Genomic DNA, 72,089 nt, shown 5'->3' with positions numbered 1-72,089 from the left:
CCTGTAATTACTAGCCCATTTAGTAATTACATGTATTTACTAGTTGTTTCAGTGATTACTGGTAATCACTGATTTATTTTGTCATTTTTACAGCTATTTACTAACTTGATGTTTTTGTTTTAAAATTAAAAACATAATTCAAGATACCAAATAACAAAGTAAAGGGATAGGGATTTTAAGGGAGCTTACTTAAGGATGTAGGAATATAAGGCACATCAAAAGTGCATACTCTTTAGTGTTTGTGAATTCAAACTGGAAACTGGTTGTTTTATAGGTTTTGAAACTCTGTAAATATATGTATGCAAGACAATGATATCTATCTCCAATTGATTTTAATAATTTGGTTAAACTAAAATCTCCATCATGCACTGTGGTTTAAAACTTTAAAATAACTTTCTCCAAATATCCTGGATTTCTACCAAACATGGACAGAAGCAAAATTTTCATGATCATGTTAATATCCAAAAGTAAAGTTTTTAAAAAGAATCCTTTTTTCCCGTATATTACTTATAAATGGACTAGAGTTTGTTCCCAGTTAACATTTCATACACTATGCAGTTAAAGTTTTTAAAACATTAGGTTTTATAAACCATCCTGGATTTTTAGCCAATTTTGACAGAAGCTTCTTTCAGTACTAGTCAAAAGTTAGTATCTAGAGGAAAATTTTAATATGTTTTCCTCATTTTTGTTGAGCCTGCGATTAACAGCAAAAGTAGGCTATTTGTTCTGCAAAACCCTCACAACTTTAATAGCTTAATACATCGATAAACCATCTCCAGCTAGAGGTTGAATTGAAGGTCACATGAACACGTATTCAATGAGGTCCAAGTATTCACTCGCAAGTTCACAACTCATCAACCTTGTTTCTCAGCTATTTTAAATAACCAGATTGGCTGCTAACAGTTAATTATGATTTCACTATATCATTTTTATTAATGGTTTAACAACAACAAAAAATATATATTTTTTTTTATATCTCGAAGCTAATGCACAAAACAGTTCACTCCAGTTCTTAACCTACATAACGTTACCTTATCTATATAAGGTAGTAAGTGTAAATATTCTTAAAATTCAAAGTTTTCTTTAAAAAAATTAAAACATAATGCTTTAGGAGAATTTTCCATTTCTGATTTCCATGTCTGCTGAAATTGATAAAAAATAATCTGTATAATGCTCAATTTGAACCATTTTGGATTAAAACTAAAGTTATACTCGGATTTAACCAAATATTTGAAAGTCCATATTTATTCAAGATATTTTTTTATAGAAATCAACCATTCAAATTTTACTGTACTGTACTTACTGATCTTTTAGCTAGTATTACCATAACTTTGATCACCTGACCATAATACAACATTGTTTTAGCAGTCAGTAAATAGGTGTAAAAACTCATTTAAAATTAGTAATTACTGGTAATAACTGGGCCGTTTCAGGAATTACTTGTATTAACTAAGTGCATCGGGGATTACCTGTAAGTCCTAAATTTTAGTAATTACATGTAATTCATAATTTCACCTATTTACTGTAACATATATAATTATACGAACTCGGCTGAATTTAGTTTTTTGTCCTCGGTAAAACTTTTGCAAAACAAAACCGATATTTGAATAGTTTGTCGGAGTAATTTTTTAAATATCAGCCACAAAAAGCTGACGCTTGAAATATAAAAAATAGGGGGGGGGGGGTTAAAAAAAAGACTATACCACACAGACGGATATTTATAAAAGAAAAAGACTATAAATTATTGTCTGAATTACTTGAGGTAGCTTTTCTTTTTAATATACAATTTTACACTCTAATATAAATTTATAGGTCATGTATTTGAGTACTACAGAAGACAACATGAAGTGCAAAAGGAAAAAAAGAGAACTAGGAATAATAAGAATTCTAATATGACGTGCTTCTTTCGCTTTGTAAACAACACCGTGTGAAAATTCTCGATATATCTATACTTAACGCAGACACAGAAATATTCAAAATAATGGATGTTACAATATACCTCCCACGTAAATCTACATGCATTTGAACTTATTTGCAAATGCATTGTCGATTTTATTGTATTAAAAATTGAAATATAACAAAAGACAAAATAATTTTTATTCTTATTCGGGTGCATAATAAAAAGAAATAATATACTACAACTAGTTGTGATTATTTCCTAAATATAGTAACACAGCTTTCTTTTGTGCAATGTCAATTTCATCATGGAACGCTTTCTTTGTTTGTAACCATCGAAGTTCTTATACTATTGTATTAAAATGAAATTCTGAGGTAGGTGTTGTTTTATTTTCTATTCTATTGCAATATTCGCATATTAACTGATTTCAGCGAGTCCAGAACACGACATGTCAATTTTGATTTTGATGGTAGCTTACGAGAAAACATGTAAATTAAAAGTCGCAAATATTGGATGTGAGAATTAAACATATTTTTTTCTAGCGGTAATTTACGAAATAATCAATGCAAGCTATTAAAGATTTATGTGATTGTTTTAGCTCTATCTAACCAGGAGTAAAAACGAACAGCTACACACACGGCATACCCATCCTCGCTTCAGTATTTGAATGAACTTATTTGTCCTATTAGAATCGAAATAATTCATGGAAGCCATAGAGTTGTTGTAAATTTACACATGGCCTGGGCCGTGATATTCGTTAATTTTATCCCTCGCTAACGCTCAGGATAAAATTCGAATATCACGGCCCAGGCCATGTGTAAATTTCCAACAAATCTATGGCTTCCATGAATTATTTCGATTCTAATAGGACAAATAAGTTCATTCAAATACTGAAGCGAGGATGGGTGGAAGCCATAGAGTTGTTGTAAATTTACACATGGCCTGGGCCGTGATATTCGTTAATTTTATCCCTCGCTAACGCTCAGGATAAAATTCGAATATCACGGCCCAGGCCATGTGTAAATTTCCAACAAATCTATGGCTTCCATGAATTATTTCTTAATTATTGACAACATCCTGCATGGCTAGAAAATGCATGGGAATGGATATGGGGAAAATGCATTCTACCATTTGATAGCCCATAATGAATAACTTTAAGGAAGTAAGTTAACACAATAGCCATCTTATCCTTTATTCTACATCGGATTCGAATTTCGCAGAAATATATATCTGCATAACATGTTTAATACTACCGTTAATGCTAGTGTATTTAGATTTGACTTTGTATTTTTTTTCAACTAGTTTTATTTATTTATTAAGAACATTTTTTGACAAAGTGTCCTGTAACCATTTCTAAACTCAACTGTCCTGCTTACCCTACCTAGCTTGGTGAAGTCTAACCATTATGGTAAAGCATGCAATATGCTTTTTGCCTTGGCTTGTATAGTAGGGAACATATTAAAAAATGAGTATTTTTTTGTAACTATTGTACAAAAATGTAATGTGCCAGGACAGCAAACCAATGTATTTGTTTTTATTCTTTAGGAGGACTTAATATATTCTAAACATTCATACATTGAGTACTCATTTATTCATTACTTTATTACAGAGTCAGTGAAATAACTTTTATGAAGATATGCTAAACTGGATAAAGGATTTAACATAAGAGGGAGCCAGAAATAGTGACAAAGCAAAGTGTATCAAAAACAAAAGGAACACTTGACTCTTGTGAATAAAAACCATGTTGGAATACAGAACCAGAAAAATAGCTGTACGAAATGAATAATCAATGCCTTCATACAGAGCTTGGATATTTCTACATAAACTGTAATGATATTATGCAAATGGGATAGATGAATTATCATGAATAGACCTTGTAATTTTCAGTCTAGATCTGAATTAGAAACGTATAGATACAAAACAGATTTTTTTAAACTTTGCTGGTTGTCTAGTTAATAATAAACTAAATTTAATCATACCTTTGTATTTACATTATTTAAGAAAATAGGGTGACATGGATATGTTGATTGCATTCATTAAAATTTGGGTAAAATCAGAAGTACAATTCCTGGAAGGACTGATTGGTTGTTGGTTTCTGAAACGTCCATTGGCAAATATTTGAATAATGTATATACAAAATGTTCGGGTAGTATGTAAGACACAACATGGTATAGTGATATAAAAAACGCAATAATTGCAACATTTAAAAAAGTAATAGATTGCCATTTTGAACTGATGTAAGAACCAGGAGTTATTGCAGTTGTTGCCTGGAAGGGATTTTAGTATCCTTCATATGGATAAAAAGATGTACAGATTGCAGCAACGGAGTTCCAACGTTTGCTAACAGTTTGTATTACTACGTTGGCCTAACGTTTGTTCAACGTCAATTCCATCATTGGACCAACGTTGGGCCAATGTATTGTATAAAACCTTACAACGTTATGCCAACGTTGAGCCATCACCTTGGGCCAACATAGGGCCACTTTGCACTTATAAATTGGGCCAACGTTTAAAAATAACGTTGGGCCAATGCATGTAGATACGTTGGGCCAACGTTGTGCCAACGTACCAATGGTGTCTGGGTTACAACTATGCAGAAATCATGCATCTAAATCTAAACTATCACATTTTTTATGTTTTACTTCTTCATAGACAGAAACAAAATATTACAACCATTTCTTTAAACCTGTATATTTTTCATTTAAGATTGTATTTGATGGTATTCCTGGTAGTTCCTATCTTGGCGAGATTGCTTTGGATGAGATCAAGTTGTTTACAGACCATTACGTTGGTACGTGAAAAATAATATAGAAAGGTATATAATTTGTGTAATTTGAAGGATAAAACGTGTACTCTGTGCCAGGATCAAAATCCAGACAAAATGATCTGATAAGGTCCAGGTCTCACGGTCATAAAACTTTCGAGCATGCTTTATGTACTCAGACTCGAAAATCAACCAATCAAATTGCTGGATTTCATGTTTCGAGAATGATTTTTGTGCTCCGAACACTGAGCAAAGTTTTATGCCTTCAAGGCTAGGTGCAACTGTATTATAAACTATTCTAAGCCTATTAAACGTAAATTTATTACAGTTACTGCATTATTTGCATAGTTTATGTTAGGGAAATAAATCCTATTCCCAACACACAGATATCAAGCACTTCGATGTGCATTCAGTAATTGCGAGAACCGTGTTTGTATTGTTTGTGATTTATTTTAACCTGGGTTATATTATCAGATTATGACAATAAGTGTACAGTTACTGCTTTGCTTTGAATATGGGGATTGTGGCAGATTAAAAAAAAGCCATGTTAACTATTATATCAAACGACCTATACTTGCTAACTCATTTGTCATTATTTTGGTCTCTGTTGGAAATATGTAATATTGGTAATCATGTCAAATATATTTATCACAGGCACTTGTCTCAGAAAAAAAATTGTTCTATATAACTTTATATTATATTAAGGTATATAGGAAATAACATTAAAGTATATACGAAATCTTTTCTTAGACAAGTGCCTGTAATATTTACGTTCCAGACCATATGAGTATTTGGACCGTACGCGTACGACCCGGACCGTATACGTATACATGGTATACTCGTACTGTCCGACCATACGCGTACGGTCGGACCGTATGAGTATACGCATATGGTCCAGTACGAGCTGACCATACATGCATGTGATTGGATCATATGGGTTATATTTAAACAATTTAACACGATCTTTATTTTTAGATTTACAAATTGTTATTATTACAATTAGATGGATAGATTGAACAAACGAACAATTGAAATTTAACATTTGTTTAATTGTATATCTGAATCCTATTTTGGTACACTCGCCCAAGGTGACACTTGCTACAACAAGTAACGTAATGTTTTTTACATTTGAAATGTACATGTTTGCAGTTCATGCATGTTCCTTTGCATTTGCATTTTTTTGTAAAGTTTCTAAACATTCTAAAACAATTGTCCTCCCATATTATGTTTACTTCAGATATCTCCAATTTCAGTGATCATAATTCAATTAATGTATAACTGATCGACATGCTAAATACAAGAGATTAACAGAGTTGATTAGTGTGATTTTTTCAAGTAGTTAGAATATAAAGTTTTTATTTTAAGTACAAATAATTACATTAGATGTATGTTTATTCTGATTGGCTAACCGCACATCACGTGTTATTCCTAAAGCAATTGCATTACTCAATAAAACTTTTCTTTCATGATAACACGTGGTCCCACAATAAAGTGCACAGGTGAATTAAATAAAACAAATATAAAATTCGTGTTTTCATTATCATAGCTAAAAAATGTAATTATAAGTATTGAATGCTTCTTTTTGTAACTTCATATGGTTGTAAAACCGTTGAACGTGCGCACATTTTTAGAATGAAGCGCTTCCGCGCTTCATACAAAATGTACTTCGGTCAACGCTTTTTCACCCCAATGAAGTTACAAAAAGAAGCATTCCATTCTTAATTTTTTAACTTTTTTTATATTAATTTGAGAGTTAAGTTATGTTGAAATGTAATTTGCATTTGTATCTAATAAACTTGACCAACTTCTTAATATTAGTCAGACCGTACGCGTACTGTCCGACCGTATGAGTATTTTGAAAAAGTACGCATACGGTCTAGACCGTACGCGTACGGTTCAAATACTCATACGGTCTGGAACATTTATATTAAGTTTGTTCACCTCCGTTTATAACCACTCGAGCAATATAGATCTTGGTATAGTTGTTAAATATATAGTCTTTTGTCTCTATTTTATTTTAAATTTTAAAAAGATGTCTTTTATACTAATAATTATATACAATAATGACGGTCACCCTCGTGTAAAGTCAACTTTCAAAATTATGAATAGAGTATTATACTGACCTAAATATTAGGTTACAAAATTTTTGTCGCATGGTTTGTATATAAGAGTCTTTTAAAACCAGGTTTAATCCACCATTTTCTACATATTAAGATGCCTGTACCAATTCAGGAATATGACAGTTGTTATTCATTCGTTTGTTGTGTTTGACCTTTTGATTTTGTCATTTAATTAGGGACTTTCCTTTTTGAATTTTCCTAGGAGGTCAGTACTTTTGTGATTTTACTTTTTGCTGTAGAATATGTATGTCTATATCAGAACTGGAATCGGATTTTTTTTGCCACCATCCGTACTAGACGACCAGTAATATTTTTTCGAACTGCGAAAATTACTTAATTTTAACTGGCCATTCTCAAACATTTATTTTTTCTATGCACAGTTACTCGCATGAAAAGGGGCAATATCTGATGATAGTGCAATATAATTAAAAGCTTCATTCAAGGCTAACATCCCAAATTATCATATCGAGAAATCCCGAGGATCTTGTGTCTTTTTGTTGTACAATGTTATAATTTTATAGGTAAAGGATGTGGTTTATATTATGAAGTATATACTGGTAAATTGCCATCAGAAATGTTAACTACAACCACTACACCTAAAACAACAGAAATAGTTACTACAATTACTACAACTAAAACAACAGAAAAGTTGACAACGTTTTCACCTCCGGAGACAACGGTTTCTACAGGTACGGTTACTTGACAGTTGCTAATATATATAGTTGTCGCAATGAAAATTTTAAATGCATACGTTGAAAACTTTTAAAATATAAAAATGGAGGTGAAAGGTATATGATAACCAGTTACTTTGTGGAGCGAAGGCTACTTTTAGATAATGTAAGGGAAGTCACTATACATAAAAATATACATGCAGTCTGGAACCGGTTGTTCAGTGGTCTTCGTTTCTCGAGGTTTGTTTATAGAGAAGACCGTTTGTCAGTTCGCCGCGGTCCCGTTGATAATGTTATTTCGGGTAACCAATCTGCTCTTTCACCTTCTCAACTTTTTGTTATTTGTATATTGTGGGACCCTTTAAAGCTTGCTGTTCTGTGTGAGCGAGGCTGCCTGTTAGAAGACGTACTTTGACCTATAATGGTTTACTTATTACACATTGTTACTTGTACGGGAAGTTGTCTAATTGGCACTTCTTCTTATTTCTGGATATAGAAATAGCATGTAATTTGAAAAATAAACAGTAAATTTGAAAATAAACTTTACATGCCTGACATACACACACAATACGTACAGCCTTGTTAAAAGAAATTATCATTGAATTAGGTTTTATCTATTTTAGGAAATAAATGACTGTAATACTTTTTCTGTCTATACAGAAATAACATAAAAAATGTGGTGCACACTGAATAACCTGGTAGCCATTCTTTATTGCGTTTTAAACCGGAGTATGATGTACGTTGATGACGTCACGGTCACATGACAAAATTATGTCTATGAGCTGATAGACAAAACACTGTCAAGCAATCAAAAAGCGCATTACATCCAATTCAAATTATTTCCCTATAGATCTCACGAAAAGAAGATGTGGTATGATTGCCAATGAGACAACTCTCCACAAGAGAGCAAAATGACACAGAAATTAATAACTATAGGTCACCGTATGGCCTTCAACAATGAGCAAAGCCCATTCCGCATAGTCAGCTATAAAAGGCCCCGAAATGACAATGTAAAGCAATTCAAACGGGAAAACTAACGGCCTTATTTAAGTTAACCATGCCATACTTTCAGAAAAGTTAAAATTTTATCATATCGGAGAACATATGATAGATAAAATAAAATCGTATCTGTCTGAAAGACAACAAGAAGTTTAATCTGCTAACATTAAATCTGATTAATCGTTTGTAAAATATGAAGTGCCTAAATGTTCTATTTTAGGTCCTCTGTTATTTTGAATTTATATAAATGATTTACCACTTTATGTTAAACAATCCGACATGGATTTATATGCTGATGATTCAACATTGCAGTTTATAATAAAAACATTGAAAAAATAAATAGGATATTGCAAAATGATTGAAATGGTTTATAATCTTGGTGTAACAATAACAGTATGAAAATTGATGCACAAAAATAAAGTGTATGAAATTGGGTTCAAACCAAAAACGTACACAGCTATCAGAATTATGTATTACTGTCAACGAAACATGTATTGAGAATGTCCGTTCTTTCAAATAACTTGGGATTGACATTGATGAAAATATATGCTGGGAGGATCATGTTGATCGCATATGTAATATTATCTCATCGAAAATATCACTTTTGTATAAAATTAAAGTATATTTGCCTATACACACAAGACAACGATTCAGATAGAATCATAAAACTTCAAAATAGAGTAGAAAGAATGCGATATGTCTGTTCCATCTAATTTTATGTTTTCATCTTTAAAATGTTTTTTTTTAACTGTTATACCACTATCCCAGGTTAGGGGGAGGGTTGGGATCCCGCTAACATGTATAACCCTGCCACATTATTTATGTATGTGCCTGTCCTAAGTCAGGAGCCTGTAATTCAGTGGTTGTCGTTTGTTGATGTGTTGCATATTTGTTTTTCGTTCATTATTTTACATAAATGAGGCCGTTAGTTTTCTCGCTTGAATTGTTTTACATTGTATTATCGGGGCCTTTTATAGCTGACTATATGCGGTACGGGCTTTGCTCATTGTTGAAGGCCGTACGGTGACCTATAATTGTTGTTGTTTGTGTCATTTTGGTCCTTTGTGGATAGTTGTCTCATTGGGAATCATACCACATCTTCTTTTTTATATTTTACAAAAAGAATAAAATATTAACAATTAATTCAAATGTATAAAATTGTAACTAGATTAACACCTGATTACTTACAGTAGCTATGCTAAATATTATTGATGTGCAACACCACAACTTACGTTTTGTCAATTATATTGATCTATTTGTTCCAAGACCGAATACAAATTTTAATAAAAAATATTTTCATTATTTTGCAACCAAGGTATCATGGAATAATTTACCACTCAAAATAAACAATTGTCGTAATGTGGAATTATTCAAGAAACATTGTTATAATCATTTTTTGGAAAATTCTATGCAAGTCGAATAATTAATTTTCTTTCTTTTGTTGTAAGAATAAGAATATTAATTCAAATTCTTATCATTTATTGCCAGTTTATGCCACTTGTATGTTTGAATGATTGAATTATGTATATATTAGTTATATAATGTATTTTTATGTATGAATGTACGAATGTTAACTGTATGCATGTATTTTGTTTGAGGGCCTCAATGAAAATTAGACTACTTCTCATTGAGTTACCCTCTTTAGATAAAGCATTTATCCTCCTCCTTCTCCTTCTCTTCCCCTCCTACCCCTCCTCCTCCTCATTATCATCACTTTTATGACGATCAATTTTATGACGAACTTAATACAACCTCTACAGCTAGGTCTACGTCCCCTGACCCAACAAAATATCATCTGGAGGCAACAACTTCAGCCAAAACAACTTATCCCGATGACATATCAACATCATCAACTCTGGTGACAACAACTGCAGCCAAAACAACTTTATCAACTCTGGTGACAAAAACTGCAGCCAAAACAACTTCATCAACTCTGGTGACAACCACTGCAGCCAAAACAACTTCTCCCGTTAATATAACATTTTCATCAACTCTGGTTACAACAACTGCAGCCAAAACAACTTCTCCTGATGATAAAACAACATATAAAAGCACACACATCACCTCTAGAGACTATAATATTTACACGTTAGATAGCGGGTATAGTAATTGATTATTTAAAGTTATCAAAAAACAATACACATCTTATAACTCGGGAAGCCACAATTTGAAAATTCAATGTAAGCGAAATAAGAATACGTTTATATTGTAAATTATTACACAATATGATTTTGAATGGATGTGATATATCTGTAGCATTGTTATATGTGCGTATTATTTCACAAGAACACGTCACATTTTATCTGTTGGAAAGCAGATTAATATATACGAAAAACAGAAATGCCGTTTGTTCTCGTGTTGTACTGTTACACAGCTATACAGTGTTTGGGAAGGATTGAACACTCTCAAACATTTTTACTTCCACACCACCCCCACCCCATCCACATCCTTATTTGCCTGTTCAATTTCGAAAGCACATGGTGGTTTTAGGCTTTTTCTGGCTTCTGTCATCTTTCGTTTATTGTTTTATTCATAAATAGTGGCGTTGAATTGAAATTTGTCTACCTCATGCTGTAGTTACATTCTACAGAGTTTCATAACTGATTATGTCTTGCTCATTGTTAAAGGCTCTGATGGCTTGCGTTGTAGATAAATATGGATATTGAATATAACATCGTCATGTGGACTCTGAATAGTTGATATTTGTCTGATTGACAATTTTATTATTTTCATATAAAGCAATACAAAAACTATTTCTGTATACTTTTTGGGCAAATTGACTGTTTAGGGAACTTGTACAGGACCTTTTCTATGACAAACGGAGTCCGGAATTGAGAGTATTATAAAAGATGTTTCTTATTCGCATGTTTTACTTGAAAGTAGTTTGTACGAATGAAAGGGGGGCTGCTGCATTATTGTATATAAACCCTGCATCTCATATTACTTCATTCTGTAATATTTTTCTCAGCACTTGGTTTCATAAACGTGAAGCATGTTTGAAAAAAATACAGTAGTAAATCAAAATAAGGCTTGCTGTTCGGTGTGAGCCTAGGCATCGTGTTGAAGACCGTATCTTGACCTATAATGGTTTATTTAAAAAAAAATATAATTGTTACTTGGATGGAGAGTTGTCTCGTTGGCACTCATACCACAACTTCCTATATCTATTGACAACTGTAGTCCTTTAATTGCAAATATTGAACCGTCATATAGAAAAGGAGACAAAATTTACTTTAATTTCAATCATTTAAAAATTGTATATTCAAATTACTTTATTGACAATCATTTATTTGTTTACAAAATGAACTTTATAATATTCTGTTGTTGTGTGTTTTTTTTATGATGTACCAAAATCGTACGATATCACAATAACTTCTTGACTTTTGATTGTTCCCCTCGTATCTACATCACTTTTATGATGTAAAAACGTTATTTTAACAGAGTCCCACAGCCGAGTTTAATTATGTGTCATGGTCTTGGAACAATCGGTTTGTAAGAAATTAATATTATTATTCTGTTTATTTCATTAGTAAAAGGTTTAATCACTTTATTTGCACTGACTTTAAAGTGTTCTTCCAATATCTGTACAGAATGAAGTCAGTTTTTTAAAAATCTCTGTTTAACTGCAAAGAGCATATAAAGGGTATAACATTAAATGAACGTCGATCGTAGTATAAAAATCAGTCTATGCACTCACTTGTCATATAATATAAGGGAAAACCCTTGCAATATCATTGGCTAGCTTTTCAAAAAGTTTTCATATCAATCTCTGTTATCTACGTTTCCTAAATCGTTCGAGTGAAAGACATTTTAAGTTGCTTAAACATTTGTTACATGTACTTTTATGTGTATACTAGTGCATGGTATACCTTTTTCAGATATTTCGATAAAAAGTTTACTTTTAGCCTACTCACGCTTCAATGTCTCCATTTTTAATGTTTCAATTAAAACTTGTTCTGTACCATCTATAAACTTTAAATTTAAATTTCGGTTTATCATAAGATATATAGCCTAATTTAAATGTAAACCTGTACCTTTGTCTATCATTAAATGGACAATGATTTATTATTACTTTATTTGCAATTTTATAGAAGAGAATATTTACTTAGTACTGATAACGCTTGTAGGTGATAACATCCATCATATGATGACATCATAATACCCCTTCTTTATCTTGGGTGTATCGCGATAAAATATGACCTTTTTCAATCGAAGGCTTAGATCTTAATTTTACGATATTGATAAATACTTTTCATTTTTAAACTGTACGTAGAGTACCATGTTGTTATATTTGTTTTGTACCTGTCTTCTTGTGTATTGCGATGCCGCTTATGATAAAGATTCTGGCCCAGAGGGATTATCAGAATGCGTTTTAATACCACCGCAATATAAAAGTTACCAATGGGCAACATGTCTTTCGAATTACTTTATTAAAATGACATCAAATGGGAAGCATTACTGTTTAGACGTCAATACCTACTGTTTTTATCAGTGCATGATAAAATTTTACAATGTTAATGAAGGAGAAGTTTATCAAAATTGTTCATATTTAGGATATAATTCTATTCCAAAATATTCCTATGTCTCACTTCCCGATGTGTGTTATGTTCCGAATGGATTCAATTGTCACTGGTACAATGATTGCTTTAGAAAGAAATACTCGTGTTCAGGAATTAACGATGGCTTACATTTCAAAGAAAATTTTGTTCATTATATGATCAACTTCAACATAAATTTAAACCGATATATCAGATTTTACTGGCCAATATTAGGAGATGGTTACTAGTTGATATGGTCCATGGGTACAGTATGAGTGAAGTGAAATAAAGAATTTAAGCATCTGAGTGTAAATAAACAATGTTTCACAAGCCAGGAATTTCAAAATGTCACTCTATCACTATGTGATATGAATGCGGATAATTTTTGGAGCTTAGTTGTTACTCTTGTGGAGTCACTATTCAAACAAAATGGCAGTATCGACGGCATAAGTAATTTATTGGGAGCCAGAAGTTTTTGTCCAAATAAGGAACTTATAATGCAAACAATTAATACAACTGTGGTGCGTATCAAAACTAATATTGAAACACGTCATACATTTTATAATAACGCGTTCAGAAGTACCAACATGGCGACTGGTATTGTTACAAAGCTAGCAGAGTTGATTCTTTGGAGAAAACATAGATTATCCTGGCATGTATGGGTAGATACGAGATTTCAAAATATATCACCAGACAAAAATTCTATATTTATATTGCTAGCATCAGGACAATCCTACGATATGAATTATAATGACCCTAGCCGTACAGCAAGAGTTATGACGCCGTTGATAATTTAGCAAGTGGTATCTCTGAAGGGATGTTTGTATCAGTTAACAAACAAATTGTCACTATTCAATCACTTTAAGCGTGTGTTGATCTTCTGTGTCAACATATTTATCTCAGCACAGATTCGACCGAGACAAGAGGTAGATTGCAAAATGATTTAGTCTAATTATACATGTGATAACAGAGGGTGGTCATGTACTTCACTGACCGAATCGGTCTATATTTATGCTGGTACTTAGACTCCGTTATTTAGATATTTTATACGACAATAGTTTGCTCCCTTTTAGCCGATTCACTCGGTTTTTTTGCTTGTTTAATGTTTATATGTGAATTTTTCAATGTTAAAAAAATTGATAAAACTTGTTAAAAACCTTGAAATTTTAATTTACAAAGATTTAAAAAAAAAATACTTCTTAAACTTAAAAATGGTGCATGTGGTAAATGTTTTTCCGATTATTTCCCAAACATTTTTCATTTTACTGTTTGAACATTTTAAAGTTTGTGTTTGTGATTAAAACGTTTCGCATTCGTGTTTGATTAGGATGAGACATTCCTATCCTAAACTAGATATGCTAAGGTATTTAATATCAGTACATCACTCAGGTGTAATAACGTGAAGACGTAAGGCCGGTTCTAAACTTGTTTACCGATCTCTTGATTCATTGCTTTCAAAAAGGTGAATAATGAAACCATGCACAGTTTATATTATAAAGTTTATCGGCGTTTTGCATTTGCGCCGATTTTTTCTTTCATTTGCGCCGATTTTTTTTTTCATTTGCGCCGATTTTTTTACAGGTAAATAACAGGTAAATTACAGGTGAAATGGTATAAGAAGATGTGGTATGAGTGCCAATGAGACACCTCTCCATCCCAGTAATGTTATTTTCATTTATTATTAAAGACCTATTCCGTTAGCCAGTTGTACACATGTTATGATACACTTTGTCAATCAAAAAATATATATATGTATAACTGTTATCTCCTGCTTAAAATCAAGAAGAAAACACCTAAGATAAAAGCACTTTGTTTATACTAAAATGACGAATTAAAAATATATGTACAGCACTCAAATCCATAAAATCGGAATACATTCAAATCGTAAATCTGTTCTTTCCGAGAATGTATAGGCAACACATCTAATATATTCCTTTTTATGATTTCGTCTCTTCTATATTTGGCGTAATTGTCGATAACTAAAGGCCACCTTTTCTTTGTCTGGCATACGTACTGGTAGGGGCATTTTTAGAGATCGCATGTTCTCCGAGGCACAAGGAAGCTATTAAATTAAGAATTCCAAATGGTGAAGTTGAATTCATCCTTTCGTTAATTTTATGGACGCCATCACGAATTGGTTGACCGTTATGCCGAATGTGTACTTGTGCGTTGTCTAAGAGTGTATGGCATTTGTCATCAGAAGGAGTGGAGTGTCAGGCAATGTCAAACGTGAAGCAGTCATCGATTTCATTTAGGGAAAGGAATGGTAACCCGAAACATTGGGATAGGCATTTACCAATTGCAATGTCACTTGATTTGTCTTTATACTCTCTGCTCAGCCAATGTAAAAGTATGAACTTACCTGTAACTTACCTGTAAATCCAATTAAGGAAAAAATATATATCGGCGCAAATGAAAAAATGAAATCGGCGCAAATGAAAGAATGAAATTTTCAAAATCGGCGCAAATGTCATACTATGTTTAACTTATCTTTTACAAATTATATACAATTTAATGCTCTTGACATTGACAACGCAGTGAGGATGGTTTCCAAAACCCGTTAAGGTTTTTCTGCCATTTATTGTTCTTATAAAAGTTGTCAGGTACAGTGCCATGTTATATATGCTACTAAATATTATTATGGTTTTAGATATTAGGAATACTATTATTTGACGTTTAAACGAAATGTCTTGTGTACTTATTGTGGATCAATATATAAACCATTTTAGTCCAAGAAAAAGGCAGCTCCGTGTAAGTGTTGCTTGAGAGGTTATAAAAAACGTTCCATTCATTGACTGATAACATTTATACTCCAAATCATCTAAAAAAAACACTAGACTTTTCATACTTCTTTCATGCTTTATGTTTTTAGCTTTCTGTAGGTCGCGATCAATATAACGATGCTTCGTATTTTAACGACACTGAATTATTTATTTTATCTCCACACGTTCATATTAAATCATTTTTTGTAAATATACTACATGGAAATATGTGTTGTCAATAATTTCACTTACCACTTACAAAACTGAGAGAAAGAAAATTAAGGTGACTTCAATATATTATCATGTTTGTAGAAATATGAAGTATTTTGTGTTTTTACATACTTTGGTGTATAAATATTGTTTTACTAATAATGTGCAATAATAGTAATGATAATGAACTGTAATCGGTTTCAGACTATTGCCAAGGTGAAACGCTTGAAAGTATTAAATGGTGGAAGACAGCGGCAGGGGAAACAGACATCAAAGCTTGTCCTCCGAATTATACAGGTAATCTATATACATGATTCATCTCTCCATTTTGTGTCCGTCTTCGAAAAACAAAAAATTGAAAAAATACAAATCAAGTCACGTACGATTCTAAGACTTATCCATTTCTAGCTTGCCGCCATTATCGCAAATAGAGATGAATTCAAAATTTTACCGACTGGCACTTGGTAAACCCATGTTCAATCAAGTTAGAATACCGGGGCCTGTTTATCGAAAATATCCTAAGTTCCGTCCTAAAAATTTCTTAGGACAGGATTTAGGATAAAGTTAGGACCGAATTAGGACACGTCTCAGCATGCACATCGAAGCTATCTTAGTAATATCTTAGCCAGGACGTCATAACCGATGTCCTAAGTATTGGCGGAAAAGAAAATACAAATGAAAAAATAAAATATGATATTATATTTAGTCAATATTTTTTGTTTGTTTAAATATGGTTAATTAGAAACTTATTATTAGTTTTAAATTAAAGGTAATAAATATTTTTTGTATACTAATTGTACATTTAAACTGCATAAAACAAAACATAAGACACAAATAATAACTACGTATTATATAAAAATTTAACAAACTAATTGTTATCTACTAGATATATATAATCGGTAAAAATCATTCCATGTTTTTGAGTGAGTTGAATTCGAAGTGTCACGGATTCATTCTTTCGAAGACAAATCTCGTGCATTTTTCATATAAATACGGAGAATATCAACTATATTACTAACTGCTTAAAAAAAAGTGTGAAAATGAATAAATACGAAATTCGAATACATCCTAAAGTAAGAACCATCCTAAGACCATCTTAAGACACCTAATTTTGTATCCTAAAGTTAAAAAAAATCCTAGGATTTTCCTAAATTGTGACATGTTTGATAAACCCACTTGGGACTAAGATGTATCCTAAGTTGGTCTTATGACATGTCCTAGTCCTAAGAGAGCTTCGATAAACAGCCCCCCGGTTCATATTAATTAATGTCGTGGGACAACGTTAAAGATCATTGATATGCATTAATAAACGGTAGAATTTATTATCATGATAATATCAATGATAATGATAATACTAATTAGAAAAAGAAAAATAACTTTGCATACCTTATAGGCAATTCGAATTAACAGAACTTAGTCATTCTGATAGATTAAAATTAAAGTGCTTTGACGTTTCTAGTCATCAATGTCGACCTTCATGCTAGATATAAATCTATTCTCAGTAGTAATGGCAAAACGTGTGACGGAAATATTTAGTTCATTCAACATATTTAAAACATCAAATTTTCATCTAACAAGCAGTAGCTATAGATGTAAAACAGATAAAAAAACATATGTTAAAAGTCACCACCTTCAAGCAGCTGGCCACACACAAAGTGATTATTTTGAGGAGAACTGAAGAAATGTGTGGGGAAAAAAAAAATTTATTCAACTTATTTAAAAATTAGTGTATGGGACGAACTAGGGTAGTTATATATCTTCACTCAAGAGATTGGGGTATTTTGCAATCATCGTCCAAACAAATATTTTGTCATTACATCCTCACTTTGATAGTGGGAGTTAGATTACTTTGTCGATTAGGCATATGCATGTACAATGAATGAAATTATAGACCAAACTGTAATACTGTTATTGATAATTAAACTTGTTATAGTATGACAGTGTGTTTACCTGTAGGTAATGCTTCTCGACAATGCGACAACAATGGTAATTGGAGAACGCCAGTATATATTAACTGTGTTAATGAGATACTTCATAAAACAATAGAAAAAGTATGTATGCGATAAGAACAAAAATGCCAGCCTTTAAAGCCCGTCCTCATTGTTTAATTTGTAATAGTCCCAAGGTATTAGCAACGCGAAAAATCCTTATCGATTTGAAAGTTTGCATTTACCACAATTTTTACACAAAATAAATAGGAACTTTCTTCCTTTTTCTCTATGTTCGATGTTTGAATTTTATAAATGTAAGTACAGAATAAAGGAAGACCAGTCAACTAGTACAAAAAAAACCTTATCAACTTTTTTTTTGTATCTTGTGCGAAAATGTGAACAATAACTGCACATATGAATGAAAAATATATGAAACAAAAACGAAATTATCAACATACAGCAGGCAACATTGTTTTCAATTCGTCTCATTCGCAATGCATTTCTGCTGAGTATCCATACCACTGGATACACGTACTCCCGAAGCAAAGGAGTAATGTAAAACGTTGTTTGATTCGAAATTCAGCGTTGTTCCGAATAAAATGTGATAAACCTTTGTTCTACGTAAACGTTAGTGTTGTTATAAAATTAAGAATGGAAATGGGGAATGTGTCAAAGAGACAACAACCCAACCAAATAAGAAAACAACAGCAGAAGGTCACCAACAGGTCTTCAATGTAGCGAGAAATTCCCGCACACGGAGGCGTCCTTCAGCTGGCCCTAAATAAATATATACTAGTTCAATGATAATGAACGCCATATTCATTTCACAATTGTACACAAGAAACTAAAATTAAAATAATACAAAACTAACAAAGGCCAGAGGCTCCTGACTTGGTACAGGCGCAAAAATTATGTTTATTTGTCATTTATTTTGTAGCTGAAACAACTTGAAATCATTACAAATCCTGAGCAGGCTACAGCTGCCATAGCTGATATACTGGATACTGTAGATAATACCACTGGGGATCACAATGACAAACCTCTCAAATCAGGAGATTTAAAACATACTACGTCTATCCTGTCTTCTATTATCCAAATAGGAAACTCAAAGAATGCGTCGGTCAATTCAGAGGTAAATACTGTACAAAAACATATTAGAATTACATTTGAATTGACATATGAGTTTTGAATATCAAAAATACTAAAATGAATTAGTTTTAGTTGTATATTCATAATTTGCTGAATAAGCCTTTACACATTTGGAGCAAGCTGGAGATGTTGCTTGGCATCTAAATTTCTAGCCTGCTGTTTTTTTTTCTGTAATGAAAGGCTGCTATCCCGTAGACATATGACATACCATTAAATTAAATTAAATAAAATTAAAGATGAAAGCAGATGTATTGTATGATTTAGATATTATCACTGTGTTCATGTAAAGGGATCTTGACTCCATGTGCAATGGTGAATAAGTTAATCTTCACACAATATGAGAGTTAACAAAGACATCTCAGACTTTATATTTCTCAGACAATGTGAGTTTATCAAGTACGATTAAGATTTACCAAAATGAAAATATGTTAATTTGAAGCATTTGCAGCATGTGCATAATATAAACTTTAATAAAAATGAACATAGTTTTATATAATTGTTTTAATTGCAATGCTATTTCAGAAATTTGCAGATGTTCTGAATTCTGTGTTGAATACAGGAAACAGCCATAGTTGGGACGAAGTAAACACGAACGTAAGTGTGTCCTACATATATAAACTAATAAATAAAACCACAATAGGTATGCCAAAACAGTTTTTGCTTTCTTTTCACTAGCAGCGGAAAATATCGGAACTTTTTTTATTATTGTAATATTCGAAATTGAGCGATGTTTTGTAGACTTAATTTTTTTGTTTATGAAATGTGTAAATTAAAGAAAATTGGACATTCCCATTGATTTTTCTCTTCTTATTCTATCTTATCAAAGCATCGTTGGTGGTTACGCGCAAATATTATATCCTTTATTTTTATCCGTATCAAACAATCGAACTTCTCCAATAACAATTGTAATAAATGAAGAGAAAATTGCACCTTTATTAACATATATTAATCAAATAACGCTTGGATGTACATATGAAGAAAGCATTGCTATTGTGTTTGTTGAAAAGTTATTTCCCTTGTACACGAGAGGAGCGGTTTTAACACGCTTTTACATGATTCTAACACCGGAATGTAGTAGGTTAGGGAAAAGAGTAACATCAGCAGTAACATAATCTATTTTCAAAGCAATATTTTCTTTCTTTGCAGTTTTATTGTATGTCATCAGCTTAAAACAATTATGTGTGTATTAGATTGTATATTTTTGTACATTTCCTTTATAATAGCATAAAACTAATTACAGGACGATTCTGACAAAGGAGCATCCAGCATTATGCGAATAGTAGACAGTCTTGGTAGTCTCGTTCAAAAGAATTTATCATCGAATGAAAAAAAAATCATCAGCAGAAAAAATTTTGGTAGGCTTAGTTATAGACTCGCGCATAGATGCCTTGGCTTTCTGTTGCACAACTTTTTTCGGATTATTTGGTTATAATTGCTATTCATCTTCGTCTTATGTAGATGAAATGCGCGTCTAGCGTAACAAAATTATAAGCCTGCTATCTTTGACGAGTTTCATCAGTGATACATGAAATAACATAAATGAGGTATATGATGGAAAGGAAACTCTAGCTGTAGTAATTACTTACTTTTGGTAAAGCCGATGTTTATCATTGTAGTTGTAATCCATATGAAATCTTACTGAACATACTAGAACAGAAACAACACGTTGGCTAGTGATGTGTCCCAATAACGAAAAAACTAACATTTTTTTTTTTAAATATGACAAGGTTAACAAATTTTACATTACATAAAAAATAAACTCAGAAATAAAATTCAGGTAAAGGTTTGTGTGAATACAATCATTTGAGTATTTGTCTATGGAACGGAATATCATAAAAGTTTCAACGACAGACGTTTTATGCAGGTCTATTATATAGTCGTCAACAGTTAACATTTTATATAATTGTACTTCACATTTCTTCAGTAGAAATTACAAGAAGAGATATCAAGTCATATGAGTTTCAAAATGAGGGGTTGCGCTGATATATTCATGGACAAGGAATTATGTGACACCCCACATTATAAAATCTTGTAAACACCTTGAGATTTTTATGAATACAATACTGCCTTCAACAACGAAGAAACAAGATTATAAAACATATTATAACCTGACAAAAAAACCGAAATGGTTCTTATAAAAATAAGATTATTTTACTATCTTAATTACATATATGCAAATACATATTTATTTTGTACACCATACGGTCAATCGGTTACTGTATTCACTTGCAATAAATAAATAAAATGTTGACTCCTTCAGTCATAGAAATTTCAACACTAAAGAAGAACCTGTCTTTCCCGCCAGATGTACATTCAAGATCAAGATTGTTCCTTGCTGACCAACCAGCTTTAAAAGGTATATTACACTGGAATTTGTGATCCAGCTTGTCTTACTCGCTGTTGAATGAGTCAAGAATTATTGATTTTTTTTTATTCTGACTGTTTGAATTCTGCTTTTATAATCACTTCGATACAGAATTTTACAGGAAGAAGAAAATCTCCATTGTTAGATATTGTCCATCGTTTAACATACACATGCATCCAGATAAGTGACACATTGTTGATATATTCAGTTTATCAATGAAACATTTTATTACTTACTTATTTGAAAGACAAATATGATTGGTAGACTTCAAACCTTATGGTCACATTGTTGAAACGTAAATATGATCTTTTCTGTAAAATAAATATATACATTTATATAACTTGTATTCTTTCAGATAAGTTTTACACAGCAGCAATGTATAAAACATTGTCGGGCATCCTTCCAACAACGACAAATAGGTAGGCATTATAGTCGTTTTTGGTTTACTATAACTAATATACTCATGACAAAATTTCACACTTCACTTGATGTAAGTTTGTAGCATTTCGGAGAGTTTATACACAAAATTTTAGTTTGAACGATTTATAAAACTTTATGGTATATTATATATAGAAAGTTTAAAAGTTACTTAAATGCCATTTGTTAGTAATCCTATTTGTTTCTTAAACAAGCAAACAATTGTTTGAACTAACAATCACCAGGAAAACGTATTAGATGTTGATGCTTAAAATGACAAGAGAACATTTCTTATAATTTAAACTATATGGTTTTACTAGCAATCAATTGAATAGAATTATTTACCTTCAAACTGATACTGAACAGCCCAGTTCTTATGCTAGTTTGAGGTGTATTGGTCAGCTTATTATTTATAATAACAAATATTTTTAGATCAGTTGGCTCTGATGTGATGTCCGTTTCATTTGACCAAACTATCCACAATTTAGCAGAAAATATATCAATTACATTTGAACAAAATAAAAAGGTATGTATTGAGCTTCTTTTTTTAACATTCAAGTACAAATATATTCACATAAATTCGTAATAGGCAATTCATATAGTATTTGTAGCTTATGTAAATCTATATTATCCGACTGCAGAGTACAAAATATACAAAACACAATTTGAATTACAAAATGCCTAACATGTGTTTTTTGAACAACTGCCTAGGGTTCGCTCGAAATAAAAAGACATGAAAGTTTTAATGCATGAGATAATTAAATTTATGAAGCAAAAAGCAGACGAGGCTTAAATGGATAAATTTGTGATAATTAATTACAAAATAATCAAAAATAATTGTTTCAAATCATTTAATGCTTTCAATCTTAGCTAAATTAACATATCTTTTCTATTTTTTGTTTTAATCGAAAGTTTTGTTTTCTAAACTCTAGGTGAAATTCATAGATCCAAAGATATCTTGTGGATATTGGAACTTCAGGTATTTACTAATCTTTATATAAAAGGTATAACTGATAAATAATTCGAGTAGAGTATTTGTTTTATTGCAGTGGGATGGTAAAGAGTTGGGTATGATGGCAATATTGAATTTTGATATGATAGCAAATGGGACAACTGTCCACCAAGAAATATAAACCCAAACGAACGCGTATGTTTTAAAAACTAAAGGTCATCCAACCCCACCAAATAAACCGTTGAGTTATCTGTAATTGACACCGGGATAACATATCTTGAACTAGGTCTAAAGGGAAAGTACAAGGTCAAGGTTCGTGTCCATTTTTATAAAATTTGATAATTAGTCAAACTAGAAATGAGAAATATTGTAGAGTTGTAAGACATATTATCGTTTAGTGATTTGAGAAAAATATGCTTACTAAGGGTACGGTTTTGTATTTTAAAGTTGTTAATATGGATAAGTAATTCATTGGTAGTTGTTAACTCTTTTTTTATATTTTTAAAGTAAATCAAAGAACAAATCTTTTTCAATGACAGTCATTTCTCATTTCTAATCTTTGCTTTCTACAATAATCTCTTTATGATATTTAATCATTTTTTTACTCAGTTCTAGAAGTTGGACTTACGATGGATGCTATTTGAAAATGAGCGACTCCAAAGTGTCTACATGCACATGCAATCATTTAACTAATTTTGCAATATTGATGAGCCCTAGTGATGTTGAAATTGTAAGTTCAAAAATAAAAACAGATCCAAAATGTAAAAACACAGAATTGCAGTTTATCATCTAGTTAAAACAGCATCGTCAACATTTAGTACTACGTTCTTTGTTAAAATGTTACCATTTTAAACATATATAACAGTGCAAAGAACTTTCAATCTTGTGGAAAGTAAGTGATTATTTATTTTAATCATATAGAAAAAAAATCTAAATAAAAGAGTATACAGCTTAAATTTGTATGACACATATCAAATTTGCATCAAATTAACTATTTTGTAAATTAGACCAGGAGATAAACTCATGTAGATCCCACTCCAATAAGTGACATCTGTTTTGTTTTCCAATTAAAATCTTCTGATGAATTACAGCCGGTAAACGATAGCAGATTAAAAAAGATCTGTTGTCTTACCCTTAGATATTGCAGATTAATTGATAATTCTCTAAATATCAATTGAAGTAAAATTTAAAATGTAATTTTGTTTATTTTATTTTTCAGTCAGATGCTAACAAGAAAGCCTTAGAAATTATTACGTTTGTTGGGTGTGGACTATCAATATTAGGATGTTTTCTTACTCTTATTATTTACGCTGTATTTTGGAGGTAAGATGTCTGCATGACCTTAATAAGGTATATATTTGTCAACACAATACGCATGATACGACGACAAACACTATTTTCAAAATCATGGGTTAGTGATATGGACAATGTTACCCAAATAACGTGTGCTTCAATCTACCTATTAAATCCTAAAATGTTCACCCTTCTCAAATTGTTAGAGTTTAACAAACCGTACAGACTAATGACTGTTGTTGATGACTCCATGTCCGATCTAATGTGCTCTCAATCTTTTGGGAAGATTAATGAACCTATTTATTAATAGTCATGGCTTAAGTTGCATAATGCCTGTGTTTTTGTTGTTAGGAATTCAGGTTTTAACTTTAATTTTTAACTTTGCTTTTTCTCTCATTGATGCATACACTATGATAAAAGTTCATGAATTGAGTAAGTAACATTAGACGTTGATTGGATATAGAAATACGAAGACAAAGTGACGCTTAACATTGTGTTGGATGTCCTACACTCTGCACATCCACAAACCTTGGCAACAACTTGTATAGAAGTCATTAGTTTTACTGATGCAATGGTATATGTTCCACTCTATAAAATATATATTTTTCAAGGAAAACTTCCAAATCCTTATTGTATGAAAGTTCTATATCTTGATTTGGTTTCAAAGCTCTAGAATGTAATTGACTTACCTGCGGTCTAGCACACGACGTAGTGCTTTTTAATATTTTTGTTATGTCTTTTGCAGCTTACTTTTCGGCACTTGGTCTCCTCGTGTACGCTTACTAAATATCTTTCTTCAAATAGTTATATTTCGATCGTTGAACTCATTAATTACCTTTTACAGATTCGTCAAACACGAATGGGCTGTGATTTTAATGCATATGTGCATCGTTTTAATAATTGGATATTCCGTCTTCCTAAGTGCTACAGAGGAAACGGAAAATGATGTGAGTATTGTATCATTCCTGATGGCTAGTTCAATTTGATACACCATTCGTTGTAAATGTTTACTAAGAGTATGAAATGATAAAATGTCGAACTCCAAGGAAAAAGATACTACAAAGCTATGTTGACGGAGTACTTTAAGATATATGTTTAACCCCCCCAAAAAAAGCAAAATACATAAAAAGCAACATGTAGAACGAAACGTTTGGACAATCCAATTATGTTCTTAGGATCTTGTTAATAGAATTTTCATACCTTTTTCATACTTTATGTGATATATTGATTTAAATATCGCCACGTCATGATTTTTAATATGATCAATTTGTTCCATATTAGAACTGAACCATAATGTAATCTTATCAAGACAGTAAATACAACCATCGATGATCACCTCTTTTATGGACATATCGAGACTATCTTGTCATGAGAATTAGGATTGTTCAGATGAAAATTGAACCTGCAGCGCAATATCACTATTGCAAATTGAAAACATATAATATCTGTTTGGTTTTGCGAGGGTTTTAGGAACAATTAGGTGCCAATACATCTAATTGAATTACAACTTTTAGTTTGCCTATTTATTCATAAGGTTTCTACTGCAGACTATCTTAAGGTTTGTTTTTATAAAAACCTTTATTTTTCAGATTGCTTGTATTATAATAACAGGTGTTCTACATTACGTGTTTTTGGTTGTATTCTTCCTTATGTTATGTAATGGAATAATTGTCGCTAGATCTGTCATATATGTGTTCAAGACAAAATCGAGACTTCCTCAATATATAGCAGTGGCTTGGGGTAAGTTGAAGAGACTAGTGAGTTTATTCCTGTTTATGTAATTAAATAAACCCATCTTTTATGACTAGTAGGACGTGATCAAAAATCGGCTCATAGCATGGTGTTGTGTACTGATGAGTGGGCATGCTGTTAAAAGTTGGAACCAAATTTGTATAATCATCATCATCTCCTCATACTGTTTTTAGCTGAGATCTTCAAAACTTAACAGGAAGATTGCATATATGGTGAAGTTGTGTATCTATTTTTTTTCTTATTTTTCAAACTTTGTAATAAAGTCATATTTCAACAACATATATGGCGTTGTCAGTTTATTTTATATTAATGAGTTTGACTGTCCCTTTGGTATTTTTCGTCCCTCTTTTACAAAAGAGGGTCTCCGTGTTTAACTTCTCCAACAGTGTTGAAACAATAGCTTAAGAGTGCACAAACATATTGTACTCATATTGAAGTTGCATGTGCACATGACCTGCTGTTATGGAGAGTTGTCTTATTGGCAATCATACCACATTCTAATCTTTAATATTTTTATGAATAGTTTCCATTTGAAATTTGCTTTGAGCGATCCCGAAAAGTGCTTCGGATGCATGAAATTTATAACCTGTTTTTGTCTTTGATGTTGCTCGTATTTTCTTGAAATTGCTCTAGGAATTATGAAAAATACGTCCTCTGTATAGCTCTCAACTGCATAGAAAGAATGAAAAGTAAAAACACAAAAATACCGAACTCCGAGGAAAATTCAAAAGGAAAATCCAAAATCAAAAGACAAAATCAAAAGTCCAAACACATCAAACGAATGGATAACAACTGTCATATTCCTGACTTGGTACAGGCATTTTCTAAAGTAGAAAATTGTGGATTGAACCTGGTTTTATAGCTAGCTAAACCTCTCACTTGTATGACAGTCGCATCAAATTCCATTACATTGTCAACGATGTATGAACAAAACAAACATACTCAAAGAGTAAAAATGTCAAAAATAGGGGTACAGCAGTCATTATTGTGTTATCATAGTTTTGAATAGTTTCTTAAAATAATTTTTTCGAAAGCTGCTCATAACAAAGATTTAATTTACCAAGTACGATTTGAAGCCTTCTTGTTCCTTAGTTCAAATGGAAATAAAATATCGTAATTCAAGGAGTAAATCTGAATATTCTTACTTATATTTCATTTTACAGTACATTTTTCTATGTATATATTTATACAATCTCCGGCGCAAAGTTCATATCCGTTCCATACATGCTCCGCAATACTGATCTTAATATGAGTGTAGTGTTACAAAGTATTGAACGGAACGGATATGTGATCTCTGCGCCGGAGATTGATATTTATATGACTATGTTTCATTCAAGCTTTTTTTCAGTTGTTCCGTTATTGATCGTAGGAATAACCCTTGGAATAACCAGACTAAAAGGATATCATTCCGAAAAATAGTATGTATTACTTTGAATAGATCAGAAGAATATTTAAAAATCTTCTTCTTGAGCAAAGATATATTATTTTTCTTTGCTAGCTTTTGACTTATCTAATGTTCTTGAATTCCAGAAAATATATAGTTTTACTTTGCATTGATATTATCTATTCATTAGTAACATTTTCTTGATTCACAGTTCACTTGATGCTGATTTGTTGAATTCAAATTTTAAAAACTATTTTATTATAGTAGTGCAAAAATAAATGTAAGCGAACAATAAATTAGGTAAACAATTTTGTTTCAACAGTTAGGACTTCTGGTAAAAGTTTGCTTGACCACATTTTAAGTTGTAAATTTAATATCAATTTTCTATTCCATATCATGTATACAATACGCTCGAGAGCCTACATAAAAATAAGTTTGCTGCATTCTAATAGCGTTACGGTTCAAAATTGATTCATCATAATGTGTGAAAAGGAGAGATATTTACCTCAAAAGCCTTTTGTTTTCTTTAATTAAATATGAGTTTTTCTTGACTACTGTCTTTATTTTTCTACTGTGTCTGTTATAGTGTTGCATAACTATTGGATTTGGTATCTGTCATTGTACCAATGTATCTTTTCGTAAATACACTCATATACATAATTAGTGGTCTTTTCGTACTTATAAAAAGGTGAAGACTAGCCAAACGTATAATGCCTGTCTCAGATTTTGACTGTTTTAGCTCAGTATAGTCAGTAATTATGCATTGACGTGATTTATTACATGCATTTTTTCGTCAAATATATTATTTTATCAATGGAGAATAGAAACTTAAAATCCAGGGGACATCAGGAAAACAGAATAAACCAAACGCAGTACGACAAATGATGATACATAATATCGTAAACTTTCATCAACAAGTAACACTTACATATATAACTTTAATAGTTATCAAAGGTACCAGGATTATAATTTAGTACGCCAGACGCGCGTTTCGTCTACATAAGACTCATCAGTGACGCTCATATCAAAATATTTATAAAGCCAAACAAGTACAACAATACTACCTTTCTTGAGAAGACAATTGATATCGTAAAAACTTGTCCTTTTTCTTCTTTTTCAGTTGCTGGCTAAATACGAGTAATTTTGTATTTATGTCTTTTGTTGGACCTGCTTTACTAATTATACTGGTAAATTTTAACAATTTATAATAGTTTGAATATATTAACCTAAACAAAAAATACCACAAGATTAAAACTACAAGAAAAAGAAAACAAACAAGTGAGTCGTATTATTAAGTTTTTTTTTATTTTAACGAATAACTATTTTAGTGTATGTATCATTCTACATTTGGAAAGTTTATATTGATTAAAAAAATTAGAACAATTCGATGTTTGCAGATTTAATTATATAAAAATATCGACTCTCATTTGGTCAGGTTTTTGTTTGATCTGATATACATTCCATAATAAAAAAGCCTTACATTTTTATACGCCCCTCTTTTAGACGGGACGTATTATGGTATACCGTTGTCCGTCCGTCCGTCCGTCCGTCGTCAACACTTCGGACAATAACTCAAAAACACTTTCACCAATGTCCATGAAACTTAAGTGAATTGTTCATATCTATTGACGTAAGCTCCCTTTCGTTTTTTTTTAATTTCAGATTTTAAGTTTTGGATTTATTTGGCTTTATTCATAAAAACATGGAGATTTTCAACACTTCGGACAATAACTCAAAAAGGCTTTCACCAATGTCCATGACACTTTGGTGAACTGTTAATATCTATTGATGTAAGCTCCCTTTCAATTTTTATAAATTTCAGATTTTAAGTTTTCGATTTATGGGGCTTTATACATAAAAAAGGGGGATTTTTAACACTTCGGACAATAACTCAAAAAGGCTTTCACCAATGTCCATGAAACTTTGGTGAATTGTTTATATCTATTGATGTAAGCTCCCTTTCAATTTTTATGAATTTCAGATTTTACATTTCCTTGTCATGAATTTTTATGCTTAAAAAGGGGGGATTTTCCAATTTTGGGACAATAACTAACACTTTCACAAAATTTTATGCAACTTTTTTGTGCATTTTTATTTATTATTTGGGGGGGGGGGGGGTGTATTTGACAGGGCCCACACTATTTCTAGTTGATCATATAAACTCATTTAAAGCACAAAAGACAAGTTAAAAGAGCAACGGGCGTATCATGCGCTAAAGCGCAGCCCTTTATTGTATCAGGCTATTCCTTTCTGATTAGATATATTCAAATTCGTCATATCATTGATAGCTAAAATCATTGTGCTACAAAGAGTAGATGTTTACAGCGATAATCACATGAAAATAGAAGACATTTCGTCTAGCAGCTTCACATTTGATTTTCCACCTAAAATCGAAGAAAGTAATAACTAACATATGAGACGATCGAAATCAAACTAATTTTTTTTTCTCACTCTGTTGAAGCTTGGTGTAAGACGAATGATGTGTGTAGTTGTTATTAATGTTATAAGTCTTATTATAAATCATATCTGTTTTACTATTTGTAGATGAATATAGGAACTATTATAATAGTTTTAAGAGCTGTGTATTCTAGAAAGGGTATTCAGAATGAAACATTGAAGAAAAAAGCCAGGTTTGTATTTTTCAAATGCAAGTGAGTTAGAAGCAATATTTTCTGTAACTACTAAACATAAGAAGATAAATATATGGTACTCCAAAACTAATTGAACACCGAAGCATGTGGTTAGATACCAATAATCTATCTGCTGTAACTTTCATTTAGTATTTTTTTCTTTATATTATATGTTTTTCTAGAACTTTATCAAACTAAGAGAGGATGTCAAATCTTTAATATTGTTTGTTGTATCAATTCGCAACCTGTCATGATTAGGGATATTTCAATTATTAAACATTTGACTTTGAAGACAATATAACTGCCTCTTTATGTTTTTGGCAACATATTGTGGCTGTATCACTATCATTTTCGTCAAGCTGCTTTAAATCCTCATTCAGGTTTATGGAGATGTATGTACCTTATTTTTTGTACAGCTATCTAACTGTTGATATGTCTTTTATCATTTTATGAACATGTGCTAGTGTATTTGATGAACAAAATCATAACTTAAGATAATCGAATACTCATTTCTTCAATCAATAATATCAGATTATTACATGGCATTTTTCATATCGCATGTATTATCAGCTCAGGTAATATCAGTCCTCGGTCAATATCAGCCCTCGAGCCATGCGGCTTCTGGGCTGATATTGACCGAGGGCTGATAATACATGCGATATGAAAAATGACATGTTTTGATCTTTTTATCATATGCTTCAATAATGGAGAAAAATAACAGATTCATTTATTATACTTTAGTATGTTTTCTCTATATAAAAAGTAATGAAATAGTTGTGCTATTTCATTCCACAGAACCATTTGCCAGTCAATAGTTTCAAAGACTATTGCCTCGGTTAATATTTCCATAATCATCTTTCCCGTACTTTTTCATGCTTATTTTACATTGGACGATAATGATGTCATTGACTACTCTGCTTGGTTACGTATGATTTACAACGTAAAACTCACCTTTATATTGTAAACGGTAGAATCTGTTTGTGTTGATTGTAATTTCTCTTACAAGAAGCAATTATAAAAGAGAAAGAAAATCTTCAATGAAATGTGTTTTCAAAGATCTAAAATATAGTACCTTATTCATAATATGGGTTCGCTCTCCGTATTTAAGTGAATTGAATTTGCGTTTGAATTGTCGTAATTTAGCTAGAGTTTATTATAAGCACGGAAAGTTTAACACAAGTATTTCTAAATTGATTGAAATTAATGAAATATTTTTAAATACAAAACGAATTGTAAATAAGTATAGTTCATCATGTGCATGTATGAAAAATATGTGACATTTTTCTTTTCTTTCAGATGATATATATACACTTTTAAAAAAATAGTTATTTGATATACAAGAACACTTAAAGGCTGTTTTGTTCAGTATAATAAAACACCTAATAACTGGTTCTACGGGTAATAGCAAGTTTGTTGTCCCTTCGCATATCAACTATTGCTCTCGGCTTTGCCTCGAGCAATAGTTGGTATCTTAGGGACAACAAACTTGCTATTACCCTCACACCCAGTCAATAGGTGTATAATATTGATTCTTTTACGTGGTTCTAAAATAGAACTTCAAAGAGTGAAAAGTTTACGGATGTCGGACCCCAAATTTAGTACATTCGATATGAAATCTTTCTTCCGTATACATCGTACCCAAACAGAAGGGAAAAACATCTAAATATGTACAAACCGACAAAAAAAAGTTATTCAACAATATTCATAATGAACACTGTTTCGAAAAGTCAAATTCTTAAAGTAATTTTCTAAATTGTGTTTGAAACTTTTTAAAAAGCTTTTATTTATTAATTTGTTTGTTTGTTTTTTTTTTGTTTTTTTTTTTAAATTGTTTTACATAATATACTTTCCAGTATCTAAATAATTGTTTTGTAAAGTAATGTTTCCCACTGAAAACGTAGCATTGAGGTGTATTTTCCGGAATTTGCCGAGTATCACCGGAATGCCACGTGATAACGTTACGGAAAGGCATGAGATAACAATCGAAGCATGTGATAAACTTTTCATATCAGCCCGCTAATAGTGCGGTGACTGAAGGCAGACTTTTTCGAATTTAATCTCCCCACCGAACACACACCTATATAACATATCGTTGGAAAGAGGAAATCGTGATCTATAATAATATGCCTGTCGTCAGGACCTGATATGGTCACATATTTTACAATTGAGGTCAAAGGTCATATGTACAAATCTGTGAAAATTTAGGAGGGTTTCAATTTTGACATTTTTTTCTATTTCTAAACTGTACCTAAATACAAATGATACTGTTTTGGCTTTGGTAGTGTTTATTTTTATACATACACCTAAATCATTTAGATTTTATTATCAAAAAAAATACTAAAACGACGTTTAATAAACAAAACTTCAAAAATCAAGTTTTCAACTTATAAAATGTTTTGAGCACCTTAACCTTATGAAAAAAATCGATTTCAGGTAAAAAATTAAGTGTCATGCAAGACAATACTTTAAAATTATTTTTTAAACTATCATATTGGGTGAGGTATGAAACCAAAGCAATAGAACCCTACAGTCAAATATGACTTCAAATTGAATTTGCGGATACTTCAGGTTTTTTATAGACTACTCATTGCTTTTGGGTTTTTTTTCACAATGATTACTGCTTCCATAGTATTATCTGTTGTTACATGTATTTTACTCTAATTAGTATCTATTACATTATAGTTTTTGTACCTATATTCCCCCTTTTGGCCCTTGCAGCGTACCAGAAACTTCAAAAGTATTCCATATGAGAAAAAGAAATGTGATATGATTGCAACTGAGCCAACTCTTCAAATGAGACATAAATTAACAATTATAGGTCCCGTACGGGCTTCAAAAATGAGTAAAAGTTATACTGCATAGTCTTCAATTCCCGAAATGAATAATGTAAAACAAACGAAAATTCTAACGGCCTGATTAAAGTTCAAAATAGATAAGAAACAAACAAATATTATATATAGAAACAAACGACAAACACTGCATTACCGTCTCGTGACTTGAAACAGACACATACAGAATGTGGCGGGGTTTAACTGTTTTACGGGCGCGCCAACACTCCCCTAACCTGGGGGCTGGGACCGTGTGTACCAGTGCAACAAGCTACCAAATCAACCTTTATATCAATCTTTTTCATTGTCATCAGCCGTCACAAGACATTTTTTAATATTTCTATACATTTTACTCATGACCACAGGTCCGCACTTGAAAGGTTCTGCTCAAAGCAAACACATTATTTTGAGTTTTTCTTTACAACGTATTGTAGGAAGTCCGAAGACATTTGTTCCTAAAAAAAACCACCAGCCTCAAACCAATTCTTTCAATTCATCCAAGATTGAACAGATATCTAAAAGGGGGGTTTAGGAAGGTGTGATGACAACCATATGCTTGTCTGCAAATTAAAGATGCTGGGGAAACATTATACGAGACATACACACTATCTTGAATTCGCTCAATTTCATTTTTGGCAACACATTAGATAACGTCGCACTTCAGTTTAAGAAGCATAAAATCCATTGGCATTCAAAGTTTGAACAGGGTGTTTTGAACTTAACTCATGGTACATTTGTCAAGCCAATTTTAAATGAAAAGGAGTAAAAAGAAAATGGCCACACAAACGATTGACTCAACAATTGATTAGCATTTATGCAATTTTTCTGGTGCCATTTCCTGAGAAAAGTCTTGGCTGTATGCAGTTTTATCGAGTAATCGTAAAATGAGTTGCAATAAATACGAAGGCATTGACTGAATGGAAGAAGGAAGAAACAATTCATCCGAAGTTGGGTATTCTTCTGTAGAGTTTCGATGTCTTTTCTAAATTTACTTGCAGCGGAATGAAATATCTGTCCGTTATTTGTATCTATTACAGTTGAAATTGCGATTTTGAGGTCAGTTTTCAATTGACTAACAACTGATATGGCATCTCAAACAGTTATTTTGCTACTGACTATATTATGTTATATTTGCCTTGAACTTGTTGAAGTTGTTTGACAGCTGTATTTCTATAGAAATCAATGAGTTTCGACTGCATTTTATAAGTAGAATATTTTATATTAGAATCAGCCGGAAGGAAAGATCTATGATATTTATCAAGTAACGGAATAACCATTAAATTATTATCAATAGCCAAAATAAAATTAGTAAAAGCAGTATCGTGATCTGCGATATCTGCTTCCATGGGTTTGGATTTTCTTGTCTTTTTTTCAGCTATTTATTTGCAATGCAAACAAAAAGACAGAGTGCTTGAAGTTTAAAAGATGGACGGGAAACTATTTCAACTTTAACTTTGTCTGACACGGATAAAACATTCTTAATACGCTCACCTGATTCAAACTTGAGTAGTTTTTGATCTTTTGAAAATGTTTTATTCCAACAAAATAAAAGCGCTCCAGTTAAACGACTGCTTTCTAGAACGCCTACAAATACCCGAAACTAAGGGACAACTGATAATTGTATGTAGTCATTGAATATCAGAGATAAGAAGCTTCTTTGCTCTAAAAAGGGGAACACATATGTTTACTAGTGTAACTTTTGTAGCACGAACGATGATAATCTGCCTTCACGGAGTTCTTCAAATTAACATGTTCACCTCATCCAATCTTTTATCCAATGCAGATACAAAAATCGACTTCTCTATACTGGTAAATTAACTCAAAATTTCAGTCGATTTTTTTTTTGGGGGGAGAGGCATATTATTTTAGCACTGCATAAAATTTAACGAATTTTGTCTTTTCTTTGGACTTAATGGAGCAAGTTGCAACGGACTTGACATATCACGGAATATTTACTGAAACTATCCGTCAATTATTTTGATTTTACAATAACACTTTTTTTAATGTTTTATAAGAAAAAATCATAGAATATAAACATATACAAACAACGTATGTGGCATATATCAGTGCACTTTGATAAAGATGTGTGTATATGATAGCGAAAAAGGTAGTAATTTCATATATCAGTTGAGAGCAAGTTATTGCCTAATACACAAAATGTGACGGAAGGCAAGTGATTGAGTTCCGTGTTGAAATTAAAGTTTTTTACTCATTCTTTTTCCATTGATTTCTTAAGGTTTTTTTCATATTTTGGTTACGAAATTCTGATCACTTATTAGTTTTATGAAATACTATATGCTTAAAATATAATGGGATAATCTTTATTACTATTATGAAGAAGAAACTAAAGTTTGTGTCCAAATTTGCAATTAAAATTACCACAATTGTAAACAGTCAAACTTCGCAAATTTTATAGATTAGAAGAAAATAAAGTACTGAATAGAATATTTTGACATATAAATATAGCTTCAGGAAAAACTATTTCAATTAAATGTAGACAAACAGACACAATTGTTCATTTTGAAAAAGGGGGGTTGAAACTCTCCAATATACTTCTAGTCATTAAAACGACTTTTTTGAAAAATGTGACCGTACGACATTCTGACGACAGGGCAAAAACGAAAGAAGACATATTTGTCTTTAAGTTAAGACCATTTTTAGCCGTGTGTTATTTGGGGAGATTAAACTCGCGATCTAGACGACTTTTTACACTTCTGTCACCGCACTATAAGCACCAATTCGAAAAATATGGAATTTACGTTTAATTTAATGCTATTATCATACAGTACGAATCATATGTTATTTAGTCTTAGTATATGATAAGTTACAATACATTTTTTTTTATGTTAGACATGGTATTAAATGTATGGTGACACTATTACCAGTGTTAGGACTATCATGGTTATTTGGAATTCTGGCATTTAATGACGATACGATCATCTTTCAATATCTATTTGGTATAACCACTTCCTGTCAGGTACATATTAATATAATTACATAAGATGTATGTTTCATTATAATACGTTATTCTGATTGGCTAACTGCACATCACTTGTTATTCCTTAAGCAATTGCATTACACAACAAAACTTATCATTCATGATAACAAGAGGTCCCACAGAAAAGTGCACATGTGTAATAAATAAAAAAATGATAAAATACGTATTTACATGATTCTAGCTAAAAAATGTAAATTCAAGTATTGAATGCTTCTTTTTGTAAAAGCATTGACCGTGTGCACATTTTTAGAATGAAGCGCCTCCGCGCTTCATACAAAATGTACTTCGATCAACGCTTTTACACCCCCAATGAAGTTACAAGAAGAAGCATTCAATACTTAAATAAAAAGTAAAAGCACAAAAATACTGAACTCTGAGGAAAAATTCAAAAAGGAAAGTTCCTTATCAAATGGCAAACATCAGAAGCTCAAACACATCAAACGAAAGGATAATAAATGTCATATTCCTGACTTGGTTATACAGGTATTTTCTTATGTAGAAAATGGTGGATTAAATATTATAAAATATAACCAATATCAGTTACAATATTTGTAATATATGTATCGTAATGTGATATTATGCACTTAATAACTGGCCTTAATGACATTAGCAAAATTATTGTCCGCGAAGTCAGCAACTGTATCCCGAATAGCCAGTTAAAACGTGATTTATCAACAGAAAGAAACTTTTATATTTCGTGACCATATATGACATTTTTATACACCAGCTTTTACAAGTTAACTGTTTCAAATGAAGTACTTTAGTTTTTTATGTGAAGTGGACGTAAAACTTACGCAAAGCTATTTTCTTTAATGTCGTCGATACAACTTGACTCCACACATTGCAAATTTCAGTATAAACCCTCATTTGACAAACTCGGGTAACACGTCAATTTAAACTACACAGTTAGTACGAAAATATGTTTGCTTCCAGAAAATAACTCATATAATGTAAACTATTTTTGAAACTATTAACATGATTAACTGAATAGTAGTACTCAACCAATTTTGCAGAACTATTACATTTGTTTGTCTATAATTGGATTAAGGAATACATACTGAGGTATGATAATGACATATAGAAAAGTCTTAAGACAACTTCTTGGAATTTTGGATCCTCAATGCTCTTCAACGTTGTACTTGTTTGGCTTTATAAATATTGTGATATGAGCGTTACTGATGCGTCTTATGTAGACGAAACGCGCGTCTGGCGTACTAAATTATAATCCTGGTGCCTTTGATAACTATTAAGATGTATTTTACGCAAATCAATAATTGTTGGTATTTGGTGTTGAAATATGATGAACGTTGGTCTCTTCGTTTCAGGTCGTCCAAAGAAAGCATCCAAAACTTTTTTCCACATCTACAAAAACAACTTTGATTTTATATTAAGTATTTTGCTTATCACCATAGTTCCTAATTTAGAGATGCATTATCAACAGTAAGCATTCGGTTAATCATTGTTTTACTCATTGTCTTTATACTCTTTTGCAGGGATTATTTGTATTTATTTTTCATACAGTTTTAAGTAAAAAGGTAGGTTAAGTATTATGTAATGTATTGTAAAATGGGTCAGCATTTTGATATTAGTACTTACCTTTGTATCAAAATGTGCAAGACGTGCATGATTTTAAAACAGAAAATTATACTAGTATGTTGAGTTGACCAAACTTAATTGAACAAAATATCTGACAAGGGATGCAAACCAGTAACAAATATGAAAGTCTAGAACTGAGTAAAAGAGAATATCTGATGCATCATATGTACAATAATATGTTGTTGAAATGTATAAATATAAACCTACAAATCACAGTTTAATCTAACGAATTCTCTGCAAAAAGAAAGACAACTTTTTTTACCTTACGTTTACTGTCCACTTCATTTGAACTTTTGTGGATAGTTGTCTTATTGACACTCATACTACACCGCCGTTTTCTTATATCATTTGCCAATCGTCTGTTATTACCTTCGTTGAATATTTTTGTCACAAATTTACAAACTGAAAATGAAGTGTAAGAAAATACATTTTTAGTAATACTTTAATAACAATATTGCAATATTGTATTACGAAAACATTATTTATAAAGTTTATAGAGTTTACTTTAACATTGGTCTGTGATATGCTCCGAAATACTCAAGCTTCTTCTACAAATTTCATACTAGTCGCCATTACAGCAAGACCATTTAAATACTAACAATCAATCAATCACCTTCGCTAATAGAAATTTAAGTTGTAGGATCAAAATAATTTATAAATTATGCAATTTCCAAGGATTTTGATTTATCATTAATAAACAGTATATGCTTATATATTACTTACCTCGAATTGCATCGATTTTAAAGTTATATTCGTTATAATTGATAAATATTATTTCGATTTTAGGTACAAGAAGGATTTAGAAAAACAATGCACAGACGCAGAGCAAAATCTATGTCTAACTTCAGCAGCAAACCAAAGGTTTGTTTTAACTTTACTATCGAATATTGTTATACCAATCTCAATTATTCCTAACGTAGAAATATAATTATTGCTTAAACCATGATTTATGTTCAAATGATTACTTCAATCGACTTGACTGAATTTTTGTTTTGTCTAATGAGAATCAAATTTGATTCATGTGTTCAAATATAAAATATATGCGGTAGTATGAACTTGTCTTATCAATATTGGTCAGAACAACACATTTTCTGAGGCAAAACTTTTAAGGGACACTTCAGACCAAAGTTCAAAGTAATCATTAGATTCAGATTAACCTATAGCGCAAATACTGACAACCAAACATGAGATGAAATTAGTTTTAGGCTGTTGCAAGTTTTTTTTTCAGTGCAATTATCTTTCAAGATACAGAACTTAATAAATCTCAATTTATCGGTTTCAGAATTTGTCTGATGAAAAAGTGAAGACAAAAGATAAAAACGGTCAAAATAGATTATAAACCCAATTAAAAAGTTCATGACATTCACGCGATGGGTGCCTCATGTGTAGTAGGATTTGCGTATTCCAATGAACCTGCAATCACCAAAGGTTTTTTTCGGGATTCGTGTTGCTTTATTTCTGGTTAACCTTGAAGTGTTTGTGGAGTTTTATTTTCGTTTGTAACCAGTTGCCTAATTTGTAAGCCTCACGACTGGTTTAAATTTTTGAAAAAAATGTGTAGAGTGTTCATATTTCTTTGAATGGTTTTTATACTGTAGCTAGTCGTTTCTTCGGTTAATTTTTAATCACATACTGCTAATATTGATTTCTTCCTCTCGTGAAATTTTTGTAATATCCCTGCGGTATATTTTATAGATGTTATTAGAATTATATGTCTTTTTGTAGTCTTCTGGTACAAATGACAGATTTGATTCAAAAGGTAGGTCAATATTTTTATTTTTTCTTCTGTATTTTGGTATTCTATTTATATATGCGCTGAATACAAATACTTTCCTTCAATGGTAAGACAATTTAATACCATTATTTGAACTTGTATATCGCTAATGAATTAATTTGAATAACTTTTGCTTTGATGTGTGTATTTTTTTTAAATGGCATTATATGTAGTTACAATATTATAGCAATACTACATTTACATGTGACTTCTTTTCTCCAGTTTGTACTTGTTTATTTGATAGTGAGTATTTCAGTCTACATATTTTTATTGAAAAAAAAATAATAGGTGCTACCCGCTTATGAATATCATTATGAGAGCCATCAAACTTAACTTACAGTTTAACTGTAATATAAAGGTCCTAGGCATCATACTTTGGAATAATTTTACATCGATTCAATTAATTATCATACCGCCGTGTTTTTATACGATTGCATTAAAAAATGTATGATTATGTTAAATGTGCAAAAAACGTAGAATACAATCACCTTTGGACAACAAAAAATAAGTTTTTTATTATTAATATAGATGCTGTTAATTTGTATTGGCTTTATTGTATAATTTTTAATGTTGTCTTGTTTTTTGATTTGTGATTTTCTGTGAAGAACCGATATCAAGTTTGTATATTCAAATTTGAGCCTATACAGTTCACATTAAATTCATAAAACCAATGTGAGTTAACAGATCATATCATATATACAGGAGCTATACTGAAGTAGATAAATTGCATTGTCCTTGTATACGGTGTTCGTGCTTTGTAAAGTGGTTGCTGCACATATTTATATGGTATTTAAAGATGATTTTTTTTCACTGGCTAAACAGAATATTGGTTAATAATTTGTTCAATTGACAGCTTTTATGAAAAAAAACACAGAACACCTATCTGGATCTGAAATAAGTTTATTCTAACACAAAACAATATGTAACACACACGGTGATTATTGATTAATCTTTTGTCGATAGCAGAGAGCAAAATGCAACTAGTGCTTTGTTGTCATCACACATGTTGTGAATGAAAACATTGAAAGGATTTAATTCATTTATCTTAATTTTGTTTTATTTTAAGCAAAATATTCACGTATTTTGAATTTGAGAGTGGGGTATATAGATTTTACAAAAATGTATGATTTGTTTTTTTAAGAAACCTTCCAACATGATTTAAAATTTACGTGATTTGATAGATAATCACATAAAAAAATCATGAATAATCATTAAAACCAATGCAATGTGCATTTATTTTCCATGATTATAAAAATTAATGGTACTCGTACTTTATTATTATATAAGGTAAACCTGGAAGGCAAGTATATTATACTCAAGATAAAACAATGGTGACTCAATCGAGGAAGCAGAGTTATTTTTAATTATAAGAGAGAAGACGTTATTAAAGTCAAAATATATTTTATTGGCGAAGTAAGATCATGGCTTCTGTCGGATACCAACCCACAAACAAAGGGTCTTTGGGCAACCGAAAATTAGATGCAAATAAAATTGATAAATAAAATTCAAAATTCAAATAAAAACTAAAATGAAATGAAATTTTGAAATAATGGGAATGCTGAATTGAACACTGGCAACATATGTCCAAAATCAACATGAGAAACTACGTTTGAGGTGGAAATGAAGATTACATGGATTAATGTTCTAAATTAAATAATAATACAGTGATAAATCAAGTTCATCGGTACTGGTGCAGCCTATAAAGTCCGATGAACTCTGCTAAAATACTGCCATAACATTATTCATCTGTACACTATGACTGTTTATCCGTTATCACTCGTCAGATGGACGTCGTACTGTGGTTTAATTGTGTTTATAGACTGGCGAAGAGTTGTAAATCCAGAAACCGTGACAGGAGTTCTATGTTTGGGTAAGAGACAAGCAGACATCTGTAAAATAAGACATAAAACAGCAGTTTCGCAAAACTAAAAGAGGAGGGATGTGTGGGTTTACATTAATTATGCGTACAATAAACTCAACAATCTGACCTTAGATATATTCAGTTACTTCCTAGCAGACCGTGCATTCAGAATATTGTGAGGAGTGCTATAGCTGTTCAAATTGATATGCCGTGTAATCGAATTAAGACATGCGCGTTACATTGACCTGTGCATGAACTGTCGCAAATCTTGCTTTCCTCTGATAACGCGATTTAACGGTCAAGCCCTTTAAATCGAATTATAAGAGAGAAGACGTTTTAAAGGCAAAATATATTTTATTGGCGAAGTAAGATCATGGCTTCTGTCGGTTACCAATTCACAAACAAAGGGTCTTTGGGCGACCGAAAATTAGATGCAAATAGAATAGATAAATAACATTCAAAATTCAAATAAAAACTAAAATGAAATGAAATTTTGAAATAATGGGGTGCTGAATTGAACACTGGCAACATATGTCCAAAATCAACATGAGAAACTACGTTTGAGGTGGAAATGAAGATTACATGGATTAATGTTCTAAATTAAATAATAATACAGTGATAAATCAAGTTCATCGGTACTGGTGCAGCCTATAAAGTCCGCCACTAAACAAGTTCAAAAACATTCATTTCATAAAGAATGTTTTGGAACTTGTTACCGCCAACCAGTACCATACATTGAGAGTCGAGATAACAGATAACTCTTATTATAATATTCTGTAATAACAAGAATCTGACCGCAGTAACTACTATCTAACAGATTCCCGAAGCCAATGACCTACTTCGCCGTTTGATGGACAATAAATGGATGCACATTGATAATAGAATAACTGGATAATAGATAAGTGAAAATTGATAATAGCATAACTGAAATTGTAACATGTATAAAATAAGATAACTTTAAATATCTGACAAATAAACTATTCCTTCTCACAGTAGTTTGGTACAATCACTTATTTGGATTCTTGTTCTTGTATTGCAATCTTGGTATTATTGGAACCAAGCAAATTTAACTAAGGTAACAAATCTTGGAGAAAATCAATATCGCTTATAAGTTAAGTCCCATCGTAAAGAACGCTTTGTCCGATGTCATGTCCATTTGAGTGGATTACTTAATATTGTGGGGTCCTTCGCGAATGAGCATACGATTAGTTTATCTCTTTACTTAAAGTGCCTCATAACACTTTGACCTTGCTAACAAATTGTGATACGAAAATGTATAAGAGAACACAACCATAAGTAACTACAAACTTCCGAGCAGGAACGAAGTCATTTTGGTGATTGAAAAACCCACTATCCAAGCACGCTTTTGAAAACATGAAAGATCTTAAATTGACAATCAATCAATAATCAGCTCCAGATTGGTAATTTACAATATAGAAAAATAATTAAAATTGATATGATAACAGATGAAGATATTTGACTTGCGAGCTGTTATGTAGGTAATCAGATATATGGTTAATACCTTTTATATTACAAATGACTGAATTCTACTTTTACCATCAGGAAATATAAAAACTAGAAAATCTGACATGAATGACAATGAGGCAACTATTCGCCTAAAACTTAATGGCGTGGGCGTAAACAGCTATAGGCCATCGTACAGCGTTCAAAATTGAACATAGTCCTTACAGTATAATAGCAATAAAAGTCCCCGGCAATAATTCAAACAAGAAAACGAGGCCATATTTAAGTATACATCAATTCAAACGTAAAACAAGTATAATAGACTGCGACAAACAACAAGTTTGTGAGAACTAAGCCCTCCCGTAACCGGGGACAGTGGTTAACAACGCAACGTAAAACAAAGTTGAAGTAAATTTGACTCATCAGATCGACACAAAATACAATACACATCTAACAAATAGACTTAAGACATTAAGTACCCACCTAAGAGTACTCGCAATTACTGAAAGCTAGTTCAAAGCCAATTAAAACTAGTAAATGAATCATGTTTCCAAGACAAAAACGTTTTCAACTGAGGTGCAGATAAGACCCCCAAAAAGTTGACTCTAAAATAGCCAATGGAATATTTGCAGTCTTCAGGGCGCTCATCAATAAGGTATTAAAACTGGTATAGTGTAACATTTTGTTTTTGTTTTTTGTTTTGTTTGTGTTTTTGTTTTATTTAATATCATGCGTATGGCGTTCGACAACAATTATTATCCCAAATCATTTATGACTGCTTACGAAAACGAATATTCTCTAATATACGAATATACATAAAATTCAATGTATAACTGTTCACAGTATTTAACCCAATTGCGTTGTTTCTTTTTTAGATAACAAAATCGAACTTTTAGCAGTTTTATAGTCTGAGATATACGCTACTATTAAATCTAAACCACAAAAGCAATAAAATCAATTCACAACCTAACTTTTTTGAACTTTTCTTGACCTCTGTAATGATATAAATAAGATTTAAGAAAACCATTAACCCAGACAATTAACTCGCTTAGGTTGTAAATTTATATCACCAATTTTCAGACGATAATTTTATCAAAGATCTACACATCTGGTAATAAAGTTTGTAAACGTAACTTGCGTAATAGTGTTTACTTTTTCTTCTCTATTCGTTATAAATGTTAATTAAAAGATTATATTTTTTTTTGTTTTTTTGTTTTTTTTGACAAAACAACTAAACTAAAATGCTATAATATAAATTTAAAGAGATATGGTATGAATGTAAGCAATTATATGCAACATTACGGCCTTCAACAATGAGAAAGTCCCACACCGTATAGTCTGCTATTAGAGGCCCCAGCATGAAAAATATAAAACAATTCAATTGAGAAAACTAACGGCCTAATTTATAACAAAACAGTTTACGAAAAACAAATATAACAGACATAAACCAACGATGCCTTTTTTCAAGTATAGTAGTAAAACTATCTTGCCTTGCTGATCAATTTTCTAAAACTTGAGACTAATGGAAACATTGTTATCTGTAAAACTAATATCATTTGAACTTTAAAGTTGATAATGCGCAAGTGGATTGATAGCTACTAGTTCCACTCATATGAAAAATCCAATTAAGCTAGTTAAAACAAACCCCGAAAAAACATTAAAGAATCGTTACTTGAACGGCAAACAGATGGCATTAATATTTTCAGCTTATGTAAATATTTGATAGTTATAGCAATCTTGAAAATCAACCTTTGATTATCTTGGCCATTACATGTAGCATTTTATTTTTCTGGGCACGATTAAAACGTGCGCAAAAAAGCTATGTGAGTAATGACGGTTTATCCTAGTGCAAGAGCCATAGTTTTGATCACATTATTTATACATAATACGGACAGGGTATGAATGATTTGTTGTGATCATGGTACATGAATAATAGCCATAGATCTAAATCAACTGGTCCCCAATTACAAGACTGTGAAATTGCTTTTTTTTACCGAAACAGCTCGTTTCCAACTTATGACCTGAACCCTGCTAGCTCCAAGTCTTATTTGCTTATATACTGGATGAGCTTTCTTGCCTAATTTAAATTGGTTGTTGAATAAATATCTAATATAAAAATGTACCGTGGATGAATTTTTATATAGCTGCGAGATATCATTTTTTTTTTATCTTTTATTTTTTTAAATTTATATATAAATAGTGCAGAACTAGTTTCTGAAATTAGTGAAATGGTTCTCTCTTTTATAAAGATGACAGATGAAAATAAAACAAATTAAGGTATACTTGTAGTGAGAATGATATAATTAGAATAATTGTAAAAAATCGTTCGTGATATGTATACATACTAAAAATGCTTTGAATATAAGATTACTAGCGGGACTATACCTTCTCAGTGTAATTATAAAATAAATCGATGTTGAAATGTTTTCTAATCAGGATGAGATATATAGATAAGAAACCAATTATAAATAAATCAATCTTATTCTTATTCTTATTCGTGGCATGGTCTTTCATAGTAAAAGCAATGCGGATCTATATAGTATTCGCCGTTTAGAATCGTTTTCTTTGTAATGCTCGAAGTGTTACTACTCAAATCATTGTTAAAGCTAAAAATTTCATGTACTGAATAAGCTACATTAAAATTAAAGAATAAAAGATGTACCTGTTTTATTGATGTATTTAGATAAAGCATACTGCCACTTCTCTGACTGACATACACATAGATGGTCCTGCTGATGAATGAAATAATCCTGCATAACAAATTTTCAGTTTCTGTTTCAGATGCGTAATATAAATCCTTTTCAAATAATTTGTGGGCCCTCGTATTGTGATTTCGAGTACACATACATGACATAGTTACCCAGTCTTTTCCTGACTCTTGACTCGTGACTCGTCAATGGGTACTTTTGGCTATTTTGACATCACAGGTGGCTAAAGCAGTTTTCTTTACACCAATTATGACACCTCTTTCAACGTATTTTCTACTCAGGCACCATTAACCTTCCAATAAATGTCATTATGAACAAATATAATTAAATAATATACATTTTATACACTAAATAAATATCAAAATGTGTGCAATGCATTTTATATATTAACCGAAAAAAAACCCAATCGGTTATACAGACATTACTACGAAATAGGAATGAATATTATTTGAAATAAATATTAATATATATCAGAGACATATTGTATTATATGTCTCTGTACATATGCAACGTTATTTGGCTGACCGAAAAACAATCGGTTATAAAGACATCACTGTAGCTGCCATATCAAAAGTTTTATCAACTAATTTCTTTTAACGGAGGCTCAACTTTGAAATATAATTTACGATTTACTGCTGTCCTAAACACGCTAAAGAACAATAAATGGTACCATAATTAATTGCATTTGATGGTGTTAATGTCTCACAAGGCAACCCCATTATTAAATAATAGTAAACGTACCTGATAATGGAATAGAAATACCTGGAATCTAGTTTTCATTATTTAATACCTCGATAAAGATACAAAAATATTAATGTTACTGGAATTAAAAACTATGTGAAACAAACATTTATTATATAATCCAACATAAATTAAAATAAATTCGCTCGTATTATAATAACTTTAGTCAAGGATACTTTATATAAATCCTTGCTTTAGTAAATTGTCCACTAATGTAAAAGTTATAAAATTGAATGTGACCGATTGAATTAATCAATCAATAATCTGTTGAAATTGAAAAATTAATAAGAGAAGTATTTACATTAATTATGCGTACAATAATATCAACAATCTGACCTTAGATATATTCAGTTACTTATTCAGAATATTGTGAGGAATGCTAGAGCTGTTAAAATTGATATGCCGTGTAATCGAATTAAGACATGCGCGTTACATTGATCTGTGCATGAACTGTCGAAAGACTTGCCTTCCTCTGATAACGCGATTTAACGGTCAAGCCCTTTAAATCGAAATGTATATACAAATATGCAGTTTATATTATGATCATAATTCCATCTGCTTTATATGTTACTGTTTATTTCAAATGTATGCTTTCCTTTCACAACCCCAACAAACCATAACTTTTATGAATCAGCGATTAACTTGTTTTTTTTACACTCTAATGTGCAATGTATAAATTGATTTTCAAAATTATTACTTATTCAAAGTGAAAAAAAGTATAATTAAAAATTTAACACTTTATAATTTAATTTTGGATGTAACACGTCTTCTGATTGACTGACGTTATTTTGTTATCAGCCCATATATATAATTTAGTTATGTGACCGTGACGTAATCAACGTTTTTTCATTGTTTTCTACGGTTTAAAATGGAATTTAGAATTAAATTATAAGAAATGACTAATATTTTTTCTGTCTATACAAAATAACATAAAAAATGTGGTGCAAACTGTACAATAACCCGCTACGCGCGTTATTCAGTGTGCACCAAATTCTTTTAGGTTATTTCTTCATAGACAGAAAAAATATTACAGTCATTCCTTAAATAAATTTACATTTATACAATAAAATAGTAAATAAAAATATATTAAACGATAATACACTAATACAACATTTAACAAACGGGTTTATACATACGATTTTTTTCCTTCTAAAACGCATGTTGAAATATGTTATTGTCAATTCGTACATCTTGCTTTATTCATGGACATGAAAAAAATAAACTATTATAATATTGTAAAAACACCAGGCTTTTCTTTTTGAACGCCAGATACGTGATTCGTCTACTAAAAAAATCAGAGACTCTAGAATAAATTAAGGTTAAAAGCCCAAAATAAAAAACGAAGTAGATTGTCAACACTTATAATTGATATTATGACTAATTAAAAATAAAGGAGTTTGGATCAATTAATTCTTAATTGATTATTAATAAATATTTAGCGGATTGTTTTCCGAGAACACAGATATTTCGTAGTACATTTCTTATAGGCAAAAACATAAGAAGAAAAGGGTTATTGACATGATGTTTCATTTTTGCATTTTTGTATTTGATTTTCCAAAACATTAATCTTAATACAACATTTTTAGACACGATTCTTTGTTTTCTGTTTTTTTTTTCACGTCCCTTTTTATGGTGTGCACGCTGTTTATTTTCAAATTCGTTCAAAATGTTTAGATTTTGTCAAAGTCTTATGAAAACTAAACGAGCCAAATTAATTTTAGTGAATGTGTTGGGTACCACCTTAAATGTCAGTTAATGTTATCTGTGTATTACTGGTAAATGAATAAGTCACGTATTTTGTTGTCAAAAATTACTTCAATAGTTTTGTACTTTCTAAATAGATGCAACGACTAGATTAGGAAATTCGATTGTATCTGGACAAAACGTAATAACATGTAATAAAAATGTATCGTATACGAATTTTACGCCGATGTTCGTTTTTAGAGAGAAACAAATTCAGATACAATCCATATAACCGGATTGATTCTTTGAACGAACAAATTATGAAAGATTGTAAGATCTTTTAATATTGTATCGAGGCTTACATTGATTTTGCTTTAAATAAATAAAAACATTTATACTTTAAACATTGATGAACGACTGTTAAATCACAGTAGTTTGGTCATTAAGTTCGCATACCATAAGTTAATATTTCTTAAGTATCAGGTCCATGCAGGTCAACAAGTGTTTTGTGATATTAACTAAAAACTGGATGCAATTAAACAGATATTTAACTCTTGATTTATTAATACTTTTACCAATAAAAACAAAAATCTTTAAATGAACTTAGGATTTATCATACATGCTGGTTAACTACAATAAAGTATAGCTTGCATCAATTATTTCGATTCTGAATAGGACAATTAAGGTAATTTCTATATCCGATAAGTATAAGTGTGAAAGCGTTTGTGTAGGCTCTTCCATGAACCTCCCGTTTTTTTGTTTGTAAAGAAGTAAACGGATGGCACTGTGATTTTTCAGAGGGAGGAGTTTGAACAGGCAGTATGAACGGTTCTCGTATCTAGGTCAAATATGTCAATTTCGGAATGCAACACATTACAGTCAAAATAAATGGATTAGTAACATCATGTGCACCATTTCAGAGTTTGAAAGTGTTTTAAAGTTAAGGAAATATATTAAGTGCATGATAATTTGACAAAATTCATTATTCTGAAGAAGTCAATATACGCATGTGCAAACAAATGTTATTGGATTTAGAGTATGGGTTTGTTCACAAAGCGAAAGAAGCACGTCATATAAGAATTGTATATATAATCTAAAGAACTTTAACACAAAAACAGCTATTAATAAAAATCATTATTAATTTAAACAGAACATTCTGAAATAAATTAATAAAAGGCTATGATTTTAAACAAACAAAACAATGTAAAGTTGACTATTTGAATTGTTATAGAACAATGTTTTCTTGTTGCATTCTCTTTAATATACATAAACATTGCACAACTCGTACTATGGTATGTGTAATGAAGTTGCGTTCATTAGTGTAACCTTGCATTATTATATAAGCTTTTTGTACATGATTTACTACTGACATATGGCTTTTTGAAAACTTTTAAAGTTCGTTTAGGGCTTTTATTCTGTAAATGTACTGCTTTCTTGATAATAATGTACAGTTTAAAACTGGAAATGGACATATAAATACTCGGGAATGTTATAATAGAAAGGATTAAAGCCCGATAAAGGAATTACTGCAGGTAAAACTTCTTTCTTAAAATGGGCTTTTAATCTAAATTACTTAAATGTCTGATAAATACCACCGACATAACTTTGTTGATGGAATTTTTATGAACCTATTAAGGGTTGTTTTTTTCAGATTTTGTTTGTACTTGAGCAGTAGTGACCAACACATATTATGTTAATGAAGCCGCTCGGACATGTTGACCCTGTTTTCGAAATATCCTTTTTTTCCGTGTTTTTTTTTTATTATTATATAATGTTAAACAAGCAGTTCGGTTATTTTGATTTTCCTATTTTCACCATACTGCGTCTTTTCTCTTGTTGTACTTTGAATAATAGTAATATTCGCATTATCGAGATTTTAAAGAACAAAAAATATTGTCATTTGAGATAGTCTCTCAAATTGGTTTTAACTGTCTATTTCCAAAGCATTGCATACGCCATAAAACAGTTAAATCAATATCAAATATTTTGTCCTTCTCATGTAAACATTGATCTACTGATAGATTTGTAAGATTATATGTTATTAGTTAAATGATATATATGTGACAGTAAATCGACTGCTATGAACTTTGCATGGCTTTGCCATTAAATGCAACCAACGTATGTATAACGGTATTCTATAATTAACATCAATCATAGTCTTTGAACTTTCATTTTTAACATATTTATATAAAAACGAAATGATTTGAATGCTTGAATGTGGAGCAGGATCTTCATACCCTTCCGGAGCACCTGAGATCACCCCCAGTTTTTGGTGGGGTTCGTGTTGCTTAGTCTTAAGTTGTGTCTTTTGTACTATTATTTGTCTTTTTGTCTTTTTATTTTTGGCCATGACGCTGTCAGTTTATTTTCGATCTATGAGTTTGACTTTCCCTCTGGTATCTTTCGTCTTTCTTTTTATTGTGTATATGATTTACAAACATGAAATTTTCGTCTTGTTGATATCAGAGATAATTTGTAATCTAATGTTTTATTCCGAAATAGATAGTTTCGCGTTTAAACAAGGGTCTATTGAATAATTTGTCTAAATACTTTCAATCATATTAATTTTATCAATAATAATTTAAGATAAATGACTCGACATAGATTGTTGCTCCTTCAGTACCGGTACTAGACTTAGGTTCCCTTCACTTGAAATTTCACCATTCTGTATAATAACACTTTTTTTTAATTGCAGATAGTAACACTGATTCTACAATCTTAAAGGATATGAAGAAGGAGACGCCAAAGAAATATGAAATAAGGGCTTTCCTAAATAAATCGTAAGCGTTCGAAGTAGCCAAAGACTAAAACTGTCTTCATAGTTATAACTGTTAATCAAATATATCGACTTTCTGTAAGCAAAGTCAGAGATAAGTTTGACCAACGTAGTATGGAAGTGATTCTAGATAATATATTGTAAACCAACTTATATTTGTATGTTTGCAATTTTCGCGAGTAGACAAATAAAACGAACGTAAATCGTCTTGTACATGTAAAACTTTGATCTTCAATTATACACAGACGATACAAAAATTTTGAAAATAAATCTCCGCTAAGTCCTGTAAAGAGGGCTGCACTCGAAATAAAGTATTCGCAGAAACAAGTTGGTTTACAGTATTTACAAATTTAAAAAAAACACGTTTGTCTCATCGCTGTTAGAATACTTTGTTATACCATTATATGTATCATTAATATTGTCATTATTGCATAGTGTGTACCATTTATTTCTTTCAATAACACATGTATTAGACTTAGTGATATTTTCATATTGTATTTAAACATGACATTGAATGTAGAGTACGTTTGTCTCTATGTTGTTATATTTTATTTGTATCGTCTAGATGCTATCTTTATGACGTAAAACCGATGTTTCCTTTATTTCACACATTCACAAGCACCAAATAAAACATTGAGTCTTAGCATAGCCAAGGCGAGTAAAAGTAGCGCAACAGTTGAAGAGCGTTTAAAATAAAAACGTTTGACCTTCGATGAATACTCTTTTATTTCAATCCGATCATGTCCGCAAAGCCACATAAATGTACTAATGTAGCCAGTTGATATCTGATTCTATAATGTGGTCATTTTTATAAATTTCCGGTTTACAAAACATTGAATTTTTCGAAAAACTAAGGATTTTCTTATCCAAGGCATAGATTACCTTAGCCATATTTGGCATAACTTTTTGGAATTTTGGATCCTCAATGCTCTTCAACTTTTTACTCGTTTGGCTTTATAAATATTTTGATATGAGCGTCACTGATGAGTCTTATGTAGACGAAACGCGCGTCTGGCGTACTAAATTATAATCCTGGTACCTTTGATAACTATCTATACCGTCGAATGAGATTATAATGGTCTATAAATAAAGGCAACAGTAGTATACCGCTGTTCGAGATTCATAAATCGATTGAGAAAACAAAATCCGGGTTTCAAACTAAACCTGAGGGAAACACATCAAATATAAGAGAAGAACTATGACACAACTGAAACACAACACTAAAATGTAACACACAAAGAAATTAACTATAATATTAATATAACAATGACCATAAATAAATATGTATATTTTTTTTAACTATATATAGATACGATACAAACACTAAAGGCACATTTTCACATAGATAAGTAAAACATAGTTCTGTGTAATATTCCAGTACCTATGATGAGTTTATTATCTGCTTAAGGGGGCTCCTGGGTATAAATCAAATTTTTTTTCTAATATAGGATTTTGCTATGTTTTTCTCTAAATAAACTTTATCCTATACCTAATAGAAAAATAAAATAAAAATATGGGGTCACCGTTCATTTAAGCTCACAATCTGCCATCGAAAAAAGCATGCATTTTTGTTAAGGTACCTTTTTTTGTGTTGAACTAATAGGAGAAAAAAAGGTAAAATCGAAATAAAAAAAGAAACTAATATTATAAGAAATTGCTTAAATTTTACAATTGTTTAGTTTAATTGCAGCTTATTTGAAAGAAATGATAAAAAATATAGGTCACCGATGAGTTTAAAAGATATTTCAATTTTAATGCCAAAAAAATGGCATTTTTAAAAAAAGGGAGATAATTTGGAGCTTTTTCAATGATATACAAATTTTAAAAATCATTTTGGGCTAAAGCGCCTTGATTTTTTGGGTTGTTTTTTATACCTTATCATAATGTTACCACTAATTATGTAATGAATAAAATTTGTTATGAAAAAAAAATGTTTAGATATTTGCTGATTTTTTTTGTACCCACGAGCCTCCTTAATATAATACACACACAGAAAATATCATACATTTACCTACATTAATTTCTTTGTGTTTAACAACTTCTAACACACTAGTGTATTTTAGTAGTTAGACTTTGGCGCCTATTTTAATCTAAACGTGATACCATTTTGCATAGTGTGTAGTTTTTCATCACAGGACCGATATTTGACCACCAGGCTCTTAATATTGTACGTCAGACGTGCGTTTCGTCTCCAAAAATTATTCCAGTGACGCTCGATTAAAACAATTTAAAAGGCCAAAATAAAGAAAGAAGTAGATAATCCACACCAATAACTTATGTTATGAATAATTAATAAAATTAACGGTACTAATTTTCTTGCACCAGATGCGCATTTCGACAATACATGTCTCTTCAGTGATGCTCGTGGCCAAAATATTTGAAATCAAAAGCTTATATAAAAGATGAAGAGCTATAATCCAAAAGGTCCAAAAAGTATAGCCAAATCCATAAAAGGAATCAGAGCTTTGCATGAGGGAGATACATTCCTTAATTTATAATAATTTTTAATATTTCATAACAGCAAATTTTAATAACACAAAAATCCGTATTTTCATGCCAGTACCGAAGTACTGGCTACTGGGCTGGTGATACCCTCGGGGACTAATAGTCCACCAGCAGAGGCATCGACCCAGTGGTAGTAATAAAATTAACGGTACTAATTTTCTTGCACCAGATGCGCATTTCGACAATACATGTCTCTAAAATGTAAGTGAATAGATTAATTTAATTTTGATAAATATAATTAATTTAGAGGAAATTAACATTGAACTATATAAAGCGATCAAGTATATATATATTGACCGTCGGAGTTTTCTGTTTATGAGGGAAACATATCTGCTTTTTAAAAGTCTTTTTCTAATTTCGTATTTTAAGATTAGCTGAAACTGATGTAAATAATCTACTTATACATGCGTTCACCAGAAATATATATGATAACTAGATATAGGAAGATGTGGTATGAGTGCCAATGACAGAATTAATCATTAGAGTGACAATTAATAAAAGTAAACCATTATTAGTGTTTCCTGCAGCTTTTAAAAAGGGCAGGGTAATTGTTAGCTCAGAGGGCACATTAAGCGCGATGGACAACAATTTTAGGGCACTTACTTAACATAAACAGGCAGTTTCTATAAAATGGATTCATTTAAAACATACTAGTTTAGTACTATAAAAAGGACATTTACATCTGTAATCACTCATTAAATCAAATTGTTAAACTAGAAAAAGTGTTTAAAACATATATATATGAAATATTTAAAACAATAAACATAATTAAAAAAAAAATCAGTTCTTTAAAACTGTTTAAAAACAAGAAAAAACTATGTCATATATATAAAAATATTGCTTTGGTCATATCAATTGTCATTGACAAATCCTCCTTTTTTCCCCTAAAAACAGGTTGACACATTCATGATATCCAGGGTCATTTTTAGTAACCAAAATTTATTAAATTACAAAAAAAAAATAACTTTACAAATTAACTGTTCCCCTCTACACCCTTTTCCAAATTAAATTAATATAGATACACCAAGTTTTACTACTTTCATAGCACTACCATATCAGCTGTTTATTTTGAATGTCTATAAATAGCCAGACATAGTTGTCTGTTACTTTGGTGTTTTCCCCAAGTATTTTTCCCGCCTAAAATGATCATGTGACATGTTTGTAAACAAAAGAAAACATTTGATCAAGGAATTCATTTATTTTCTGGATTATTCTGCTTTTTATAATTTAGTTTGGATTTTTATTCATTTCATTTAAGGTACAGTCAAGCATTTGTATTTAAAAAATAGTTTGCAAAGAATTTTTACTTTTCATTTTTTTGACAAATGTCTCATGATCGCCGTTCATTGGCTTGTTCAACCATGCAAACAATGTAAATTATGTAAATTAGAAATCTATCAGCTGTCAAAAGAATTGATCAAAGCATCACATCGATGTTTTATCATTAATCTTCTAGGCAAAAACGATGTTTCTGGGACTTGGGGGATACAATCAAGACGCGTGATTAGTATCTGTATTTACTATTGGCGTCCTAGTGAACTTTTGTTTTGAAGGGAAATAACTTGAGCGGTATTCATAAAATATGTCTTTCAGTACCGGTTTTTAATTACGACGATAAAGGCATGGCGTCAGGACTTTCGACAAAATTAGGGCAGGGCGCCAATTTTTTTCCCCAAAAAGGGCAGGGCGTCGAGAAATCGCGGCACGGCGCCATTACACGCCAAAACCACCTGTAGGAAACAATAATTATAGGTCAGGGAGGGTACGTCACTGATGAGTCTTATATCGACGAAACGTGCGTCTGGCGTATTGAATTATAATCCTGATACCTTTGATTATATTTTAGAAATATATTTGCATATGCATAATTAAATGGGTTAAATCCTACGGTCTCCGTCACAATGGCCTGTTTATATGTTTTTTTTTCAAAGTAACATATAGTATTTCTAGCTTTTTTATTTTTATTTTCTTTATCCTCCTTTTTTTTTAAGTTACCTCGTATCATGTCACCTTGGACCATTCTAGACTTTAGTGATGTTTAAATTTCTTTTATCCCTCTGAGTATGTAAAGTTTTTTTTTATTCTGTAATCTTTCTGAGTATGTTAAGTTTTGTTTTATTTCTGTAATCTTTCTGAGTATGTTAAGTCTTTATTATTTCTGTAATCTTTCTGAGTATGTTAAGTCTTTTATCCTGTTAGTTGTTTTGTTGCCGATGCTGTACATTCTCAATCACGTCGGTATATTTTATTTCATATACATCTCATACTGAGCTTGCAATCTCTAAATTTATGTGTTCTTTCAATTGTCTTGTATAGTGATACAGCAGTATTTGCATTTGAATTTGCTTTCTTCACTTTTTCGATGATATGTTTTTCGAAATTAAGTTCAGAGTCAATGATTTCTTTTTGTAGTATTGTATATGTTAGTATATACTTTGAATCTGTGTCAGATTCGGGTTTACCTATGTGCATATGTTTGCACTTGTCGGGGTGACATTTAATAGCTAGGTATATATCACTCCATTGCGATAGTTTATTTAAGTCACTTTGTAATTGAATTGTATACTCTTTTTGGCTAATTGTGTTTAAGAATTAGTATCATCTGTGCAAAGAGGTATACGTCGTAATCGACCAGATTTGGTAAGTCATTTATAAAAATTACAAAAAGGAGAGACATCATCACAGATCATTGGGCTTTACCCGAAGTTACTTTTGACCTAACGTGAAGTATCCTGTCACTTAGAAAACTGTCGATGCATTTAAGAACTGAGATTCTGTGCCATATGCTCTAATTTCTGCATTTATGTTTTGTATGGAACAGTATCGAATACTTTCATATAGTCCATGTAGTTAACGTCGATATATGTCCCAATATCAAGGACTTCAATGACGCCAAGTTGTGCATTTTTCATCTATATGGAACAATACTGGTCCTAATTGATTGGTTGGAAATCATGTATAATGGTGCTGATATTGTTTCAATTAACTCTTTGAGTGTTCTGGGATGTATGCTTTCTGGTCCCGGAGATTTATCAACCCTTAGTCTCTTAAGTATCTTAATTATGTCTTCCTATTTCTTCCTATTCCTGTGTTTTCTCTTATATTTGAGTGTGAATTCACATTACTATAAGACGTGTCACGGCACTTTTCTATCCCAAATTCATGTATTTGGTTTTGATGTTATAATTGTTATTCTCATCGGATTTTGTCTTATGCTTAGTCCGTTTCTGTGTGTGTTACATTTTAATGTTGTGTCGTTGTTCTCCTCTTATATTTAATGCGTTTCCCTCAGTATAGTTTGTTACTACAATTTTGTTTGTTGTCCACAGATTTACGAGTTTTGAACAGCGGTATACTACTGTTGCCTTTATTTATACATCTTGTATAGCATTTTAATTTTAGTGTCTCTCTTTTTTTAGGCATGTATCTCTCCTCCTGATTCTTTTGTAAATACGCTGTTAAAGAATGTTGCTTAAATTGTCTATGTCGTAATCAGTCTTTTTAGATGTTTCTTCGTTTTGGTCAGTAAACTGTTATACTACTAGCTAGTATTCCTGATCTTGTTTTAGGCTTAAACCATGTATTTTCAAAATGCTTTTTGGTTCCATTTTAGCATTTGTTGACAGTTTCTGTTTCATGTTCCTTTTTCAGTTTATTTATAGTTATCAAAGTATCAGGGTTATAATTTAAAACGCCAGACGCACGTTTCGTCTACATAAGACTCATCAGGGACGCTCAGATCAAAATAGTTATAAAGCCAAACAAGTACAAAGTTGAAGAGCATTGAGGACCACAAATTACAAAATGTTGTGCCAAATATGGCTAATGTAATCTATTCATGGAATAAGACAAGAAAATACATAAAACTTTATTATCAAAGCCTACAATAACTTAAAAGATCGTCTTAATAATGGTGAAGTTGTGTGTTTCAGCACCGGAATGCTAAAATTGCCTATTATTTGTTACAATCAGTCTACAATTGTTGCAAGTATATGATGTGTTGGGATGTTTATATTATATATAATGTGTGCTTTACTGTTGTACCTTCTGCATTGTATATATGCATTTAATTAAGTGTCTGCTCTTCAAGTCATGTGTGTGCTGTTTAAAATGCATTTACAGATGTTTATTATTTATGCTACTTATATTAGGTTGTTCATTATGTGTGCTTTATTTTAAATCTTTAGTACACAATAGTGCCTTTTTATGACTTGATTTTATATTCTATGTTTGATGATACCCCAATTGTTCCTACTATCACAATTTGCAAAATAAAATATTAAAATATTATCATGTGTTCATGTACATGTATATTTCATAAGTTACATGGATTAGTAACCTGTAATTAATTGTCACACACTATAAAAACAGGTTAATAACTATCTTAACAATTCCCGACTGTTCCACATTTAAACTTTCCAATTGTCCCACAAAATTTCATTACTATTTTACCTGTAAATTCAAAAAGTGGAACAATCGGGAAGACACCGATGAAAAAGACACAATCTTCCCATAATCATTAAAATAACAAGGAGGTCCATATCGTTCTGTTGGCTTGTCCAAAGATAAACATGCCATAAGATAGGTTTTTGAATCATTAAACATCAAAAATCTTTCCCCTTTTAACCTTTATAGAACTCATATGAGCGTTTGGTAATGCGTTTTGATACTAAAATACAACCCTAGCCATGGAGTGAAATGTATTCTTATCATCGATTGTTTTAAGTCAATATTTTCTGCTCCCTCCTGTATAATACGACCCCCTTTTCTAAATACAGCAATATTATTAGGTACATAGGACATGTCTTGGATTCTGTCTATTCCAAACTTGCTTAACTAGTCCAATATCTATGTACTTAAGAATAGGATGCACAGAAACCATGAGAATTTGGACTAATTAGAGCTTAACTCATGGTGTAGATGTTATGTCAAAGCAAAATGAAATGGGGTAAACAGGTTTATGTTTAAAGCAAGTATGCATTATGTTATGGCATGGCTTTTTCGCAGTTTGTAGACAGGAAGTTTTAACATTGTGTTTCTTTTGTGTCGTTTGTTTCCTCTTATATTTGAGTGTGAATTCATATTATTATAAGACCTGTCACGGTACTTTTCTATCCCAAATTCATGTATTTAGTTTTGATGTTATATTTGTTATTCTCATCGGATTTTGTCTAATGCTAAGTTCGTTTCTGTGTGTGTTACATTTAAATGGTGTGTCGGCATTCTCTTATATTTAATGCGTTTCCCTCGGTTTTGGTTTGTAATCCGGATTTGTTTTTTTTTCTATCGATTTATGAGTTTTTAACATCGGTATACTACTGTTGCCTTTATTTAGAAACATTTTACTACAATCTTTCAATGAACATCAAAATAACGAGGAGGTCCATATCTTATTCATTGAACTATAATGCAAAGTTAAAAATCCTTGTTAAAGTTAATCTATAAGAAATACTGATTCGGAACGGGTTCGAAACTTACAATAGGAAGTTTTAAACATTTTAAATCGGAAAATCATTAAATTATCAATGTAATCTAAATTTACAAATGTTGTAACCACTTCGTTAAAATAATACAGAGTGTGCTCTCGCTAAACTGAGAGAAAATTGCCCAAAAAAAAAAAAAAAGGAATTCTAGTTTTACATTATGGATAAACAATTTTAATTAAAACTCTTTAAAAAATGCAAAGTCATATGTCAAAAGACAATAATTCCCATCTTGAAATTTGAAAAAAAATCCAAATGTCTCTTTTCTTTTTATTTAAAAACAAAAGTGCACCGCTTGAAACGTCTACGAGTGGGCAAAAAAGTAAGGTTACGGTAATGACTTTGCAGAAAAAAATCGTTTTTAGTCTGCAGGTATGCCGGTCCATTAAAGCCGTAAAATAAGCACATTTTTCTTGATCTGTCACTCCAATATTATACATGTTATAGCAGTAATGGACCTGTATCCAAGTTTTCTTTTTCCGGCAGTCATCACAACAGTGGTAGGATCAAATCCGCTTATCAAGTTAACTTGATTGTGGTCCTTAATCCTCTCACACGTTCACTTTGATCATTCAAAATAACTGGTTATGAAGTTAACTTGCTGTACAGGTTATTACTAAAACAGTGATGATAATCGAAAGTTGTACTTGAGAAGGCTGTGTAATAATTCCGCTGTATCATCGTTTATACTTTTTTAATGATATCAGGACAAAAATGTGTATTTTATGCATAACGATATGACCTAAGTTAAGAAACCGTAGGCGTTAGAGTATTGAAACGGAAAAAAACCCGTGCCGTATTAGCCCATGATACGGCTTTTCCTCATTGGTCCTGTCCCAAAAAGCAATATTCAAGTCATATGAAACGAGTGACTGGTGAACATTACTATTTATCAAATTTTTGAACCAATGCATGTATATATATAATAAACTTAGTCTTCTGTTCACGATTTTTGTCATGTTTTACGCAAACATATTGTATAATCGTTATTTTATTTTCTCTGTCTGTTCTGAGGTGAACATATTAGGCGAGTGACTTATTTCAAAAAGACGCTTACTTAACGACTTTAAAACACCCATCTTACACATGGCTGTATCATATATCATTCAAAAGCTAATAATCTATACTCTCTGTTTTGCCCGGTCGTAAAAAAATCGGACGGTGCATTTTCTGTTATATCTAGGTCAAAGGTCATAAAAAAAATCCATTTTTTGCGATTATTTTACAAAAAAGCAATTTCCTAATTATTGTATCGTAAAATTTTCCAAAAGATCATATGAACTTTATATGACATGATACATTATTTCCAAATCAAAAAAAAGATAGGAGTTTACATGCTCAATATTTCACTAAATTGAAATTTATCACAACTCCTAAAAAACAGATTTTTTTTTCCAAAATCAAAATATTTCTTGGGGAATTGATATTTGTCTGCTTACAGAATAGATAAATGTATATGTTTCAGGCCAAGGAATATTTGGTTTGTAATTTTGAAATGCAATAATTAATTATTGTTCATAGAACAGCCTTCTATTGAAGTGTTTGCAGTTGCCCAAAAATCTGCCATCTGCAAATAGCGATCATTTTGTTATTCTATGTTAAGATAGCACATCGCGTATTGTCAATTTCAGGGTGGAGAATGATTGTCCATGATAGTAATAAAAGAAGGGGGATTTAAAGTTGAAAGAATATATACGAGCTAATTGAGGTAAAAATATGTTTTTGACGAACATGACGAAATCAAACCTGTTTACTTTTTGTAATTATTTTTAAATGCAAACATGACCTTGCGACTAAATCTTAGGCAACATTGAAATGAATAACCTTGTTGAAAAACACTTGGTTATCTAAAGCGGGATGTAAAAGAACTAAATGTAATGCTGCTGCTGCATATTTAGATGAAGGACGTGTTAGACATATCTAATGTGTTTAGACGTTTAATCTCTTTAATTAATTGAATAAAAGATGCTTTGAGTATTCCAACATAAACATTTTAAATACAAATGCAGGTCATGGTGTATATAAAACACTATAAGCAGTTGTGAATTAAAAAAGTTGAATACTCTTCCTGACCTCATGACATCACTCGCTGTTTTAGGCAGTGATCGTATTCATGCTGTTCTGCGTTATGTGGACTGTTGTTCGTCTCTTTGACTTAAATTTTATTTTGTTCATGGTTTTAATTAAGTTTATTTGATTTATGGTTTGAGATGTTGATTGTCCCTTTGGTATTATTTTACTTTAAAGACATTTACTTGCAGCAATGAAAATCGGCACAGTATCGCCTCAAAGTGAGGTGAAGAAGATTGAAGCAATTAGACAATTATCAACAAAAAAACTTAATTTACTCACGATGATAAATTTATAGAACCAAATCGTTATCATGCTACTTAAACTACAATGATCTACAATTTTCAAAACTTTTACTACTTGAAGAGTGAAGAAATATACTAAAGGGACCTCAAACTCATAATTGAAAACGAACTGTCAAAGCCGAGCAAAACAAAACGAACAAGACAATAAACAGTATACAAAACACAACATATTAAACTAAAAATTTAGTAACACGAACACCAACAAAATATTTGGGTTGAACTCATGGCTCTCAAAGGGTATGCAGATCATGTTTCACATGTTACACCTGTCTTGTGGCTCATGTAATTCCTACCTCGGTGCCAAGCCTTATTTGCTAGGTGACATTCAAGGCAGAGATGACGGTATTTCGGTAATTACGTCGATTGGATATAACAATCGTCATCTGGCGAAACAGATATTTCATAATTGTCAACCAACTCGTAGTGACGTCCATAAAATGTTCAAATGGATAATTTTGCATTTGCACCCTGATTTCAAACCAATGTTTAAACCACCATTCTTCTTTAAATGTTCTGAACCAAGTCTGGCATATGGCAGTTGGTATACACTTATCTGTTTCTTTGTATGTTAGCGTTTGTATTTGTAGCAGTTCGGTGTTTCTGTTATTCCATTGTGTTCCACTTATAGTAAATGCGTTTCCCTCTGTTTTGGTTTGTAATTCGGATTTGTTTCAGTTACTAGTAAATCGATGGATGACTATTGCATAGCAGTATACTATAGTTACCTTTATTAAATATCCTCACTGTACGCAGTTACGCACTATCACAACAATTGTAAAAGTAAATGCAATCTCTGGAACATTATATCAACTTGGAGATATATACTTCACAAGAAGATGCCGCGAAATCGCGTTACAATTGGGCATGTGTTTAGATAAAGAGGTGTTATGTAATTTCACGGGCAGTACGTCGACTGAGCACGCAAAGACAAATTTAGGAAATACAAAACTCTACATTTATACGTCATTTCATAAATATTTCCGACTTGTTATTGATTTAGAGAAGCTAAGGCTCCATGAAATCGGTCTCCTCCTTTAGTAATATAGAATTGCAGGCGTTGCTATAATGATGCAACAAAGAAATGATTAGTTTATAATTGGCTAGTAAGAAGTGCTTTTATGGGTTGATTTATGCTCATCTGTTTTGTCGTAAAACTTGTTCCCACCCGACCCTCATTGTCGATTTTAAGAAACGTGATAGAGTAAACTATATCTGTTGAGGTCTTTTTTTTAAATTCAATGAAAAAAATAGTCCATTTATTGTCACAATGAATAGAATAAATTCACACAATGAACAAAGCAATTAAAGCAATCAAGAAGTCAAGTTTTATCATGTGTTTACTGATTTTTTAATTCTTTGCCGGAAATTTCAATTTATAGCTTTTTATTTTCTATCTTTTTTTGTCTAAATTTTCATTATCTCTTTTAAGGTTCACATTTAATAAATAAAAGGTGTTTTCACTACATCAATATTAATGAAAATGCTTCTGTTACAAATCAAACCATCAGAAAAGTCGAAAGATGTTTATTTCAGTTTTGTAGTTACAATGCAGATTGGAACCCTTTCGCCCCCTTTTTCCAAGCAATAGTTTGTTTTGTGTACATATTTTTTTACTTTAAAATTTTCAGATTCTTAAAAATTGTTTTTTTAAATCTTATATTGTTCACATACAATGTTTAAATTGGACGAAATGCTTAAAAGCTGTTTTTTCGCAGATGACGGTATTTTGAGTGTTATGCTTTGCTGTTTGATTAGAAGTATGCATAATAATTATTTTAAGAAATTTATGATGTCAAAACCTTCTTTGATAGTTATTTCAGGGTTTTACTTAGAATACAGGGATAAGCAGTTGCATCAGAAAGACAACATATTGTTTTTCGCACATTTTGTTAACTTTTACTCTAATTTCAGGAAACATGTGATGTCTTTCAAAATACGCTTTAAATATATAAAATTGCATTTGAATAATGACTGTTAATCTCTTTGCTAAAAATCTAGATTGTTTTCATATCTGAATTTAGTACATAAAAGACGTATTATGCAATCAAGCTGATATCTTCGAAAATATGCACTTATTCGATCTTGACCTTTGATCTTCATTTGACAGAAATGGCACCGTACGATTTTTTTACGACCGGGCAAATAGATAGTTAAGATTTGTAGCTTTCAAATGATGTATACACATGGAAAAGTATTGGAACACCTTGATTTTTTAAAACTTGAAAAATCCGCCTCTTTTTTGGGATGAAATATAATAAAATATGTGTATAATATTATTGAAACATAGTTTATGATAACATTGGCATTGAAACGAATAAAAAATGTTTGAAAAAAATGATTTATATAACCACAATATTAATAACAAAATGAAGTGTTTTTTGTACTAAAAAATGCATTTTACAACTTTTACTGCAGTCGAACTTTACAATGTCAGACATTTTAAAAATAATATTCAGATGACTGTTCACATCATGGTTGATCGTTCTACGCCAAAGAATAAGTACATTGTGTGCAGTCTCAATTCAAACGGATAACCACATCTTAACGTCTTCTGATTCCTGCCATAAATCGACCAATTTGTTGCTAAGGTAGCAGCAACCATTTCTGATGAAGGGCATTGTTTTTTTCATGATATGTTTGAACTGGGGTGTCTTTTCGCGAAATTTCCGCCCTATAGTGTCCCATATTTGCTCGATATGGTTCAGATCCGGGCTACGATCGGGCCATGGAAGATGAACCGAATTCCGTTTGAACATTGGATCTTCCTCCATGATGCTTATTTCCAACTTTGGCGAGCTCTGCAATACATTGGATACGGAAAACTGAGTGTCTGTTCGTTAGAAAAGGTCTCCGAAATGGTCTTATCGCACGATAACCAGTAGCGATGAGTTGATCTCGAACAGTTCTTGATAAAAGGCACCTGTATGGCCACCACTCTCTTTTTATGATTGTCTTGTATGCAATGGGTTTTCTTCTGACCAACAATCATTATGCTTGATTTTCTCTAGCAAATGGTATAGGGGGTCTTCATTATCTCTGAAGGTCTTTAACAGCGTGTATTGCCTGATTTCATTCTCAAAACGACTACTAGTGGAATGGTAATGACCAACAATTCGTGCAGTTGTTAAAGCGGCACCCCTGCTTCTCTTATGCTGATAAATAGTTCTATTTTACTAAATTATATCACAGAAAAATAAAGGGTGCTTTTTTAATTTCAATTCCAATTTGGTGTTGCAATACTTTTTTCTATGTGTATATAATATAGCCGTGTGTTAGATGCTTACATTACAAATTAAATTTTAAGGTTAAAGTCACTCGCCTATATGGCAGCCACTTAATTGTCGTGTTTTGATGCCATAGTTTACCTATTGTCACCTTATCATAGTCAGGATTCTACTTCGTCAAAATTATCTCCCCATTACGCAAGTTCATTTTCACAATTGTTGAAATGGAAGCCATTGTAGGGATGACGCGCTGCCAATTTTGCTCTTGAAAACCGATAAATTTATCCACATATCACCATTACTATCCTTATATGTCAGTTGTATTTTATAAGACAAATGTATCTACTAGCTAATGAGCATCAGTTAATGATCTTGTCTGCATTGATTCAACTTAAAAATATTGTCTAGTCAGTTGTCAGGTGGAATTTTCGAAAATTATTAAATATTTAAAAAAAAATTCTAATTAAATATTTCGTTGAAGGGCAGACTAAATATTTTCAGTGGTTGAAGATTATAAACCCTAGTTATCACACACAAAACATATATATTTTGTCGAAGATATGCATTTTCATCATCCAACTTAAAATAACTTGAGAAAGGAAATGGTGAATATGTCAAAGCGACAACCACCCGACCATAGAGCAGACAACAGCCGAAGGCAACCAATGGGTCTTCAATGTAGCGAGAATTCCCGCACCCGTATGTGTCCTTCAGCTGGCCCATAAAAATATGCATAACAGTACAGTGATAATGGACGTCATACTAAACTCCGAATTATACACAAGCAACTAAAATTAATAATCATACAAGACTAACAAAGGCCAGAGGCTCCTGACTTGGGACAGGCGCAAAATTGACTGTCGTCAAGTAGTTTTAGTAAAAATATAGCTATTCGAACACACCTACTATGTTTTGTGATTCATTAGATAGGTATTTCACTTGACCCATATATTTCATCTTTTCGTACTGTGATTTTTTAATGTTATTAAGTCAACCTGTAGCTTTGATATATAGAAATGATAGATCAACTAATCTTGCTTTGTGCGTTTTAAAGACAAAGTAAACACTTCAAACACGCCCTAACATAAAACGTTGCACTCGATTTTCTCTTTCCGATACAACTGCTACTTATTTTTTGGAATTTTTTATTGAGTCACATAATGGAAGAGCAAACACGAAAATTACTGAACTAAAAGATTGATATGTTCTCCGTCCGTGGTATTGTTTTCTTATAAATCGGAGATAATGCATTTTCTACATTCAACTGGATAGATACCCATGTCGTCGACTTGATATCTTATTGTTCTGCATTACTGTGTAATAGATAAATTGAAAACTTATGCAAATGGTATTTTTTAAATAAAACACTTCGTAATTGAGAGGAAAATTGTCGTTTTATTTGTTTCTATTAACTTTTAATTTTTTTGTTACTATAGTAAACATTACAGTAGGCATTTATCGCCCTCTCTAACAAAGAGCTTCGATTCTTTTGTTCTATTTTAACTGGGTTTCCGCTTGTGTCAATCAACAAAGAAGCATGGATATTGAGCACGTGTATAATATGTACAATCAGATAATAGTTTATTGAAATGACAGATCTATGCGTATTTGATCACTTGATTTTTTCGACAAGGGGGACGCTAAGGTCACGTGCATACGGAATATATGTCGGCGATGGCTTCCTTGAAGCAACTTAAAGCAATTAAAAAAAAAAGAAAAAAAATCTTCTAAAAGTGGACACATTATAGAATAAAATATCTACTGGATTTAAATTACGTTCGCCCCTTTTCCATACATATGCACATGCATAACACAAATAGAAAGCTTTATTTGTGTAAAGACAAGGGAGTGGTAAAAGCATATGTTGTCAAATTTAAATTATTTCGTAATGTGTCTACTACCTAAGACGTGGTTAAACACAGACACATTGTATAAATCAACCAATTCGTAATGGTGTCTATAAAATTTTGGGTGTCATATCTGGCATATTTACTTTTTTCTCATAACATGAGAAAGACTTATACAAGTTCCAGAAAATCTGTTGTAAGGTATTTCATAGGACTGTATAAAAATATAAAAACTTCTGTTTTGTAACCATTCTTAGAACTGTTTTTAAAGAGTCGAAATGTCACACATTTGTCAACATAAAGTAGTTAATATATCAAAACAATCCAAAGAGATTTTTATTCTCTAATAAATAATGAATTCCATTATTTTCAATTTTGCTTCTATAGAAGTTAACCATTATAAGAACAAATTCTTAAATTGTAGTAATGACACTAGTAACTATTAAAAACACACACCAATAAGTGTTAGAACAATAACTAGATGTCGAGCTAAAATTATATCATCTTCTTTTCTGTTTTCTATCGTCGGTATAAATGTATGTTGCTGGCCATTCCTTATCACGAATCGACAGCAAGAAGATATTGTTATTCAGAAGTATATAAAACTCTTTAGATGAGCTCCTGATTCAGAAGATACTACAAACACATTGATGTTCTTTGCATTTATAAATTGATAAGCAATAATTGCCTATCGTTTTCATAAGTACCAGAACCCATGTTTTTTTTAAATGTATTCAGGATCAAAATATATAAAACGACATTTTTTCTACATAAATGTCTATTTTTATGAATCATTTCTTCGATGATATTTTGCAATAATTTTTGCGATTTTTTTATGGTTAAACCTGGCATAATGCATGCACTTTTGTTTCTTCCAGAGTCTGTTACATATGCCATGTGTGGTACTTTGACCTTCAATACTTCATTCATCCGACAATTGTCCTGCTATGAACGTCAATGATTAAAAGGCGAACACAGTTCTTATTTGTTAAACTCTGACTCGAACAATCATTCCGCCAAAATAAGAGCTGTTTTCACATTTGGTTTATTCCCCTTTTTATCGGTAATCTTCTTTTAAAATATTTAGTCTTAATGAACTAGATGCGATTGAAACTACATAAACAGTCAGATTTACTGGGAGTCAATAGATCGTTGATAATCAACTTTTTGTGTGTGTGTTTGAGTTTGGTATTCAGAGTAGATGGTGTTGATGATTAATATTCGCTGATTACTTTGGTTGATTCCTGTTAACTTATTGATGGATTGTGTCCTGGAAAAAAGTCAGTCATTAAGTCAGTTTCTCGTTAGACTAAAATGTTTCTAACTGTTTATATTGTATGTACTCATTTTCCTTTTAACTGTTTTACATAAATATCAAACAATATATTCTTTCCTGCAAATTATGCATACAATATGAATTTACCGAAGGAAGTGTAACTAGTATTCAATTTCCAAGGCTTAGAAACGTATCCTGTGATACTGTCCTTGATTTCAATAGAGACTAGGTCTGCTAATTTAGTTAAATCACTTTTTGTCAGAGTGAATACAAAAACCTGCAACATTAAGAAATCACTGTACGATTTTGTTGATTATTTAAGATAATATGTGTTAGTTATCGTTTAACAAGCATGCACAATTAATTTGACGTGTTTAGTATAGAAATTTTTCTTTTAATTTGTAGAAAGTTATTATCAACCCAGGTGGTCAGATATTTGGTATGCCGGCTCTATATTTGGCTCTGGATATTTTGGAAACCTGAAGTTGAAAGGATTATAATTAATTGTTTATAGGGTAAACAGTTTCTTTTGTTACTTTTGAGTGTTGTGGAGTTTTCATTGATTATAACATCGTACATACGGATAGAAAATGATCTTTAAAGACTTTGTTAGAAAAGAATAGAATTATTGAGAAAGTGGAATAATTTAGTGTGACATGTCATTTGATATTAATGTTGTTTACCGGAGTGATGTGTATTGAATTATAAGGTGTCTTCGTCGAGGTCCGCGTTCAGCGGTCTGTTTGATTGAACAAAGAATTGAATAGAATGTTTTGGTTTTCAGATGGTGCTACCTACAGCTTTGACAGGCTGATAAATGAACGAGAAGCAATATGACATTGCACGATGATTCAAGTTAATGAGTTCGAGCAAACTAAAAGTAGTGGATTTTTTTCTGATCAGAATAGGGTGAGAACAAATTGCAATTAGGTAATGTTTTGATTACTGAAATTAGGAAAATAATGAATGGGAAAAATATGAATACAACACTAAATTATGTATGTCCGTGATGAGAACGGTAGATAAGACCAACATGGCACGGTACTAAATGGCACGTGGATTGTAGGCAAAGGGATTTTTCCTTTTCAAAGTGTGACTAATGCTGTCTTTAGTACAAATAAACAATTTGTTATTGGTTAATATATTTTCAGCAGACATGTGAGGAATCAAGTGGAAAAACAATTGTCATTTTTTCTGATTAGGAAATAATGAGTGTGTTTGATTCAACAACAGTAAAGAAAGAGACAAGCCAACATAGTTTACACTTGAAGGTGAAGTCCCTTTGCTTACAAGCTTTCCACATGCTGAAGATGTTATTAAAATAACGACAATGTTCATTTTAAGATAGTTCAATGCCTTAACTCAACTTTTAAAAGTCTGTATGTGGTAAAATTCATGAGAATTTATTGAATTATGAACTATTTATAAAGAACTGTGTACATGTATATTTAAATGCTTAGTAGTATTTTAAAGTAATTACGGAATAATAAATTAATAAAAGTTGAAGATACTTTAGTACCAAAATGTGGATATGTTTTTATATTGATATTTTAATATTGGTATTACATTAGCTTTACCATTGGATCATGCTGACAAAACAAACCTTTGCTTTATCGATTTTTAAGGGAAAGGTCAATTAGGGCAAGTGTTTTGGTATGTTTGTGTGTGCTTTTTCATCACAATGGTATTAAAAATAAGATTATATATGTCGGATGACAATTATGTTGATTATAATGCTTCATTTTATATATATTTCATCCAGAGTAGTTTTATAACTGAGAAACAACTGCGCACTATATCCAGTGAGCTCTTCTGCATTGCATTGTGCATTGTGCATAGAATTCCACGTTATGGTTTCTGAAACGTTTAGATATAATCTTGTACTCGGTTCTTTCCTCTAGAGTTTTCCATAACTTAACATGATCTGGATGCAATATTATATCAATCACTGAGGAAATGTTGGATCATAGAGATTTATATTATGGCTTGGTTGTATGCAAGTAATCCTCAATCTGAGAGGTAGAAATCAATAAACTGCAAGTTACCATATCTGCTATTTTTGATGCTGACTTCGAAATATGTACTGTAAACCAACTTATTTTCGCGAGCGATTTATTATCGCGACTTTCGCGAGTAGAAAAATAACGCGAAAATAAATCGTCGTGAATATGTCAATCTTTGATCTTTCCTTAATAAACTTCATCAAGTAAAACAGATAATCGCGAAATTTAATAGCCGCGAAGTGGTCAAGAAAGGGTAAAACGCGAAATTAAGTATCCGCGAAAATAAGTTGGTTTACAGTATTCCTCACTTACTGCTCATGATAATCTTCGCCAAGCTACCTGTCTATACATTTTGACTTATTCAAAAAGAAAGGATACACGTACAACAAACTGCACATTAATTTACATAAATCTCTTTTATTATAAGAGTTACAATTTTAAATTCAGATGAGTCCAGCCATTTTAAATTGATTTGCAGTTTTTTCTTGTCGATGCCACATATTGGTTAGTGTTCATTGACTCTTTGTGTCGCTGTTCTAGTTTTATTATTTCAAATTTTTTCAAAATCAACTTCATTTTCGACTTACTTTTTGGTATTTTTGTAAATTGACGTATAGACCCTAATGTTATTCTTGCCTATGAATTTGTCCAACACAAACTTCATTTCAAATTTAGTAACATCGATTTGACCTTACACCTACTGGCCCTTAAACCAATGTCTCTTTCCATTCCCCTTTATTAAGTTGCACCGACGGATGGAAAATCATTTGTCATTGTTCCTTAATAATAAAGTATGATTTCATTGTCACAGAAATAGTAAAGGATGATAGTGCGTCGAAAAAATATTCGTGTTTGATTGCTTTTACCATAATGCTACATGTAGTTTTTTTTTCATTATTCATACATACCTTTTCCAGTATATACAAGATTCTTTAAAATGATGAAATACGTATCTGTCACTGAAGTAGAAGTATTTTTAGCGACTGCATAAATGTGTGTCTTTCCTAAAAAATAACAAAGTGTTGTAGAGCAGAGGCTGATAGCAAATGAATTATTGAATTTACAAGTTGGCAACTAACTGAAATACCATAGAAAAAGAAGAAAGAAAAAAAAACGACCAACGGTAAAACAACAATTTATTTAAATTGACTAAGCCTCAGACGACAGTATTTTCTCAGGTCGTGTTTTCATTAAATTGGGAACATTAACAGGGAAAAGCACTGCTTCTTGAAATCTTGCCGAGTTTTTAAAAAATATTCATACCGTACTTACTTTGTGTTGGTTGATTGTCTGAATAGAGCGTTGGTGTAGATACTATACCCCTCTCAAGAGGTGAAGACAGGACGTTCTATAAACAGATGCAAACAAAATATTGAACATACTAGTTAAAGGAGATACAATTGTATAAATTATTGTAGAAGGATGCGTATTCAACAATTTTGTTTGCCTTGGGTTAACGAAATGAAACACAGCAATTTCATATTATTTAAAAGAGGAGAGCGATTCTCGTCGGAATATCTATTTCAACATTAGTCTCGTCTTTCTTTACCTTAAAACAAAGGTCAAAGCTAAAGGAGACCCATAAAAAAAGTCAAATTAAGATAGCTTGCCGCCCCTACATAATGTGCTGAGAGTAAAATTAATCTGTTTCATTTAACTGATACTATAGTTTCTATATTTTATACCAAGTTTTATATTAAGGTTACCAAATATAATTCGAGATTAACGTTTTTTCGTGTAGAGTGCACATTTACAATTCCTATCCAGCGGTTACATAACAGCGACCATGACCCATTTAAATTTCTAAAAAAATAATTGTTATGTTAGATGCGAAATATGTGAACTGAGCTATTGATAAGCTCCACACCTAACCTTTCTACAGCAGAGGTATCTACCAAATATAAGAGTGAAATATTTGTTAATGCTACATTTGTATGTTTAATTAAATCAAAAAATAACACAAATATATCAGGTTTTCTCGGTTATCAGTATATTCATTTGATCTCCAATTTAACTTAATGCGTCCTATTATAACTTGACAATTTGAATAAGAATCGGTCGCTAAGTTGAACGAGGAAACGCATTTGAAAACATAACGTAGCTGCGTATTAATAGATCCGCTAAAGCAAACTGACCCACCAATCTTAATAAGCTTAAGCCATGCTTTTTATGTTATATTCTTGTGATTGGACAATCATCATCGACTAAAGCAAGTCCCAACAAGGTGAAAAAATAAATAAATTCTTTCATGGCTGGGACTATGAATCATATTTTAGGTGATTGCCAAGAGCCGATTGTTTTCAAGAAGTAGAGATAATTCGAGTTAAGCGGAGAATGAAATCGAATAAAAATATATCGCTGTACAAACTCAAGATTTTTTTACCCCATGTTTAAAGATGTGTTTTTTTTTAAGTTTACAAACGTGAAACTGCAAATGTTTTATATGTCGCCTTATTTGGAGTGGGGTATAATCCAGTGCTTAAAGTTCTAAGGTTCCTGTAGGTTTATAACCATTGTTTTAAAATCACTCGTCAGTGAAACAGTATATGTTTCCATAATTCAGCTTGAAAAAGCAACACACTTCTATTTTATTTTTACAACATTCAACAGTTTGACCCAAATTCTTTGGTGCTAAATTTTTCGCAAGTAAAAGTTAGATCAAACATCATTAGCTTTATAAGTTTTAACTTAAGTTTGCCTTGCAACTGTTGTATTCTATTATAGTTTAGAATATCAACATCGTAGTTCCTAGCATTAAGATGAACAGCTGTGTCCGCATTTGGCAATGGATTATCTAAAGATTTTAAAAAGCAACATTTCATTGGAAAGTTCTCCCTTTTCGAATGCATTTATGAATCATTGCAGTTTCACTTTGCCTGTGATTTTTTTTCAATTGTACCTTATGTTGAAAGCAATCACTAAACCATGGCAGTTTAAAACAGTGGCTATCAGAATCTACCAGAATCAACAATATTTGTATTTGGAACAGGGGGTAATTGATAAAAGTCATCCGACAGAATTACTTGTATCTCTCCAAAGTATTTAATAGTATCTCTAATTTTTCTGCATAGTACCTCAACTTTGTTAAATGTTTAAGCAATAACTATTGAACC

The 72,089-nt window shown here is 31.3% G+C and overlaps 1 protein-coding gene across 1 annotated transcript; it reads left to right on the top strand.

Annotated features, from left to right (window-relative positions):
* The first annotated feature begins 18,035 nt into the window (after positions 1-18,035).
* On the top strand, positions 18,036-50,433 carry LOC134727744 (adhesion G protein-coupled receptor L3-like). The gene is made up of 20 exons (XM_063592131.1): positions 18,036-18,086; positions 18,830-19,024; positions 19,564-19,635; positions 20,282-20,396; positions 21,302-21,397; positions 21,762-21,825; positions 22,256-22,349; positions 22,756-22,802; positions 23,385-23,505; positions 23,995-24,098; positions 24,913-25,015; positions 25,658-25,808; positions 27,169-27,238; positions 28,325-28,391; positions 29,749-29,834; positions 35,513-35,639; positions 37,154-37,195; positions 38,043-38,117; positions 38,982-39,015; positions 50,183-50,433. The coding sequence occupies exons 1-20, from the start codon at positions 18,036-18,038 to the stop codon at positions 50,269-50,271; spliced, it is 1,803 nt and encodes a 600-aa protein (XP_063448201.1). The 3' UTR covers positions 50,272-50,433.
* Positions 50,434-72,089: the final 21,656 nt, after the last annotated feature.

This window comes from Mytilus trossulus, chromosome 8, assembly GCF_036588685.1.
Source record: "Mytilus trossulus isolate FHL-02 chromosome 8, PNRI_Mtr1.1.1.hap1, whole genome shotgun sequence".
In the NCBI taxonomy this organism is placed as follows: Eukaryota; Metazoa; Mollusca; class Bivalvia; order Mytilida; family Mytilidae; genus Mytilus; species Mytilus trossulus.
The sequence above is the reverse complement of the archived record's forward strand: the minus strand, read 5'-3'. Positions and strand labels throughout refer to the sequence as shown.

Excerpts from the sequence above, each read along its gene's own strand:
- LOC134727744 (XM_063592131.1), top strand. The coding sequence starts at position 18,036 with ATGCCAGCCTTTAAAGCCCGTCCTCATTGTTTAATTTGTAATAGTCCC. Across the intron at positions 19,025-19,563 it reads ATGCGTCGGTCAATTCAGAG|AAATTTGCAGATGTTCTGAA; the intron begins GTAAATACTGTA and ends ATGCTATTTCAG. Across the intron at positions 37,196-38,042 it reads ATACAGTTTTAAGTAAAAAG|GTACAAGAAGGATTTAGAAA; the intron begins GTAGGTTAAGTA and ends TTTCGATTTTAG.